A 61987-nucleotide genomic window follows, 5' to 3' on the forward strand; every position below is an offset into this window, starting at 1 on the left:
TATTCCACGGTTAGAATTTTAATTTGCTAGGGGATCTACCGTGTCTCAAACAGAAGCACACTTAAAAATAATCATAAAAGTCAACAATATTAATTATAATACATAACAATTTATAATTAAATAAAAATGTAAAAAGAATGATAACATATCCATCTACTATAAAAATCTTTCCAATACGTTATTAAAAAATACATATTAAATAATTAAAAAAAAGTAAATATATTCAGTATCTTTGAAATATAAAATGTATTTAATATTTATCATACAAGACAATAAGTAAGAGAATTAGGAAGAAGATATTGAACAAAAATTTAAAATTATTCATCTAAAAAGATTTTATATTTCTGAAATTATTTGATGCATTGAATGAATTATTGTGGTGGAAATGGGTAGTAATGCATAAAATAATAAGAGAAAAATATATAATCGGCACAGTAACCTTGCATGCAAGCAATATGTAACTCAATGTTGGAAAGCCTTAACGACAAAGAGAGCCTCTAACTTCCACACGGTAAGTTCTAAAGTCAAGATAGCAATGAATACACTCACTCTCTCTCTCTCTCTCTCTCTCTCTCTCTCTCTCTCTCACCCCATTAATATTACCAATTGCATATCTCATTCTCACAGTTCAGTTTCGAAGCCCAGAAAACAGAACTTGCATCAATCAAAAGAAAATTCAATTCATATATACTAGCTATAACTTGCATATGATATGATATGATATTTACAAGGGTGGGAGAATAAGGGTGTGGGGAATGTCGCCTTGGCTCGAGAGATCTATATGATATGATGTGTCCATGCATTCACTAATCATCAGTTTGTGAGTGTTTTCTCGGACCAGGCTTCATTCCCCTCACTCCCTTCTCTCTCGCTAGATCGATCTTCTTTTAATTAATCTTTTGCTCATGCTGCATGCACATATTATATTGCACGTATAATGTATTCAATTCATGCACACTCTATCTCTTCTTAGCTATTTTCCAATCTCTTACATCTTAATTTCATACATAGGGGTAATAAACTACGTATACCAAGAACCAGTGATGTATACCAAATTTGGAGATGCTTGCTTGGTATGTACTTTTCATTATTTCTCATCTCATTATTATTGCTGAAAGGAATGCATATATGCATATATGTATAATAAATTTAGGCTGAAACTATTGCCTGTACTTTCTTTTTTTGGATGGGGGTATGGCATAAAATGATTTCCACAACTTCAGAAAAATCATTGCTTATTGAGGAATGGATATTAAAAATGAGTTGTATAGGAAACTAAATTGGGCTCTGGTAGACTGGGCCCATTAAACCAGAGCTAAGTCTATTGAGGGCTTCATTTAAGGGTTTGAATGAGTGCGGGTGAATTGGAGAGAAAGCTGTGTTATCTTCATATTTGCAAATTCTGATCGACTTGACATGTCTTAGGATATGATCCCTTAATAGAAGACTTGTATCATAAACTATTGTAATTTTATATGAATTTAATTAGGATACGTAGATAATGTAAGTTTTTTTACACTAGTTCAATCATAAATTGATTTTTTTTGTAATAATTACTTTAAATGTATCATATTTAAAGTAATTTTTAATTAGTTGAGAATATACATTTTTTTTACTTAATTTAACAGTATATCCAAATTAAATTCTTTTATATTGCCAAACGAAAAAGGGCATTGTAATTCTAGCATGCATAAACAAAAATTGGTACATGCTAAGTGCTGTTTGTTATCAAACTCCTTTCTTTATGCAGGTCAAGATATATATCATGGTTATTTTTTCATCAGTATTCTAATCCTTAAGGTTACTTCCTGACAAGTGCTTTTACAGCCTTTGTTTCGGAATTTCACAGAGTGAGCTAAAGTACGTTAACCAATAAAATGCTCATTATTCATATAGCTGATAAGAGGCTACTTTTTTCCTCTCGTTTTCTCGGTTTAAGTGTCACCAACTGCATGTACAAATAACACTGAATATGGTTGTAAAATGTTCAATCAAATGTTCACATAATAACAACAAAAAATGGTTGTGTTTATAGGTAATTTCGTAATCATTGATGCTTGTATGTGTGAATGCTGTACAAGTACTTCACTAATATAATGCATTCATTTTGTGAAGTCTGCTGGCAATTTGACTTTGCTAACCTTTTCAAAGAAAGATCGGCTTACACTTACAAATTAAGAAGATGAACTGGGTTGCCTTCTAGCTTGAGGTGGATTCAATTGATGGTGTTATCTTCTTATCAAGGTTTTAGAAAATAGTCCACAGTTTCAGCCATGTTATATATCTTCGCAATTTTATTGCAATCACAATTAAAGCCACATCAATTCATTTCTCCGTAATTTCTCACAATGTCAACAATCGAGACAAAACTACAACCGTAGTTTAAAATAGATTTCACCCCTCGCTTGCATGTACACTTTGGCACTTGAGTAAGAAAATATAAAAGGGGAGTGAATGAGAGTTCAAATGACAAAGTATAGTGCCCTATATATTGTGGAATGCAAGGAAAATTCAAGGGGATGACTATTGTGAGAAATACATTCTTATATGAGAATGAGAATAAATATCTTAACCGTTAGATTAGCGTAAATGACAGATTAAAAAAAAGAAATTGAGATTAAGAAACCTAAATTAAGCACTCACGAAACCTCCTTTCTTTGCCCTACCTCTGAAATTCTCCAAACTTTTGTTGCACTGGACGACGTGCCTATGAGTGAGGGGATTATGGCCACATTGCTACATGACGTGTGCCTTCACATCTTTTGGAGAGGCATTGTTGCCATTGTTATTGTTATCTTGGGGTAGTGAACAGGAGTTGAGTTTATATATGATGGAGGGTGCAGTGCAGGCAAAGATTAATCTTGCATTAGAGCACATTCACATATATAAGCAGACACATTTGACTACACTCTTTCAAATCTCTAGAATCTACCACTCTTTCAAAACTCTCTGTTGAGGACTAGACATCAAAATTAGATGGTGCTCTAACATTTAATCTGAAGCAAGAACATAAACATAAATTATTAAGAGCAACCTTGAAGCCAAGAGAGTAAAATTTGAGTAGGAACTCCTTAGATTTGCTGTCAATGTTCTTGTAAGAGCGCTCTAACATGATAATCAATTTAAGTGAAGAAAAAGAACATGTTGAGGTTGAAATTGAGCTTCTTAAGGGCAACATTGAATCGTGGGAAAGAAATCAATTCACTCAAATATGAGCTTCTAGTTATTGCGGCGCATAAAAACCACATATATGGAAGTTGCATTGCTTGTGTTGCTCTCTTCTATCCATTCATGCAACAATGTGTTTGTTTTTACTGTTTCACCTGTAGCTTTATATTTATTGGTAATTGTTCTTTACCCAAAGTGTGGTGCTTCCAGTTTTCCAATTTAATATCAACTGTGTCATATGACTTGTTATGAAATAGATGTCTATTTTTGGACTCGATCTATGAGTTTTGTATAAATTTTTCATTTGGTACTTGCAAAATATAAACTGTTTTAGTTGGTGCAGAGTGCTTTTTTGTTATGAAATTCTAGTTCCTTTATACCACTTGATTTTTGGCAGTGAACTTATGCTACTTTGATACGTGACGTGGATTGTATGCAAATTAATATGGATACGTGAAAGAATAAGTTGGAAAGTTGGGTTTGGAGATTCTTTGACGGGGGTTATAGTTTATTTGTTTCTTCTTGATAAATAGATTGTAGCCTTTTGTCTTGATTCACTATTGTAAATAAACAAAACAAAATGAATTAATTTTATAAAAGTTGTTCAATAAACAATATGATCAACAATGAATCAAAAATTAAGAAATATAGGAAACAAAATAAACAAAATTGCATTGATGCTAGAACAAAATATGAATTGAAAATCCAAATATTACTACTCTATTAAAAAAAAAGTTTCCCTTTTCAATAAAACCTGCAAAGTAAATTAACCAAATTATATTTAAGGTTTACAATTAACCAAAATCCATTGAAATCTTTGTGATTCTATCTGTAAGTAGTTCTGTGTGCCTTTGTGATTCTATTGCAGAATTGAATCTCATCCAGAATTCTACCAAACTAAGGTTCTTATTCAAGTAATTACCTAATAATGAATTTTCACTCAGCCAAAAATTTATTTTTGAAATAAGCAGGTATCCACATACTTCGCATATCATATATTTGTGAAAGCCAACCATTTTCTTCTAACTTAAAATCACAAATAATAGTTTTCCATGTTAGTTCAAATTCTTTTGAAGACTCAGAATTCCAAATATAAGACTTAAAAGGACTATGAAAATCAATATTGGCATTCAAGGAAGCACCTACCTTCTGAGTTTTTTAAGAATGTGCCACATACAAAATTTGTTAGAAATACCGGTGAAAACCTTTTTCCATTGCAATCTTCATAGTTGGGTCCTAATTTGTTATGATCACAATAGGTTTATGACCACCCATGGATTTCAAAAATGTTTCAAATAACCACTCAAATGATTCAGCTTTTTCATTTGCTAACAAGGCAACTCCAAAAGTTATACTATGTTGATAACGGTTTATGCCGTTGAATGGTGCAAAAACCATACAATACTTATTTGTATCGTATGTGGTATCAAATGAAACCACGCCTCCGAACAAAGAGTAATTTTTTCGACAAAGACCGTCTGCCCAAAACACATATTTTAGCCTCCCTTCATCATCAACCTGAAGATCATAGTAAAATGAATTGTTTATCTCATGTTTCCTCCTGAAATTCTCAACAAACATATGGTCATCAGTGTCTTTAATCAGGCCTTTCAAGCCCGTAGAATAATTCTGGAGATCCTTTTTTGTCCATCCTATATTGTCATAATTCCTAATCTACTCTTTCATTATCTGATAAGCTTTTGAAGGCCCTACATTAGCTTTATCAAAGCAAAGCAATAAATTCTTATGAACATTCTTTACATTTCTTGCAGACTTAAGAAATTGCTTCTTTGTAGGTGTGGCTAATGCATGTTTGTGGCCTTCATAAAATTGAAAAACTTTATATTTTCCATCTGTTGTCCTCTTGAAAACAATCTTTGCATTACACCCTTCCCTTGTTTGTTTTCTCCATCTGATTTTTGGCATTCTTTTTTCATCAACAAGAAATGCACTTATAGTCCTATTTTCTGCTTTGAAGCCTTGTCTTGAGCAGAGATAATATTTAAACTTTATTTCCCCATCTTTATATTTCACTTCAGTTGATCTGCATACATTGAAACCAACTTCAACTGCGTACGTTGTATAAAAGTTGTTGCCCTCTTCTAAAGTATCAAACATGTTGCCAACTATAGGCTTGAGTTGTTTATCACACTTGGGAACCCATCCTTGTAATGTGTACACGTGATCATTTAAGCCTTTTGACGGAGTAGTTACATTAACATCATTATAACTAATCTACATAGAAATATTTCTAATAAATAAAAAACAAAAAAAGGCCAATATAAAAACTTAATATCAATATTGTAAACTATAAAAGTATAATTGAACAAGAAAAACAAAACTCCTCATGAAATATGTTTGACTATCTTATTATCAACAAAAAAGATAAGCAATTAATTATTTAAATTATTTTTTGGTGTGGACCTACACATTCATGAGATGCTTCCTCGTGAAATATGTTTGATTATCATTAAATTATCAAGTGGTGGGGTTATGTATGAGGCAATATCAATTGCTCAAAGCTAGGGTTATGTCTATAAAAAGAAATTATCATTTGATAACTGTGGTGGGATTATAACCGAGGTAATATGTGTAACATTCCATTTTTTTCATAAATAAATTTAAAAAGTTTTTTAGTAAAAATAATAAAAATAAATAAATAGAGTAAATAATAGGTCATAAATGTCCCTAGCTATAAGTAGCAACATGTTAGGTTTTTCAGACTAACTCCTCAGCCTTCTCTGTCTCTCATTTTCGTTTTTTCCCTTCTCCTCTCAAAACCCTTTCTTTTTCGCGCAGTTCACTAAACTTGTCTCAGAAAAATGACGATCTCGGACTCATTCACCGTTGGATCGTCGTGAAATTTAAACACCAGGTTCACAATCCAATTCCGAGCATTCTCAGTGCTGGGAATTTCAAAATCATGTATGAGCTTATAGGAAAACCCTTCGCATTGTAGCCTTTTAATTTCCCGTAGAAACCCAAAACTGTCTCGATAAAATTATGATCTCGGTTTCGTTAACCGTTGGATTTTCATGAAATTTGGATATGTTGTTCGAAATTCAATTTCGCACATTTCCACCGTTTGGATTTGCGAGATAATATTTGTGGAGGGAGAAAAAGTAATCGCATGAAGACAGTACAAGTGGAGGTTTCAATCTCTTCTCCGTCTCTCTGACGTTTGGAAATTCTATCGGAGCAGTCGGAGGAATAACTGAAGGAATCTCAGGGAACCGCTAGAGGTGCTGCTATCGCTGACTGAAGACACGTGAGTCCGCTCAGAGGTAAGGAATGAGTTATTCACAATTGAGAACTAGTGAGAACATGTGTAGGGATCTTTAGAGATATCAATTGGAATGAGTTTTTGGGTGTTTTTGCAATTTCATTTTATCGTTATAATTATTACAGTGAATTATATATGTTTGACAAACCAATTTTTGTGAAATTGATATGCTATTGTGTTGAGCGTGAACCCTATAAATTAATTACTTTTTCTAATTAATATGAATTGATGAAATAAAGTAATGAGAAATTTAGAGAGAGATATTGATTTTGTATTTTCTCTTTTTCTTGCTGTTTAGGTTTTTATATATAATTTAAAAAATTAATATCATAATTGAAACTGACCAAAGTGTTCATATAATTATTTAGAATCTGTGCATTGAAAGCTTACTTTGAAATTTGTGATTTAATATGATGTATGCTAGTTTATATATATAAAGGTAGTTATTTATATTAATAATTTATGTAAATAATATTGTAGAGTGTTATAGTATGATTCCAAAAATTATTAAGTGTTGGAGTTTGAGAATATTATGGTTAAATTTCATGAACATGTGTATGTTGTACTTTATGAATATCATTGGGAATGTTATGAGATGGTGGATGTGATGTTATGAGATGTTAAAGTGTGGACATGATATTCGATTGTGAATAAGTGGATGTGTTTAACACTTGATGTTACATTAATTATATCGTGAGCTATGAATTATACAATAACCCGACCAGTGTTTATGCGCAGTGTTAAAGAGAAAGTGTAGGTTCCTAGTTAGGAACCAGTGTTAAATTGTAGCGCAATTGTGTTAAACATGTTTGAAACATGAGTGTGAGGTCGTGGTATTGTATAATTCATGAGCAGTGCTTATAAATGAAATATGTGATGAATTGTGGAATAATATGTTGCCTTGAGATTATAATATTGTTATTGAGATTGAGTAAAAGTGTAAAGTAGAACAGGTGTTGAATTGTGAGATACGTGAAAACATGTGATGGTGGATTGTGACATTATGAGATGTGAAATTGTGAATGAGTTTTGGTTGTGAATAAGTGTGTGATTAACTCTTGATGTGACATTATTTGTGTTGTAAGCTGTGAATTGTACAATAACCCGACCAATGTTATCTTGAGAAAAGTGTAAATGCACAGTGTTAAATTGTAGTGCAATATGTTGTACGTGTTTAAGACACGAGTGTGAGGTTGTGGATATTGTATAATTCACTAGCAGTGTCTGTGTGCTAAAATGATTTTAGGGGTTGGACCTGAATCAGGAGGGAAAGGCCCTGATGGACTCTTCGGAGTGTAGGCCTTGGGGGTCACCGGGTTTGAGTGCTCCTTTAAGCCTATGTTGATCTCATATGGTTGGAGCATTCTCGCAAAACATCGTGACCCTGACTGGTCTCCCTATGATCTTACTTAGTGAGAGTGACCTGACAAACCCATTGTTTGGTGTGTCTTGTTATGCACTCCTAAGCGCCCCAGGGTGATTTTTCACTGACATGGTACCACATTGTATATAGGCTTGAGTCTTAGCATAACTGTCTCATGCGCTTGCTAATTGTTTATTATGAAATTGATGTGTTATTATGTCTTGATCAGAGCGTGTGATTCTTGTGTAATGTGATTGATGATTGAAAAGTGAACTTTGAATGACAAAGTGGTGGAATTACGTGAATTACGTGTAACTAAGTTTTATTTGGTTTATATGATATGTATATCTAGTTGTCTTGTTTCTCTATTAGTTAGGAATGTGATAACTCACTCCCCGTGTGTTGTTTGTGTTTGGATCCTGTGATGATCTTGAACTTTGTGTTCGGGGAAGCAGATGACTAGGTGAATTGCTTTAAGGAACTATGTGCTCAAGGACGTCGGGACACAACGCTCTTATAGAATGTGACATTGGGGTATAGGGTTTTATAGACGGCCTTGTTTGAGCCGAAGTGAATTTATTATTTATTTAGAAAAGTTTTATGATGATGTTAGAAAGTTAAATGTGAGCCTGCTACCCTCTTGAAAGACTTGTATTTAAATATGTTTTAAAAATTTGAATTAAGTTTAATTTTTTTTAATTATTTCTTTTATTATTAGTACATATATGTGTGGGGTAGAGGGTGTCACAATATCAGTCTAACCTTTTCAATATCAATTATCCCTTCACCGATGCAAGCAATAAACTCATATTATCATATATGTTATACAGTTGTTTACGATATCAATTGCAAAGGTAATACACTTTTTTTTTTTATGTCTAGCGACTATAAAAATACTAACATCCCAGCGGAGCAACGACTTTCAAGAAATCACGTCATCCAGTCTCGTTGAGGGTCAGTGGATGCAACAGGAAATTAGGGAATTTCAAAGGAAAAAGAAGTGACCGCACACATCAGGAAGCAATAAGGTTACAGTCCCCTACCAAATAATTCGCGCTCTCTTTTGTAGGCACGTAGTCCAGTGCAACAAAAATTTGGAGAATTTCAGCGATAGGGAGAAGAAAGGAGGTCATGTGAGTGTGTAATTTAGGTTTCTTAATCTCAATTTCTTTTTTTAATTTCAATCATTTATGCTAATCTAACGGTTAAGAATGTTTATTCTCATTCTAACATAAGGATGCATTTCTCACAATAGTCATTCACTTGTATTGTAATCACAGTTAAAGCCATATCAATTCATTTCTCTGTAATTTCTCACAATGTCAAGAATCAAGACAAAACTACAACCATAGTTTAAAATAGATTTCACCCCTCACTTGCATGTACACTTTGGCACTCAAGTAAGAAAATATAAAAGGGGACTGAATGAGAGTTCAAATGACAAAGTAGAAAGAATGCCCTATATATGGTGGAAACCAAGGAAAAATCAATTAGGCATTTGGTTGCGAGAATATGACAAGTTATATAGTAACCTTAGGTTGGGTGCACATTGACCTTACTTGTTGATCCATCCTCCAGGACAATGGCAGAGAAATTAATAATAATGTGAGTCCATGATGGGGGCAAATCCACCCTCCAATCAGCCTACAATATAGCGGAAGCCAATTGAGAATTTTTTTTCTTGGGAATCAAAGACAGATAGTGTTAGAGGATTTATAATAATCAAGTTACATTACTCAACCAACTGAATTAGATCCTTTGACAAAGTTGAATTTAATTTTTTATTTATTATCTTCTCTCCTAAATCCAACCTCAAAACCACTCAAACCTTTTAAAATAATAGAGAATCAAGCCCACCCTTGATTCATCCTTTTGCACCCATAGTAAAAACCACTTCAAAATACAATAAAGAGAACTAGTTAAATCAAGGGTTAACATATCTTAGGAGGAGTTTATTTCACAAAATATCTTATATTCTATTCACAAGGAATCATATTTTCAAAAATATTATAATAAGAAATATTATTTTAGTACATTGAAAAGTATGTTTGGCTAGATTTTAACATTCCTAGGAGGTTTTGAAAAAAAAAAACTAAAGTAAAACATAAGAGTTGGAATGCAAGTTATATAGTTTAGTTAGAAAATAACTTTTCACACCTTTATAAAAATATAACTTTTTCCATTCTTCATCTTGTAAGGGTGGAAAAACATATTAAAGCATCCCAACCTACCTACTTTGTCTTAAGCAAGGCAAGGTTGGTTAACCTGGTGGAGGAAGTGGATTGAGAAATATAATCCATCTCACTTAGGGAGGGGTTGATAGGTTGGCCTTTCAAAGGGTGAAATGGTAGGTTGAAGAGTTGGCTCACTATGGGTTGACTCATCAAAATTCATCCCAAAAATTATTTCATTACTTGTCAACTCTTATACTTTAATTTTTCAAGGAACTTTGTATGATTTACTAAGTACTTATATCTTTTTATTAAGAAAATTCCTTTTGTGATGAGGTTAGTCATTCAAAAATTTAAAATTTACAAAATCTAAAATGATGGGTTAGTGGGTTAACTCAACAAAAGTTAAAGGTGGGTTAGGGTGGGCTAAATCAGTTGGTCAACTTGACTTGAGTTGCATAACCTTGTCAATTATTTTTGGCCCGTTTAACAAGTTGCCAATACTTTCAACTCATTTTGTCACCTCTATCATCGTGGGAATAGAAATGACGTGTTTTGTTTCACATTTTTATTGCGATTTTTTACTTTTCATATGTGATTTTTAGAAGCTAATAATTATAGCTTCCACATCCCAAATGTGATTCCTCAGTCTTTAATCAGTTTTCAAACATCCTATCAAACACACTAACATGGAATACTCCCATAAACGAGTTTTCAATTTATGGAACAAACATCCTTTTACCCCTTGTTTGGTATGATGGATGAAAATAATTTTGAGTGTTTGGAGGAGGTGAAATAAGATGAAAATATTTTTAAAAATTGTGAGATCACTATATTATTTTTCACTTATTTTCATTCATCTTTTTATAGACCCATCTCTTCTCTCTATTCTCTTCAACCAAACCCTTTTAATTTTCACTTTATTTCTCACTTATTTTTACTTTTTGTTTTTATTTTTATTCATCATATTTCACTAATCTCTACCACATATTTTCAAAAATTTAAAAATTCCTTCTTAGTTTCTTCTTAATTTTCTGTATCTCTTTTCTTCTTTCTTCTTGATTCTCTTCAACCAAATACTTTTAATTTTTACTTTATTTCTTATTTATTTTCACTCGTCTTTTTATTTTCATTCATAATTTTTTTCTCTTATCTCTACCAAACATATCGAACTTCAAAATTTTAAAAATTTCTTTTCTCAATATCTCAAACTTAAAAAAATAACATTTATTTTAATCTTAGAAATGTAAATAAAATAAATTAGAATCTAATTTTTATTTTATTTTATTATAAAGAAATGCCTTTCAAAAATTCAAAATTATTGACTTTTTTAAAATATTAATGATTAAAATAATTAATAATTTTAATTGTATAAATGACCAATTTGGTCCTTGTACTTTACATTCACTCTTAATTTAGTTCCCGTACCATAGAAATACACAATTTAGTTTACAATTAAGCAAATGTATCAACAATTTAGTCATAACGTTAAGTATCATCAATTTCAGTTAACTTTTATGACGATATGACACGTTAAAGTAGGGGTGTTTGCAATTTGGTTTTTTTATCCAAAAGTCACCCAAATCAAACTTAAAAAACATATGTGGTTTGGTTTGATTCAATTTTCATTTAAAATAAAATTTGAACCAAACCAAGCTAATATTTTACAGTCTGGTTTAGTTCGGTTTTTGTGATTTTTACTAAAATATTATTTCATTAAAATTTATATACCTATTTCATATTTTAAATGAAATTACATTAAAAAAAATGTTGATAACAATCGACGAAACTTATTAATATGTTACACCTTCTACAATAAAATATACAAAATTTCATATATTTTAAACCACCAAACATATCTTAAAAAAGTCATTTGAAAAAGAAAGTAATATGTATTGTACAAGTTTTGTATACATAACACTACACAATATTATGAAATTCAAGTGGCACACACATAAAATGCATAATACTAAAGTAATATAAGTGTTAGTACAAGTGTTGTAGTTTGTTTGATTTGGATCAGTTTCAAAAATATAAATCGCAAATTGAACTGAACCAATCGGTTTGAGAAAAAAATCATCCAAAAAAATCCAAAAAGAATAGGTTTGGTTCGATTTTTTATTTTTATTTTGGATTGGTTTGGATTTAAACACCTTTGATTAAAAACGGCGTGGCAAATCCATGTGATTGAAGTGGAAGCCATGTGCTAGGTTAGACATGTAGGGTACGTTCCACGTCAACCAACAGTATTTTGGACTAAAATATCAGTGATTTTTTTAAAAAAAAAAATTGATTTTAAAATTTAGAAAAAAAGTAACAACTATGTTGAGAAGAATGTTTTTCTTCCTAATTTCGTGATAATACTTTCATCAACAGCGATAAATTGGTCCCCAACAAGTATAACTTCATCACAAAATCGTCCTCGACAATTATGTTTTTGGCTATCCTATATATTTCATTTAGAACATCATCTCCAATACAGCCATCTACACCTGCATCCTCACCATTAGCCACTTTTTTGTTTGTGCGGCCAACTACTGCCTCATCAACAACATTAGACACAACACACCACAAATGAGAATTTCCCGCATGACATCTATCACACGGTTAAAATATATGTGCACATCCTCATTTGGATCAACGAGAGATGTCTTACACATAGCTAACACATCTTCATCCTTATTAAAAAGAATTAAATCATCCTGATACCTTTTTTGATACCAAATAAAACATCTTTTGAAACTGACTATATCCACGTAAGCCTTACACAGGTTATGGACAGTCCACACCTTCGATAGGTTAGTCTCCAATGACTCTAGTAACATTGTTCACCATCCACGTACTCCAAAACCTTACCTTATGAAGTTTCCTTTTGTCGTCTTCAACGCACACAAAGAAATTAAAAGTAAACAACAATCACAAACCAAACACCATTGTCCACCGCCGCATTGTCATGACCACCGACTAAGCAAAGGCAGTCTCTCTCGTAAAAGAGAAAAAGGAACAGGAGTAGTAAAAGGTCAATTTATGATGACTTAATGAAAGATAAAAAAAAAAAAAATTAACATAATCCAACTAATAATTTAAGGCTTCCACTTTCACTGCATGGATTTGTTTGTGTCATGTCATCATAAATGTCAATTGAAAAGGAGAAAACTTAATAGTAAACTTAATTATTGATACATTTATATAATTGTAGACTAAGTTATGTATTTCCATAATACATGGATTAAATTGATAGCGAGTGAAAAATACACTGATGAAATTGGACATTTATCATTTTTATTTTTTAAAGAAACATCTTCTTACAACAATTAAAAATTATTTATTTACCTATATAGTGTTGAGAATTACACTTCAAAAAAATATCGTACAAATATAAGAGATTCCGCCACTCAATAGTAGCAAATAGCAATTAAGACATTCAGATCTTAACCCCTAAGAAAAGTATCGAAAAAAGACTCATAGTCCATCACCCAGCAAGAAAAAAGAAAATCGAAGAGGAAGAGCAAGGACACAACACAAAGAAGCAAAAGAAGACATGGCGTTGCAGTGGCTGATTCTCACTTACGTGGTCGCAGCTGAGGCTGCCGTGGCCATTCTGCTAACCCTTCCCACGCCCAAACTCCTAAGGGACCGTTTCGCCTCTCTCGTTTCCCTCATTCTTCAACCCGCGCTTTTCATTGTCCCCTTTGCGGGGTTCCAACTCCTTGGTGCGCTTCTCCTTTTCCTCAAACGGGTCTCTTTAATTTCGTCTTCCAACAACTGGGTTGGCCTCAAAATCATTTCTTTTATACTTTTGGATTGGTGGGTAGGTTGTTGTCAATTGTTGCAATTACTCTTTGTTTTGGGGTTTACGGATGATCACCCATATGGGTGTCTCTTGGTAGTGAAAATTTTGAATCTTTCTCACTTTCTCTTTGGCATGGATTGTGCTGATATTTAGATTGAGAGCTTGAAAAAGGCTTAGAAGAGGTTTTTTGGTTTTTTTTTAAATGTTGGTTGTGTCTTGTGTGCTATTAGTTCTGTTTGTGTGGAGATCGATTGAGTAATTGTGTGGAATCTACTCGTGCTTTTCCTTAATTTGGATCTATGGTTGTTTGTAGATATATACTGGAAAAATGAGCATCGGTTGATGTGTACCTCTGAAGTTTGTACTGCTGCGGAGAGAGATCGATATGAGAAATCTGTAAGTATTTTCTATGGATGTCAAGATGGCTTAATTGAGAGTTCATGTTTTGCATTGTAAATTGTGGTCACTGAGTGTGTTTATACTTAATATAACTTTTGATTGTTTGGGTTGATACTGAAAAGATCATTTCATTATTTGAGGAATATTAGTTTCAAATTTAGAAAATCTTGTGAACATAGGATGGAAATATAACTTTAAAAGCTATTGGTAATAGAGGTTTTTGCAGCATGATTTACATTGTTTGTAAGTATGGATTCTAGGGTTGGGGTCTTACTCATGGGTAGGTTCTTAAACCAGTTATCAATGTAAGCATATCATGATTGAAAACTTGAAACCAGTTTGTAGGTTTTCCCCAGATTTTCACACAATTTTTTCATAATTTGTGTTTAAGTATTCAACCATTTCACAATGATGGTGAACATAATTACTTATCATATGTTAAAACTTTGTTTACACTCATCAAGACAAAATGCCTACTTCATTAATACTTTTCTTCTTAAGATATTGTTGATTATTTTAGGGGTTTCTCCTTTACTCTTTAGAAGTATGTCCTTGATTGAATGAACCTTTTAGATCCTTTTTTTTAGATGAGAAAGTAGGAGGGAAAAATGAATGAAGGGGTTGAGAATATAAAATAGATTGTGGTCTGAGTTGAAAAAATATTAAAATTATTTTATTATTAAGCAAATGAAATATAAATGCTCATTTTTTTTAATGCAGAAATGATGATTCTAGGGGTTAGAAACTGAACATGCTGAGCTTTTTCCAGCATTTGGCTTGTATGATTTTTATTTCAGGCTGAGTTGGTTGTGTCTAGCCATGTTTATAAACAAGTATGAACATAAGAAGATATTGTAATAGCATGAACTTTTAAAATAAATAGGAACAATTGTGTCTAAATCAGCTTATTAAATTGAAAGGATTAGTAAATATATGTCAACATATTAAAACACACTCAATGACTCTTTGGTGCATTATTTATACAATGTTTAAGATAAAATTTTACTGTTTATGAAAGTAAAGTGACTTATTGCTTTTTATTCCAACCTTGTGATACAATCATCAATTGCAACAAACTGTCAATCATAATAGATTTTATTTTTTAAAAAAATCAAGGGATTAAAGTTTGCTAATCTTGAGTGGGACAACATTTTTATTAGAAAAAAGCTAATTGATAGGTTGTACTTTCTGAAATTATCAAATATGTGTGTTTTGAAAAACTCATGTTTTCTTTGAAGGGCATTTTAAGCAATGTGTTAAAAACTGCACCAAACCAGCTGATTGTAGTGGTCAGACTGTAAATTGGCTGTGTACTTTGTTTGAATATCAATCTTATCTTGTTTGACCAAAAAAATTAATGGAATCATGGCTTGAAGGTTTGGTTTGATTTTTAAAACATTAGTTTTAAGGATCCTGACCATAGTTATTAAACTCAGGCTGACTTGGTCAAAGCATTAGATCATTGGGTGATGACTCGTTGGTTTAAGTGATGACTAATGATTCGTTGGTCAATCCACGTACGTATAATAAAATGAAAATTGATTAGCAAAACCTGAAGATTGATTCCTCCTTATAATGACAAAATAAGGTTTAATTTATCAACCGAATTCAAGGCATCTGAGAAGTATATTAGTGGGAAATGCTAGTCTTTTACTGTACAAATATGACACCTTATTAACTGGAGAATAAGCAAAGAATAATGCCATGTAATTTTTTTGGTTTGGTGGTAGTGTGGTTCAAGAATGCAAAAGAGAAGATGAATATAGCAATGTATATACCATGATATTACCTTTTGTCCCCAGATGCTATTTGTTATTGAATTTAGTAGCACAATAGGAAATTCTACCGCTATACCATCTTAAGTTTCACAATGAGCACTCTTGCAAGGTTGTGAGATTGTGAACTGTGATGTGATGAAAACAGAAGTTTTGTTTGATACCCATGCGTGTTTTCGCTTTCAAGGGGGAAAAAACAGAATATTTTTCTTTATTGGGCCAAAGTATGTTTTCTATATTGTTTGAACTCCATTACTCTTGGATGAGATGTTTCTTCTCATGATTTCAAAGTCCCACATTTTGTAATGTGGTGTCATATAATAGAGTATTGAGTTAAACTGTGAGAGGAACCAAGTGTTTTGCTCAGAACTTTGACTCAACTGGTTCATCAACTCTAGTCCAACTCTAAATTAATCATTCGAGTTTAACAAATGCGTGCTAGTCTGTTTATATTTCTAGTCTATTAGAAGGTTTAAACTGGTTTACTGGCTGAGGTCTGTCTGAGCCATGTTTTATAAACCTACTGAGATGCTTTTCTCATCCAAAAATATTATCATCAATAGTTGTAACAAAAAAAAAAGGCAACCAGATTCCTAAATGAAATGTGGCATAAGAGTAGAGATATTGTTGGGTAAATGCTCTTTCTTTCACTCCTAATAGAAGCCATAGAGAGTGTGATTGCTTCTATTTCTATCTTCCCTATTATTAACTAAGTCCTAATAGAAGCAAATTTATCGACTACGTCACTGATGTTAGGCACATCAAATATAGCTAATGATGATTTGGAATATTTGGAAATGCTTTTTTTATTAAGCTTCCAGTCTTTTATTTCCCAAATGATTCTTGACCTTTGAAATTTATGTAGCATATTCTAGACTTTTGGTTTAAAATTTGAACTTTAAGGTAGGGGTTCTTTTGGTTAAGTTGGACTGCAATATCAGGCTACATGACTTTCCGTTAGGCTTACTTTATTTGAAAATATGAATTGCCGTTTCTCTCTCCTTGCTAAATAATATACTTCACATTGTTGACTACTTGACTTGACTCATTAACCATTTATTGGTGTTGCACAGATATACAAAGCTCAGAGGAATGTAATACTGTGTGTTACAGCATGTCTTCTCTACTGGTAAAGTAACAATTTGAGATTGGAATTTATTTGTCCTTTGGGAATGGAATGGACTTAGTTATTATCTGTCTTTGATCCTGTTTGGATAAAGTTCTCTATAATTACTTATAGGGAAAGAAAACAAGATAAAATAAATTAGGCTTCTTGCAAAGCTAAAATCAAATTATGGACTTCAATTTTTATTTATAAAAGTTCATATATCTAACTTTTCCAAAAGTTGAGGTGCATAAGTTGATTTTAACTTATGAAAGAAGTTTGATTCATTTTGTTCTTTTATTTTCTTCTATAAGTGCATATGGATGCCTTGCATTGGAACTTAACCTGAATGAACGTATATGGATGTGGTGACAGGTCTATCAGCCGCATTTGCAAGTATCAGAAGGAAATCCAGAGTCTGGAGGAAGGGGAGAAGAGAATCAAGTCCCACTAGATTCTTTTAGTCATGATTAGTGGAGGATATCCTTGAGGCTACTTTAGTTGAGTCTAGTATGGACATGCCAACATGATGTACCAAATTATACAGTGTGATATACTCATGTGATTCAGTTTTATATTTTCAAATTCCAATTTTTCTTTGTTATGCTGTTTGGACGTGCTCTTGACTTCTATCTTGTTTAATGGCTTTTAGCCTATATCAGTGAAATATTTTTTCTTTTAACTTCTAGAGTGTATTTGGTTTTATGGTGGAAATTATAAGAATTGATTTTGCCACTAGTCAAACTTTATTTTAGTAAAAAGATGTTTGGTTTTTGCTAGGTGAAATTGATTTTGCCTCCAAGTTTTGGTTAGACCGGAAGTGATAGAACTAACTTTGCGCTGGGTTAACAAATTTTACACTCATAGTTATCAAAATCTTGTGATTTGATACAACTTAGTTTAGTATAAGATCAATTTTAAGTGACTTAGTATCTAATGATACGTGAATGAATTTGTTTAATTTAATATTATTGATACAAATTATACAAATCAATAACAACTTTATCTGATTAGGTGAGGTTTAGGTGAGGTTGATTATATGATGTCATTATATTTTGTTAAATTCTTCAAATTCAGAAATATTATTTATTATGAAATTCATCTTAACCAAGTCCTCTATTCTTCTTGGCCTCTCCTTTATCATAGGTGTCTTCGTACATGTCCAAACTATTTTAATTTACTTCTCATCATCTTTTATCTTTTGGTGCTACACCATGATTCAACAATTCATTATTTTTTTTTTCTTCTTGTTTACTTTTCTTTTACCAATTCTCGCAAAATAAAATAAAAATTAAAAAGTCATATAAGCTTAAATTCTTAAATCAAAAGGAAATAAAGGAACACTTTAAAAATTATCCTAATTGATTGTTACTCACTTATTCAATTCATGTATTCTGTATAGCTATTTAATTGTTTCATTTCAATTTTTCTAAAATAAAGGGCTCGCAAACTCAACTAATAATTGTTTTATAATACTTGTAGTTAAGTTATTTTTATCTAATTCTAGTTTTTAAAAAATACATTGAACATTATATACCATCTATATAATATATTTGAAGTAATTTTTTATGGTCTTAATATGAATTATGATTCATAATTCAAAAATTAGCTCGTTAATTCACTATTCATATATCAATTTGATAACCTTGTTTACACAATGTTTGTTTTCAACGTAAAAACATTCAAATATAAATAACTTTACTTTGAAAATCAATTATATCTAAAATCAATTTTACAAAATTATATTCTTTCAAAATCGACTTTGTACTCACTCAAACACACACTTGTTTATTTGGTATACAAATAAAAAGATAAAATAACTGGAAAAGGCAACCATGGTTTGTAGAGGGTATATTTAGGAGTCTCCACCTCTTCCTCTTTTTTGATTTTTCTCTGTTTGTCACTTGAATCCTATTTTTAACAAAAATTATGTGGCTTTTAATTTGACTTAATAGAGATTATTTTTCAAGGTGACAACAAAAGTTGTAGGTAGAATTGCGTTAAAGAGTATCATAGCCAATGTATTTCTAATTTAAAACAATTAAGAGTGATTGAATGACAACATTTCACAGTTGCTACTATTTAGACATGATTAACTGATTTTTTGCACAATTTTTTTTTTAAATTATAAATATGCTAACCAGAATGCTTCAAATTCTTGTGCTCACAGCTCACTATTGTAGTCCTAGAAAATACTGTATAAGTAGCAGTCAATAACTCTTCAAATCCAAGCTGGCACTCGTGGTTCAAAGTTCAGACTAGAAAGTCTGGTAAATGAAGTTCTAGACTTAGATTTGAATGAAGTTCCACGGATTTTTTTAAATTATATATATATATATATATATATATATATATATATATATATATATATATATATATATATCATTATTTATTTATTTATTTATATAAATAAAAAATTAATTTATAAATATTTAGTATTATGTTAAACACAATTATATTATTAATAAGAAAGTTGATTAATTATATTTTTAATTGAGTTAATTTTATCTTACAAATTAATTATATTAAAATTTATTATAATTTTTTGTTCATTCAAGTAATAATGTTGATGTAATATCTTTTGAAAAATAAATGTATGTCATTTCAAAAAAAATTAGTAGTATCAAAATATACAAATATTAAAATTAAAAAATAATATTAAATATTATATTTTTAATGAATATATGTACTCTTTAAACTCATTAAGTCGGTTTAATTTAACTATATTTTATTTTTTTTCTCTAAGTAATAATATTAATGGAATACTAATATGTAACATAAAAGTTAAAGAGTAATAATATATATATATATATATATATAATGTATAATCTTTATTTAAATTTGAGTGTATATTTATAATAAAAATTTAAATATTTTTAAAATTTGTTAAAATAGTATGAATTCTATTAAATAGATACGGTCATTAATTATTTTTAAAATTATAACTTTACTTATTTTGAATATATTAATTTTGTGTAATATTTTTAAAGTTTTCAAGTTTGAATTAATTAACCTAGCTATGATGTAATATAAATTGAATAATCTTGATTTAATAATAATTATAATAATAATAGTTATTATTATTGTTATTATTATTATTATTATTATTTTCCCTTAGTTTTAGTTTTACTTTCATTGCTTGCTAATTTTCAAAAGTTATTTATAAAAATAATTATATGTTTAAAACTTTAAATATTATTGTTTATATATTTATTAACTTCTTAAAGATGTTACCAATTATTTGTATTTATTATTAATCTTATCATTGATTTGAGTAGGAAAAATAAAAATTTGTAATAGAATTATTCAAAATATGATTGATATAAAAAATAAAATTTGTCACAATTATAGAACCTCTTCATATCTTGTTGAACAAATATAATGTAAAAGTAAGATTTTCAATACAATAGTTATAGAAGAAAAAACATGAAATATATATAAAATATCTAAGCAATAACAATAATTAAAACTTATAATAACATAATACTAAAATGAAGAAAAAAATAGAAGGGATTCTTGCAAAGAAAAAAGAAAAAATAATGAAAGATAAAGAGAAAGATATTCATGTAAGAACTCTCTAATAAAATCATGATATTAATTCAAATGTTTATTCAATTTCACAAACTTATTTAAAGAAACAATTAGACCTAAAATTAAAATATAAATATAAAAACACAAATAAAAATTTAAGAAAATTTATTTTTTATCAATGATGAATATAAATTCACATTATATCTTACTAATCTAAAAGAGTTAAATTTTGATTATTGACGATGATGGATAACATACTCAAAATATTTTTTCATACATAAAAATAAAAAATAAAAAAATTGATATCATATCAAAATATATAATAACATAACAATAAAATGAAGAAAAGAAAAATAACGGGAGTGATACTTGTAAAGAAAAAATAATAATAAAAGATAAATAGTAAGATGATATACCTAATCAAATATGGTATTCAATTCACTACTAAAAAATAGCGCTTTAGTGACTGACACATCCCGTCACTAAACCATTAAATTCGGTCGCTATTAGTATTAGTAATCGAAATAGCGACTGAAGCCATTACATTGCAAAAACCCAAGTCGCTAAGTCCGTTGTAACCAGATTTATTTTCAGCTGCTATTTAGCAACCGAACTAGCGACGCACTAAAATAATAATTTCGGTCACCGTGTAGTTATATTTTAAATTTAAAATAAAATCGAAAAATATTCGGTCACTATTTCAGTCACTATCATATAATTAAACTTAAATATAAACTAAATTCAAAAGGAATTTGGTCGCTACTGAATAATCAATTTTAATATATAATTTAAAAAAAAAGTCATTCGGTCGCGAATTCGGTGGCTGAATTTGCAATAAAATATATTTCGGTCTCTAATGAGGTCGCTAGTATATAATTTATTTCAGAATTTAATGGATATCGGTTGTTAATTCGGTCGCTATTTAATATTAATATTTTTAATGCAAAACTATGTTGTATGTTTTGTTTTTTCAATTACGTTTTGACCTGCTTAATAATTATCAACTATAAACATAAATTTTAATTAAATTGTATAATCAAAATTATAAATAAAATTAGACATTTATAATGAGTAAATATATATCTTATAACAAAGTTCTATTTTAAAGATTCATAAAATGCAAATTCAAAGTTTTCAAAGTTTAATCAAATACAACGTAAAAGTTAATAAAGTTCAAATTCATAACTAACGTGGCCTAATCAAAGTAAAGTAAACAATAACTAGAGTCAATGATCATTTTCCATGTCATGAGGACAATCAACCTGAGCATCATTAACATGGTGGTTTGTTCCATCTGCTATGGTAGGTGATAGACTAGGAGCTAGTATGATAGACTGAATATGCAAGTGTTGTAGTATACGTGAAATTAATGAATTATAGTAGTATTATACTAGTGGAGAAAAGTAAAACTATTGTTCAGAGCTTAGTTCAAATAAAGTAATTATAAATTTGCTTACATTTAATTGTGAGCATAAAAAAATATAAAATAGAAAAGAATGATTAATTTTAAATTATCTATTGAATTATCTTTAACTTAAATTTAAATATAAATAAATTAAGTAATTTATTGTATCAATATTATAACATACACTGCAACAATTTAAACATGAACAAAAAAGATAAACCAAGAGAGGGGTCCAATGAGATGTATCGACCACTGTAGCTAGTTCCTCTGCTGTGCTATTTCCTCAGTTGTTTGCAATCCCATGTACACATCAAACCATCCTGCACTAAAATTGTTCAAAGTTCAAAAACACAATACTTAATTAATTAGCATTACTGTGTAAGAACCCTAAATATATACTGAGAAATCCTACGTCTCATATATGATTATTAATTATTCTACTTATTTCAATTTTCCCACTGTAATAAATAAAAGTAAAAGTAGATTCTCTAATAAATAAAGGCCCATTTTGGTGTAATCAATTTGAACATGACCCAAACTCAATTAACTTTCTAAAAAATTAACTATAAAATTTAAATTAAGTATGTAACATGTCAAATAGATTATTAAACAAATGTTAATATTATCATTTAAGTTATATGATTTTTTTATTTGGACTAAAAAGTAAGCAGAAGGGATCAAGTTATTTTAAGAAAAATTTTAAAAGATTTATTCTTCATCTTAATCATTATTTTTTTAAATCTAGTAATTAAGATTGATTATTCATTACAATTATTATATTTTAAGAAAATAAATAAATGATTTTTTTTAGAGTTATACTATTTTGATCTCTCCTCAAAAGTAATTAATAGTTATACTTTGAGAGATTTTTTTATATAAATTTTCTTATTTTGAAAGATTAATGTGATAATATATATATATATATATATATATATATATATATATATATATATATATTTCTAAGGACTAAAATGGTGTTTTCCCTTCCATTTTCCATAGTATTTCAAATTGACATCATTTAGTTCCCAATGTGACGTGAGTTTTATAGATGGTGGCTACCAGATGGCTACAATAGAAATGCCATTTGTCTCACATGACCGAAGTAGACAATTTTTTTTTGGTCGGTGAAAAAGAGAATATATTAATTAGCCAATGAGGATGAGAAATACCCAGAAAAAATAATACAAGTTCATGGAAAAATAAATAAATGTATATTTGAGGAGTTCTTTACCTTGAAAGGAATGGTGAAATGAAAATAAAAAAAAAAGCGTCCGGTAAGACAAAATTACAAAAATATAGAAAACTGTACTTTTTAGCATTATATATATATATATATATATATATATATATATATATATATATATATTACTTTTTAAAAAAATATATATTACATATATATTATAAAATGTTTCCATAAAAAATATTATAAAATATTATTTTAATTCGTAAAAGGTTAAATTATATTTTAATCCTTTCTTTTCAATTAGAATCAGTTTGATTGATTGTAGAATGAAAAAGATTCAGTTTAATTTCTTATACTTTAAAAAATTTAATTTCATTCTTTATGTTTTTAATCCGTCCGTTTAGAATTAACGTCCTTATTTCAACCAAAAAAAATTAACACCCTTAATATTTTTAATATATTAGTAGTTAAAAATTCACTCGAAACATTCTTTTAATTATAAGGTAAATAAATAAAGAACTTAAATTTTACTGTTTGAGAATCTTTTTTTTATCACAAGAATAGAAGACAAATAGAAAAAATTTACAACAATTCAGGTGTTACTCAACTAATGGAGCTAGAGTGCTATACTTCCTTTTTCTTTTTACTAGGAGACTCTATTTAACTTAGACAATGATTAACTTGGATACTCATTAAATTTTGATAATCTTTTATTAATTATCGCACTCAAATTTATCAGCAATAATTTGTCTAAAACTTTTGCATTTATTTTGTATGAAAAATTGTATTTGGACAGATCAACCCACAAATTATAATCAATAATTATTTAAAAGAATTATTTTCAAGGTATTTTCTCTAACAATTAGGAACATTGTGAATTGATATCATTTCACAACCAAACATATACTCCGTGCCAGTTTAATATATAAGGAATGCCAGGATATTATTTATGAACATTAAGGAAATGTTAGTATTTTTAGTCTTTTCCCCGCTCTAGACATTGATTTATGCACACTTATGTCAGGATATTATTTCTGATCATCAAGTAATTTTGTTAATTATATTACCCATTTACCCTTAAGACCATTGCCAATAAAACTTTCATTGAAAATCATAATACTTGATGTTATCTATTGATAAACCTTTCTATTTATTTTTTTTGTTAGCCAATTATCCTAATTTTTTCTAACATGTATTTATATTTATATAATCCTAATTTTATTTGTAGTCCTGCATTGGTCTAGTGTTCAAACAACTTGAACTGGGGTTCATGAATGAATTTTTTTCTTAGAGAAAACCACATCATACTATTCTAAAACACGGGAAGTGTTAATCCTACAATACCACTAATTCTACCTTTCATTTTTTTTATTCCTTCTTTGTGCTTCTAGCATGCCAAACTAGCACACTGCATAGTCAAACACAGAACTAGACATGTTCTAACACATGTGAAGTGTTTTAAGTGCCCGAAATGTGTCAATCATCACGGACAAGACTGTTCTTAACACTTCATCTACCACAAACATGAGTTTGTCTAAGATAAGAAGGACTAATTCTAAAAGATGGTTTCATAGAGGCAATTTGAGGGGTTATTCATCACTTATCCCTACTACAAAGCACTCAAAACACACAACTAGCAAAAAAAATTTGAAATTCCACAAACCTAGGTTGGCAACGCAAAACTCAGAGCAAAGAAATTCCATAAAATATATATATATATATATATATATATATATATATATATATATATATATTCAACATACAACAGCAATATTTCAGTTAGCAGAAATTGTTCTAATTATATCCAAACTGGATCAAAAGTGTTGGAAAAAACAGGGAACTCAAAACCCAAAACAGAATAAGCAAAAAAAAGATGAAATAACTTACTATGTAAGAGCTCCAAACCAGAAGAGAGGGAGGTATAGCATGCACTGCAATGTAGATGAAATTTAAAAGATGAAACCCTAAGAACAGCAAGAACTAATATCCTTTACTCTCATTCTTTTCTTTCTTTCTAGAAGCACCACCATAACCTTTACTCTTTCTTGTTTTTCTTTCAAAAAGCACTATACATTTACTCTCTTTCTTTCAAAAAAGGCACTGCATGTTACTTTTCACGTTTTTTGCGTATTTCTTTATTTTGTTTTTTCTTTTTCTTTTTCACCTTTTCTTTCCTTTTTTTTCTTTTCATCATTTTTGACGTCCTTTTCTTTTTCTTTTCTTTTATTTTCTCTGTTTTTTTTCTTTTCTCTTTATTATTATTATTATTATTATTATTATTATATTTAAACTTTCTTTTTTTCACGTTTATTTTTTTTAGTTCTTTTTCTTCTACTGTTCTTTCTTCTTTCCTTTTTCTTCTCATCATTTTTTATGTTATTTTTTTTCTTCTTTTTTTCTCTTTTCTTTTTTATTTCTTTTTTTTTCTTCTCTCTTTATTTTTATTATTATTATATTTAAAATTTCTTTTTTTTTCAGGTTTAGTTTTTTTAGTTCTTTTTCTTCTACTGTTTTTTCTTCTTTCCTTTTTCTTCTTTTCTTTTTTATCTCTTTTTTTTCTTCTCTCTTTATTATTATTATTATTATATTTAAATTTTTTTTTCATGTTTAGTTTTTTTTAGTTCTTTTTCTTATACTGTTCTTTCTTCTTTTCTTTTTTTTTCTTTTCATCATTTTTTATGTTCTTTTTTTTCTTCTTTTCTCTTTTCTCTGTTTTTTTCTCTTTTCTTTTTTATTTCTTTTTTTTCTTCTCTCTTTATTTTTATTATTATTATATTTAAAATTTCTTTTTTTTTTCAGGTTTAATTTTTTTTGTTCTTTTTCTTCTACTGTTCTTTCTTCTTTCCTTTTTCTTCTTTTCTTTTTTATCTCTTTTTTTTCTTCTCTCTTTATTATTATTATTATTATATTTAAACTTTTTTTTCATGTTTAGTTTTTTTTAGTTCTTTTTCTTATACTGTTCTTTCTTCTTTTCTTTTTTTTTCTTTTCATCATTTTTTATGTTCTTTTTTTTCTTCTTTTCTCTTTTCTCTGTTTTTTTCTCTTTTCTTTTTTATCTCTTTTTTTTCTTCTCTCTTTATTTATTTATTATTATAATTATTATATTTAAACTTTCTTTTTTTCACGTTTAGTTTTTTTAGTTTTTTTTCTTCTACTGTTCTTTTTTCTTTCCTTTTTCTTCTTTTCTTTTCATCATTTTTTATGTTCTTTTTTTTCTTCTTTTTTTCTCTTTTCTTTTCTCTGTTTTTTTTCTTTCTTTTATTTTTTATCTCTTTTTTTTTCTTCTCTCTTTATTTTTATTATTATTATTATTATTATTATATTTAAATTCTTTTTTTTCACGTTTAGCTTATTTTTTATTTCTTTTTCTTCTAGTGTTCTTTCTTCCTTCCTTTTTCTTTTTTTCTTTCTTTTATTTTTTTCATTTCATCATTTTTATGTCCTTTTTCTTTCAAAGGTTCGAATTGAAATAAAAAATTGAACAGTGATGGTGAAGTGTTAATTAAACTAACCAAGTTACACTTGTCTTCGAAGTACTCATGTTTAGATTGAGGCTTGGAGGTCTTGGCTCGTTTAGCTCAAGGCTGAGCTTTGGGCTTGTTATTTTCGAGTGCGTCATGTTTGGCTTCTTGACCCTGGTTCATCTTTTTCTTAGCTCCTCTCCTCATTGTGCTCGCTAGGACCAAACAGGGAAGAAAGAGAAATAGGGTTTGGCTTTGGGGGATGAACGCAGAATAGAAGGCGTTGGATCTGATTCATGGTTGCCAAATATTTCTCTTTCATTGGCGATTTATTTTCCCTTTCTTCATCAAATATTTTCTATTTTAAAATATTTATTTATGTAATTTGTTGACAGTATTTTCATCTATATTACAATAAAAAACATAAATTTCTTAATATAAATAAAAAATATTGTCACTAAATCAAAAAATTTATTTTAAAAGATAAATATAATATATAAAATAAAAAAACTTATATAAATATACCTATTCTAATTTATGTGAATAGTACTTTTTACATATATTAAGATTAAGTTATTTTTATTATTTATTAGAATAGTATTTTCTATTCATATTTAACTTTATGTAACCAAGTGGTTATTTTTTAAAATAATTAAATTATATAAAAAATAAATGTACTCAAATAAAATGAAAAGATTTTCTATTTTTAAAATATTTATTTATGTAATTTATTGACAGTATTTTTATCTATAATAATACAATAAATAACATGAATTTCTTAATATAGATAAAAAAATATTGTCACAAAATTAAAAACATTATTTAAAAAAATAAATATAATATATAAAATAAAAAACTTATATAAATATACCTATTCTAATTTATGTGAATAGTACTTTTTACATATATTAAGATTAATTTATTTTTATTATTTATCAGAATAGTATTTTTTATTTATATTTAACTTTATGTAACCAAGTGGTTATTTTTTAAAAGAATTAAATTATTTAATAAATAAATATACTCAAATAAAATGAATATATTTTCTATTTTTAAAATATTTATTTATGTAATTTATTGACAATATTTTTTTATCTATAATACAATAAAAAACATGAATTTCTTAATATAGATAAAAAAATATTGTCACTAAATCAGAAACATTATTTTAAAAGATAAATATAATATATAAAATAAAAAACTTATATAAATATACATATTCTAATTTATGTGAATAGTATTTTTTATATATATTAAGATTAAGTTATTTTTATTATTTATTAGAATAGTATTTTTTATTTATATTTAACTTTTTGTAATCAAGTGGTTATTTTTTAAAAGAATTAAATTGTATAAAAAACAAATGTACTCAAATAAAATGAAAAGATTTACTATTTTTAAAATATTTATTTATGTAATTTATTGACAGTATTTTTATCTATAATACAATAAATAACATGAATTTCTTAATATAGATAAAAAAAATATTGTCACTAAATTAGAAATATTATTTTAAAAGATAAATATAATATATAAAATAAAAAACTTATATAAATATACATATTCTAATTTATGTGAATAGTATTTTTTACATATATTAAGATTAAATTATTTTTATTATTTATTAGAACAGTATTTTTTATTTATATTTAACTTTGTGTAATCAAGTGGTTATTTTTTAAAATAATTAAATTATATAGTAAATAAATGTACTTAAATAAAATGAGAATATTTTCTATTTTAAAATATTTATTTATATAATTTATTGACATTATTTTTATTTATATTACAATAAATAACATGAATTTTTTAATATAGATAAAAAAAATATTGTCACTAAATTAAAAATATTATTTTAAAAGATAAATATAATATATAAAAAAAACTTATATAAATATACATATTCTAATTTATGTGAAAATAGAATTTAATCTTATATGTTATATTTTAAAAGATAATATATAAGATTATAAAAATATAATTAATACAAAAATTGAATTTGAACTATTTTTGCATAAAATTTATATTAATATTATATTTTGTGTCAAATATTCAAATGAGTACTTAGATGTCGTGATAAAAAAATGTGTTTCTCATTCTAAACACCATGGTTCTTGTCCTTCCTCAAGCATTTTTAAAGTTTTTATTTTTTTAAAGAAAATGTTAATCAACATTTTATTATAATCAATGTTTGAAATTTAACCATCAACGATTAAAATTAGGTGGGGGTAAGCAGGCCATCTTACCCGGCATAAGCCCACAATGGCAGCAGACGTACCACTCTGTCCCACACTCTTACACGAACTTAATACATTAGTCCGCACCCGCCTCACAGGCCTAGTTTTTAAAGAAACACTTAAATTTGAAAATAAATATAGTTTTTCTCTTAAAAAAAGTCAATTACACTCAATTATATATATTTTTTAAAAAAAATCTTAATAAATCTCTAACAAATACTCAATTACAAAAATTTCAACACAACCAAATCAATTTTCAACATAAATCAAAAGAAATTTTGGATTAGGCTTTTAGAATTAATTTGGTTTGAGTTGGCCTTGGTTAGTAGTTGTGGGTTTGCGGTTGCGGATTATGTTGGACGGATCCAAAATCTTGCATAGCCATGGATTTTATAAAAAAAAATGGTTTATGACTTGCGCGAACCACAGGCCCTGCTATATGATTCATGAACCCGAGCTTATTTATTCACCCCTAGTTAAAATCAGTGACTCAAAAGGGAATTAAAAAATAGGAGGACTAATTTGGTGAAATTATAGGTAAAATAGGGGAACATATTTTGCAATTAAGCCTTAAATCAAAGTAAATTTGAGATTTTAGTGAATGCATATGTTACGCATTGCATCTTATTGGGCCTTGCTCAATGTACATGTTGTACTAAAGTCAAATTGGGTCTTCATCAATGCATAAATTTTACTTATGTCATATTTAAACTTATTGAATAATTCTCGTGTTACACTTATATCTTATATTTTGAATTACCTAATTTTATAAATTTTCATTATCATATATTTTCAGAATATAAAGGGTATTTATTATCATTTTTAAATATTTATTTTGTAAAAAACTCAAATTAAAAGACTAATGATAAGCATGCCTTATTTATCTTAATCAAATAATGTAAATATTATTTTCTTAATTCAAAAATATTACTAATATACTAATTTCAATATTTTTCTAGTATAAAATATATTTAAGTCTATTATATATTTATTACAATTTATAATAAATACAATATTTTTTTACTTCAGTTATATAGAATAAAGAAATTTCAGTCGCTAATTCGGTCGTTAATCTCAAAACAGAAATACGCATAGCGACCGAATTCATTTCGGTCACTATAATCTTTATATAACGACCGAAACATCTCCGGTTGCTATTTTCAACTACATATCGGTCGCTACTTTGGTGGCTAAAGTAATTTTGTTTTTTTTAACATATTCAGCAATCGAAATAGCCACCGAAGTTTTCAGTGACCTTTTATTTCGGTCGCTAATTCAGTCGCTGACCCAAGTTAAACATCATGACCAATTTTGATGGCAAATTCAGTCGTGAATTGCAATATTAACTGTGTAGTCGCTAATTTCGGTTGTTAAATTGCATTTTTCTAGTAGTGATTTCCAATTTTCATTCCTCACAAAATGTATTGGATAAATGATTCATATAAGATCTTTATAATAAAAAGATGATAATGATTCAAATGCTTATTTAATCTCACAAAAATCATTCAAAGAAACAGTTATATCTAAAATCAAAATATAAATATAAATAACATTGGAAAAAATTTAAACAGATGAATTTTTATCAATTATGGATATAGGTCCACATTATACCTTGTCGATCTAAAATAGCTAAATTTTCAATTTTGACTATGATCAATAACATATTCAAGAATCATTTTTCATACATAAAAATAAAAATAAAGCATAAAAGAAATGATATTATAATAGCGAAAACAAGAAGAAGAAGATAGAAAGCACACCCGAAAGAAATGGGGTGGATATTTACAATTTTAAATATAATCAATAACTATAAATATTATTAATTTTAAAAATAATTTCATTATTAAAAGCTTTAAATAATAATAAATTTTTATAAAGAACCAAGTGAAAAAAAAAATATATTATACTATTTTACTATATAGTAATAATAATAATAATATATACAATTTTATTATATATAATAATAATAATGTTATAGGCAATTTTAATATATATTAGTTTACAGTATATAATATTATAAGGTTAAATTACTCATTTGGTCTTTATAGTTTCATAATTCTTATCTTTTTAGTCTCTATAGTTTGAAAGTGATTTTTTTAGTCCCTATTGTTTATATTTTAATTCTCGTTTAGTCTATGTAATTTAAAAATATTCTTTTTAGTCTTTATAGTTTATATTTTAATTCTCTTTTAGTTCCTATAGTTTTAAAGTGATATTTTTAGTCCCTATAATTTGTATTCTAATTATCTTTTATTCCTTACTACAAAAATATATAAAAATAATTGTAATTATAAATTATCAATTATTTTTTTACTACAAATTATCTTACGATAAATTAGTTACGAATTACTTGTTAATATTTTTGTAGTTAATTGTAATTAATAATACGACTCATATTTTAATGGTAAGGACTAAAATTGAATTAAAATATAAAGTATAGGAACTAAAAAGACCACTTTCAAATTATAGGGACTAAAAGAAAATTAAAATATAAATTATAAGGACTAAAAAAACCACTTTCAAAATTATAGGGACTAAAAGAGAATTAAAATGTAAACTATAGAAACTAAAAAAATCACTTTTAAACTATAGGGACCAAAAAGGTAAAAATCGTGAAATTATAGGGACTAAATAAGTAATTTAACCATATTATAAACATTTTTAGTTATTTTGTGAAATATATACTTTAATGTACCTTATTTTTTTAAAAATAAAATTAAGCATAGTCAAATATTATTTAATTTACTATTAATTTGAAAATTATTGTTTAAAATAGTATCAAAATTATATAATTAGGGTTAATACTTTTAAATGACTATGGATGAACTTAATTGAAAATTATATTTCACAAATAAGTTAACTTAGAGTTCAAATTTATTTATTTTACATAAAATTCAATCTCGAAACTCATTCATGTATATATAACAATTTTCTATTAATCTTATTTAATATGATTCAATAGTATTTTAATACATGACCGTTAAATCTTATTGATATTCATTGTGTAACTTCAATGAGGTATTAAAATAATCTAAAATATAATTAATTTATTTATTATTGAACAAAAAATTATTTTAGAAAACATAATTTAAAATTAAAAAATATTGTTAACTTTATCATTCGATAAATTTTGTAACATATATTTTTATATAAAAGTGAAGTCAATAATATTTATTATTTAATTATTACATTTATAATTTTTAAAAAAATTAGTTTATAAAATAAAATTTACAATAAAATAATGTAAAAAATTATTATTTTATATTAACTATTAGTCATCTATCATTAATTTAATTTATCTAATTAGTTCTAATTTAAATAATTAACATTAAATATAATTATTAATAATTTTATTTTTAAATTTATATATATATATATATATATATTTAAGTTTTATATTTTTTTATTTTCATATTATATTATATTATTTTATAACTTTAAAGTCATGAATTTAATTTATTATTTTTTCTGAAATATATGTTAAAGTAACTAATTATAAAAATAAATAAAGTTGTGCATAAATAATAATATTAAATTAGTGTAAACCTTTACATTTATTTTATTTAATATTTTTTTCATATTAATTTAATATGTAAAATTAAATATTACAAATAATTTTAATTATTACTAATGTAAGAAATTATTAAATTTATTAAAATATATGAATGACTGTTAGTTAGTGTTACTTTGAATTAAATAGATGTGGTTATAAATAGATGAGTGATAGAACAAACTAAATGGCCAATTGATCCACTAAATTTAATCTTGTAAAAGTCAAACGTGTCGGTTAATTATTTTCTAAGCCATATACGCGCGTTCTGTAATAAAGATACAATTTTCATGAATATGAATATATTTAATGTAATATGCTCAATTTCTAAGTTAATCTGATGATTCAAATTCAAATTTCGTGTTACGTTTAAGAATTTCTACTTGGTTGATGTAATTTTGTGCTCAGGGTTTCTTGAGTATCTCTTTGATTGGGATTTCACTGGCTATTCTACAGTGTGAAAACAAATATATGTTCCCATTAGCACATTGTTTTGTTTCTGTTTCTCCACTAAAACTTGCGTAAACCCCTTGGTGTAACCTTCTGCCCCTCGTTTGTTGCATCACATCCACATGGTTCACATTCTCAATATTCCTCCAAAGTCGTTTTGTATAAAAAAAAACGGCGTGAAAATGGTATAAATGATTTCAAATTAAGTAGTAGTACTATTCACACTATTCTTGGACTTACAACTGAGCCAACTTCTGCATTCTTGCATTTTATGTAATTATTTTAAGGTAAATTATCACTAAATTCTATTTTAATTTTTCAAAACATTACTTTTTGGTTCTAATTCTTGTAAATTTTAATTTTTTTACATCAAATATAAATTAAATTCTTTCTATAAATGACATAACATGTATATAAATATATCACGTCACATATAATTTCGAAATTGTCACTGATATTACATAATGGCATTTTAAACACGTATCATATTACCACAAAAATTTATGAGTGGCGATACACCAAAAAAAATTATGCGTGGTAACATAACATATCTATATACACGGTGACAGACTCAGAAATTTTTTTCAGTGAAAGCAAAAAATAATCTAATATTTTCTTAAACCAAAAATTATATAAGCTTTATTTAAAATGGTAATAAAAAATTAAAAACAGTAAAATTTAAAAAGATAAAATGAGTAAAATTAGTATCAATTTATTATCTCTTTTATCTTTTATAACTATTCGCATTTATCTTATTTAAAAAAATTATTTTGTGGGAGTAACTTCCATTTTTTTATAGAAACAAAAAAAAATATTTATTCAATATATTCAAATAAAAAAATTTACTTTATGGTACAATTACCCACCATGTAGATGTGCTACTAATGTATATATACATATATCAAACCTGTTGCTAATATAACATTTAAATATATGTCGATGAAAATTATTTATAAAAAATCATGATGAACAAAATCATCAAAAATAACATAAATTAAATTAAAAAATATTTAAGTCTTACATTTTAATTGCTATGTTACTTATTTAGTGTACTTGATCTAGGTATAATGCATTTAAGATATTTATTTGTTAATAAACTTAGTTGCAATTCAATAAGTATTTTTTTAGTGTTATTCTCAAGTTAGAATTAAAATTTCACTTTAATAATTTATGTAACAAAAGTTTATATTAAAATTAACATAAGTTATCGAAATGAAATTCTAGTTGTGATTAAAGCACTTAAGCAGTGAGAGATTTAGATAATATGCACGGTTAATTTCAATTGTTCTTAAAACACCTAAAATAGTTAAAGGTTTAGATAGTATATATGAAGTTATAGGTTCTAACTCACCACAACCATTATAAAAAAATAGTTAAAATAGTATACATGTAATAAGTTTTATTTATTTATTTTTTATGTGATGCACATATGCTAGTTTGATCAGAGTGATTTGAAAGAGGGGATATAAATGTTTAGTAGGAAAGGATTAATGAAATCGTTAATGAATACGACATGGGGAGTTTGAAACTCAAATAGGAAAATCTAATTCTTAAAACTGGATGGCAAGTAAATATGAATTTGTGGGTATTCATCTGACCCTAATTTGATTTTGAAGGAAAAAAAGTTGTTTGAATTGGGATCCAGTTTTCTTCGACCTATAATTTATTTTAAAAATATAAGTAAATTTTTTTAGCCATATGCTATGAAAATGACCTCCTATTGGTTTCAAGTCTTACACTCCTGTCAATGTTAGCTGTAAACATCAATAATTACTTGTTCATTTTAAGATATACATGAGAATTTCATGACGGAAAATCATTCTCCACAATTTTCTTTTTCTTCTTCTCTTGAAATATAAAGTTTCCTACATTACCTAATTTCTTTCTTTCAAACTAAACTCAGGCAAAGTCATCATAGTTGTGCAGCGTAGTAAGAAAAATGCCACACAAGAAGAATAGTTTAGCATGAATTGTTTAAACAATGAGTTTACACGCTTTTTGGCTCGTTGATCAATGAAAAAAATGCTTGTCACTTTATTACGTTTAATGTTTATACTTGAATCTAGTTGAATTTCGGAAAAATTCTGAATGATTTTTTCAACTTACATAGCATTTATTTAAAAGAAGTATATGTATAATAATTTAATTTACTTAACAATAATGAAAGATTTATATCTTCAATAAAATCACGTTTGAGAAGATACAAGATCAATTATGATACTTCCTAATGCCAAACCACACACACTATGAATAGTTAATGGAAGAAATGTGGTACAAAAGGTTGAATGGGGCCAAAATGTAGAAGCTAGCTTTTGGATCATATAGGATCCGTTTATTTGTGGGGCTTTTTTATGAAAAAAAAGCATATTTAATTTAAAGATATTTAAAAATTATGATAACTAGATGAACTTAAAAAAATTAAACTAGATATAAAAGCTTCTTGTGCGTTTCTCTCAAGTTCAAAAGAGTAACTAAAAAATCTATATTATAGCAACTCTTTTTCCCAAAGATCATCCAATTATATACATAATTCCCATTCACGTGTCAAAAGCTTTCATGCCAAACATACTCAAATGATTCCACACTTCAACCATGTCTTTCTCTTAAGTTGGAGAGTCTTAGCTTAGAATAACACCGTGTTTGCCAACCAAAGTTTTGAAGTAACACATAAAGGTGTTGCAATATAGCATTATGGCATATAAAAGAAAATTTGTGGTACATGAAGCTTCATCTAGTTTCAATTCAAATCATAAAAGATTTCATACCACACATGCTCAAATGATTCCAAACTCCATTAATGTTTTTCTTTTAATTTGGAGTGCCTAAATATTCCCACACTTCAACCATGGCCTTCTAATTTGGAGTATGTGTAATGATGAAGTGGATGAAGTCCTACATCCAATAAGATTAACGAGATTCTTTTAGTACATGATAAATTGAAGTCTCACACTGAATGATTATGATTAAGGAAAACCTTTTAAGAAGAAGAAAGAAAGAAAGAAATCGGAAATTAAGAAGTGGGAATAAAATGTGAAAGAGATAAAAATTACCAATTGGTATAACTCAGAAAGAACACAAGTACAATGACAGTCAGTGTTGGATGAATCCAATGAACTTATTAAAGATTTCAAACTTAGATCGGAATCATGACCTAAAAAATTACCTATAGTTTTGGATTGTTCAAGCCTTCTTTACCACAGTTTACTCTAATTAATTTCTTCATTCTGGTATTCTAGCTTCCTTATCATCATCATCTATTCACATGTTATTTGAAAAGAAAGTGGCAAATCATTTTCTTTTGGAAGGCACTTTTCAAGCTCAACTCAAGTTAATTAAAAAAAAAAGTCTTTTATCAAATTGTTGGGATAAAATATTTGAGATATTATATTTGTACAACTAGGCTGTGCAATTATTTTACAACAATGAGGTAAGAGAAGAAAAAGAAGAGAAATATAAGAAGGATAACGTGGCAAACAAAGATATCAATATGTCATTCTTACTCTTATTGCGATATACAAAAAGAATACAATCGTATATGTTCCCTATCTATTTGTGGATTCTTTGAATCCCATGACAAAGATTGCAGAGGTTCATACGTTGGGCCAAAAATTTTACAGCACAAAATTACTTCTAATAGAAAATTAATAATTAAGCAGTCTAAAGTTAAAATGATCTCTTAACATTCTTGTAATCTGAGTCTATGCATTCCAATTCAGCCCTGTAAGGATTGAGGAATTTGAGAAGTTCAGTTGCTTTCTCCTTAGTCTCATCACCACATCCAACTTGCAACACCAACAAGAGCTTCTGAAAGGCACCAACTTGAAGGGCCTCAACAAGGGTTCTCCCTTCATCTTTTTCTCCAAACTTGCACAGTTTCCAAATGGCAGAAACAGAATAGTCTGTGGTCAGTGGTGAAACTCTGAGAATTTTCTTCACCAAAAGAGGAATTGTTAGATCATTCCCGCAGGCTTTGTTCCTTCCTTCTTCAGAGCTGCATAGAGAGTCCAAAATGGCCGCAGCCTTCTCACACAGGCTCTTGTCTGAGTCAATGAGAATGTCAAGCAAAGAAGAAACCAAACCCAATTCAACAAATGCCAACCTCATCTTCTCACTTGATTTGGAAGAGGATGAGACCAAGTACCAAACCACCCTCAATGAGGCCTTTGTGATGGTTGGACTAATCCTCTTGTTGATGAACTCCAAGAGCACATTGACCCCTTCAATTTGTGACAAGGCCTCCACATGCTGCACATCACCAAAGGAAAGAAGCTCTTTCAATGCCACAATGGACTTCTCTTTCCCTGAGAGATCTTGGTGCTTCAAGAACCAAACCATGCATCTTAGAGAAGCCAAAGACCCCAAAGACTTGTGTGCCTCCAATTGAAGTGGAAACATCCAATTGAGTGCTGACAAAATCTCCTCAAGAACCACCACATTTCTCTCAACAGAATCATTGGCAAATGCATCAAATGATGAAGCCAATGCCACAGGTGCTCCATTGTCCACTATGCACCTCTTGTTCCTCTCACTCTCACCACCCCACCTCTTCAATTTCTGCACCAATTTAAGGCAACCATATTGGTCCAAACCCCTTGCTGAGGCCTTCACTTGCATCAGAAGCTCAGCAACCTCATTTGGGCTAATTGGTATCCTTGGTGTTGGAATCCTCTCCACCCCATGTTGCCTATTCTCCACACACCAATCTTGAATCATTATCCTGAGGGAATGGTTTGGAATCATGTCAAAGTTTCTCACAACCTGGTTTGTAACAGGACATGTGATGTTCCCTTCATCAAACCACCTCTCCACACTCTCCCTATCATAGGTTATCCCTGTTGACAATGTCACAGGATCCTTCATCAAGTCAAGGGAAATTGGACACCTGAAGTGGTTGGGAATCACCAACTCCGTGATGGATTTGCCACCTTTTCGGCGGTTATTGTTGCAGCCCTTCCTTCTCCTCCACCCCAACACCATCTCTAGCAATTAACCTGCTCAAAGAAACTAACCAAAGTTGTTTTTGTAAGGTGAACTGTACTTTTTGGTGATCAAGTTTGAAACAATTTGATGAGAAATATTTTGAAGGGTCTTAAATTCAATTGAGTTTGTTCATGTATGTACAAGCTAAATATAAAATATTTATAGAGAATCAGACACGCATAGATATGTCATGTCTCATGTGTGTATTGTGTTATATAAGTACAGGGTCAGGGGTCCTTGCTGTCATACATATGAATGAGTGTGTTCAAAGTTAGACCACCCCCAAAGAAAATACCATTATTCTAAGAGAGAAGCATTCAAATTTGAAGAGAGAGAGAGAGAGAGAGTTGTTGCATAATAGGAGTGAGGAGGATTTGAATATTGACCATTGAAGAGTTGAAGAAATATTGTGAATACATGGTATAACCGTCAAAAGGGAAGAACGGGTAAAAGAAAAACAAAAGGCCTAAGCGATATTGTTGTTTTGTTATGGCTTCGGCGTTGGGGTGTAGACTCGGTGACACACGCTTTCTACTAAGGAATAAGACCAACACAACACGTACAATATTATGCTACACGTTAATATTCATTTTTTCTTCTTCTCAATTTTATTCTTTTTGTTAACTGCTACGTATGTGGTGCTGTTTACTTTGTGATAAAGTTTTAAAATTAAAGTTCAATTAGGCTTCATTAAATTTACTATATATAGTTTTAAATTTTGGTTTATTTAAAAATATATTTTTTTAATTTGATATCGTCTATTAGTATTAAAATGCGAATCGATTCAAATTGAAATTAAATTTAAGTATTAGGTGTTCGAAAGGAATAAAAATAATAATTATAGATACAAAATAAAATTAAATATTTAATAGTATAGTGAAAGTCAAATGACTTAATTAATAATATTGTTTGAGTGAGGACTTGGATTTCAATATAGAGGTGATATATAAGTTCATTTAATTAACTTTGAATTTACTTAAAATGCAATAACAATGTAATTTTTTCCTTTATTATTTAATAATAGTTTTTTATTTATGATAAGATTGTTCATTTTAAAAGTTGTATATACATATGATGATTTTTAATTGATTAACTCTGATAATCTATCAAAATTAATCTTATCTCTTCATTATATAATTAGGGTTCAATTTCTAAGTTCAAGCATATTGGAAACGATTAGCTTTACAACCGTCAAAGTTGAACTAACCAAATGGGCTAGTCTAGTGGCCCAACAAGCTAGGTCGAGTCTCCCTCTTAAAATTATGGGGATTTTCTTGTTACATGGGAAGAAAATTTTCTACATCTAACACTTTTTTAAATATTTTAAAATTAACCCCGTTAACTTCTTCTTTCTTTGTTCTTTCATTATTTTTTTCATACATGATTCATTTTCGTTTCCTTTTGGTCGAGGTCCTCCTTCTTTCTTATGGCTAATTTGGTCGAGGTCCTCCTTCTTTCCTGTGGCTAGTTTGGTTGAGGTATATTGTTGCGGTAGTGCGTTGACAATTCATGATTATCGTCATGGTTGATGTTACAGTATAGTGGCAGAGGTATATTTTTTTATGCAACTTTTGTACTAATAAACATACAAATTTTTAATCCGTGAGAATTATACGGATTTGACAATCTGTATAACCTAATTTTTTTTGAAAAATTAAAAAATTTTATTTTAATGTTATTTTTAATAAATTTAGTTATATTTTTTTATAATATTTGTGTAAATATTATAACATTTACTAGATTTCTGATTTTGGCCTTATTTGATCCATCCTATCACAATTGTTTTTTTTCATGGTGTTGCAACATGAAATATAAGGTGAACTAGGATTTGGGTGTTATGGAAAGTTATTTAGATGTTACATTTATATTTATATGTTTGTATATAGACAAATGGATCCGGGAAAATATTAAAGGGGAGTTGATTTTTTTATACACAATTATGTAATAAATTGTGAATTTCACACAAATATTTATTATTATTTTTATGTGTAAAACTAGAGATCAATTATGTAAACACTAACTTAATTAACACTATTTTGATATATCGACATACTTCGTTAGGGGTCGTTAGTTTGTCATTGAATTTTTTTAATGTTTTGTAAAGATGGATGAATATCAATGGATATATACAAAAACATAATGTCTGAAGAAATTAATATGTATGAAGACAATGGAGAGGAACTTGGTGTGTTTGAAAATATTGATTGTTCTTATGCCTTCAATATTTTTTAAGTATTGATATGATTTTGTATTTTGTTAAAATAAATGAACGTTCCTTGAAGTCTAAGTAAGTATTATCTCTTTTGTAGGTGCTTGTTATTCGTGATGACATTTTGCATTAGGAGCGCTGTGTTGCGCGTATGATATTGGTTTTGTGAGTGTGATAATGTGGTTTTGTGAGTGTGATAATGAGGTCAGACATAGATACAGGAAAGAGAGGAAGGAGCTCATATGTTTTAATTGGTTGTAACAGGACCATACAAGAAATATTTAGTACGAACAGTTGCTGACAATAAAAAATGTGAGTGTCTCTTTAAGTTGCGACACTAAGAGACTTCTTTCGCATCACCAATAACCTGTCTACCTAAGGCTCTCCCTAAAATTTTGCCTAAAGCCAGACGCAATCTTCTAATTCTAATCATAGTCTACAAATTTAAACACTAATAACAATTAATGTTATCATTCAAATAATAGTTGAATTTCATTTTTCATAAAAAAAAATCATTCTATTAATAAAAAAAATTAAATTAACATTAAATGATTAATCTAGCAAACTAAAATATATCGTCAAAATCAAACTACAATTTAATTTAAAATATTTTATAAATTACTATTTAATAATTCATAAATAAATATTTAATTATTTTATAAATAACTATTTTAATACTTTTATATATTCATAAATCAATGTAAAAATTCATTTTTTTATTTTTCATACTTCCAAACACTATTTATATAAATATTTAATATTATTAATGTAATAATATCTATACAAGTATATTAATAAAAACATTCGTCATATACAATATTACCTTTTTCTTTTGCTTAACTAAATTCTAAAATATATACATTATAAAAATTGGAATTTTTGTTATTTAAAATTTTTATAAATAACTATTTTAAATATAAAAAATAATTAAAATATTTATTTTAAAAATAATTAAATAACCAAAAAAATTATACATTCATTTTTAAATAAACAAAATTCATAAATAAATTATTCATTAAATAAAAAATTATTAAAAATCAACTTAAATAAAAAAATATAGTTAATTAAATAAATAAATATTTAAAATAAACAACAATAATTATTTCTAAAATAATTAAATAACAACAAAAATTAAAAATTAATTTTTAAATAAAGAAATTAATTAAATTAATAATTTATTAAATAATAAAAGAAATAAAAATAAACAAAAATATGGATTGAGAATTCGTATAATCTATATGAATTCTCAATTTGTATTAATGCAATCAAAATTAAACTGAGATACAGATACTTATGGCGACGAAAACGACGACAGCACCAACAAATTAGTAAAGATAAAAGGAGGAATGAATGGAGGGGACTCGCAGCGGCGCAAGAGGGAGAACGAAAAATGAAACACGAGCCAGGAGATGAATGTAGGGAGGAGAGTTGTATTTCAATTTTAATTATTGGGTGCATAAAAAGTTATTCCGGTGCAGTAAGAATAAGCCAAAATTATGGTATAAAAAAGAACCTAGCAAATTTATCCATTTGAACTAAAAACATATTGGTAAAAACAACATTATTTAAACTTTCAAGCTTTAGTTTATTAATTGCTTTTTCACACTATTTTTAAATAAAAGTGAAATCATTAAGCAAGATTTATTTTATGCATATCTGAATTTTGTATACAAGAAAATAGATCAATTCTCATAAGATTATCGCAATAAGATTTTAATGTATTATTTTTTAAAATGGATTTTAATATATTAGTAATCCTACGTAATTATTATTATTATTATATTATTGTTATTATTATTACTTTGTAATAAGAGAGGAAGAAGATTCCATAAGAAATTGATTGCTTAATAAAATTGTTTAAATGATATTCAAGATCTCTCGTTGAAGGTGGAGGGAGAAGTTGATCGACACCTTCAATGATAGGTTTTCATAATCTAATATTTATTTAAGGATATGGTGTTTACTTTATTAATTTGTTTTACTTGAATACAAGATCTTAATAAACCATGTCATATACCATGTGAAGATAATTTTGTTATTCTTTGCATGATGTGATACTTCGTAAATATATAATTTATAACTTCTGCATGTTCAATGGAGGATTGAAATCGGTGGTACGCGGTGATGTATCTATCATTGAATTTACATATAGAAATTTTGGGTTTTCGCGTATTAGGGTAAAAGATTTATAAGCTTCATTTGATGGGCTCATAAGAATTTTATGTAAGTATATAAATCGAAATAAAAAAATAAAAGCAATTAAAAACTTGGTTGTTTTGAAATTTTCAGGATCAACGTTAAACTTCTACATATTTGTTTAATGCTTAAAATAATTAGCTTAAGTTTAAAAAACAAGTAAAGACGTTCTACATACTAATACGTAAAGTTGACTCTTGAAACTACAGACATATTACCACCACCTTCTTTTAAATTGCTTTGAATTCAAATAACTTCGTTTGACGCTAGCATGCATTTACTATTAGATGTTGCACCCTAAAAGTAATTGATTTTTGTAGTCTATATTATATATATTCCATATTAAAGAAGGTAAAACAAAAACACAATTATTGGTTTTTTTTATTAATTATTAACAAAAGAATTCAACTATAAGATTAGACATAAACATTAGACCTTTTAGTTTAATTTATTATAAAAAATTATCTAATATAAAAGCTAACCACTTAAAATTATTTCAACTCAAAATCAATTTTAAATCTAAAATAAATTTCTCAACATATGACTAAATATGTAAACATTTAACCAAATTATGTTACTTTTACATGATTTTGAATTAATCAACATGAATCCAAATACAAGTTGCAACACTACAAAAATTACGGAATTACTAAATTTTGAATATTTTAATGTTGTTTGAATAAATTATGAATATTTTTATTTTAAGCAACAGATAAAAAAATACAATATATTGGTGAAAGTCCAATACATACATAATGTATCCTTCCAAGTACTAGGTAGCAGAGATCTGGCAATAGGACTTAGGAGTCAAATTGTGATAAATAAAAAATACATACAATATAGAAATGAAGTTAAATAATGTAAACGGTGATCTTGGAGCATCACATCTACTTTTATAACTTAAAATTTAGTAGGATGATTCAATTGATCATGATAGACTGGTTTATAATACAGAAAATTATCCTGAATAATATTGAATTCACAAACTAGTCTTTTATTTTATTTATGTTAGATTAGCTAAAGTAAAACTGGATTTAGATGATTTAAGATTTTAAATTTGAATATTATGGATATAAAAAAAAATACAACTGACAAAGAAGACTTTATTAAAAGTGATTATTGTCAAGATTTTTTTAACAAAAGATAATCATAGATAAAATTAATAGACATTTAAAAAAGAAGTAGAAACTAACCTTTTATTCAGTCTTGAGCAAGGTGTAGTGTGGTTTTAGTTTGACCTTTTCGTTATATTTAATTTTGGTGGCTTATTGAATAGCAAGATGATGACGCAACCCACCACAGGTGAGAGAGTTAGTCTCTGTTTTACCAAACCAAACTCCATTCTTGACACCTTCAAACCCAGCAATTGCATTGCAAAGGAAACCATAGCCTCAATTTTTCATTCATATTAATTAAGCCACCCATTTAATTATTATTTTTTCTTTTGTTTTTGGAGACTAAAGGCTATTGACCTCCTTGCGTGTGTGGCGAGACCATGATGCAATAATCACCATTCTATTCTCATCTTTGAAGAAAATTTATCATCGAGAATTTCAATCCTTTGCATAACGAATGAAGGCTTTTGATGGGGTACGGTGTTAGTTTATTTTTGGACTAATTCTCTTGCTTAGATTTGTATTTTTCTTTTCCTTACACTCATAATTTTTTTTTTGGTCTTAATGCTCTAACTCATAAGAAAAGTTTAACTTTGACTAATTTGAAATTAGAGATAAATAAGATCTAATTACGATACTATATTAAACAAAAAATAGTGTGCGTCAGATAAAATAATCACTCATTAATTAAGTAGATATACTTGTTTTTTTTTATTTTATAAACCAAATACAAGTATTAACCAATTTATAGCAACTCATATGCCCTCAATAACCAACTTGATCAATTGAATTAAACTTGTTGCTATATTTGGTTTAATATTTGCCATAACCAAACTCACATTTTAATTGTAGGTAAGCTATTCTTGTATATTTATGAATATAACAACGCTATTTTTAGGGGCAGTAAATTAAAAATATACATGTATAAAATAAAATAAAATAAAAAAGAAGAAAGAATTAAAGCAATTGTAGTAGAAAAACAAAATACATGATTCACAATTATTGTAGGCAAAATCTTCTCTCACTGTTCTAGTCAATGCTTTATGATTCCTCTTCGTTTTTCCGACCCTAAACTTAGGCACGCCTCCTAACTAACAGATTTATATTATACTGCTTCTTAATTAAACTATGAAATTTTTCTCTCTCTTATAACAACAAGTCAACAACAATCAACTTTAATTTGTAGGAATTTCTTAGTTTCATTAAATCCGAGATATATATTGGCTGGAGCAGCCAAAACTGCTTGATATAGTGGGACAAGATTTTTATATATGCATTTTATTAGTGCTAATTCATACTAGAACATGCATCTAAAATCTGATTATAACATAAACAACTAATGTTATTTTTGCATTGTGATGAGAATTTTATCCTGTAAACTTATTTTTTTATAGAAAATATTCAAAATGCATATTCATTTTATTTCAAACTCAATCTTAATCAAGTAAATTAATTTCATAAAACTAAGATATAATCTAATTAAAACAAGTTTGTAAATAGTTATTCAAACACACACTTTTAAAAATTTGACTGTCACATGGTGGTGTAAGTAGTTGAGGAGACATGATACATAGCCAATTATTTCCCAAGTTTGTGTAAGTAACATGCTGCAGCCAATTGAGGCAATTAATTGTGTTATTGTGAATTACTCCATTCCATTTTAATTATAAAACTTTTTTAATTAATTTATCTTCTTTAAGAAAAATATTTAAATTAATTAATTACATTAAATTTGTCAATTATTTATATTATAATTTCAAAACAGGTCTTGCTAACCAATATACTTCCGACATTGGTTAAGAAACTAAAAGGAAAAATGATTTATTATGTAAATCATAGGAGAATGTAAAAAAGATTCCAGTGTAATTTTTTGTCTTCCAATAAAAATATTTATATTTTAAATTTCTTAATCAATGTTCTTAGGATACTTGTTAGCATTTGTCTTCCAAATATTAATTTTTTATTATCTTTCTATTTACTTAATTGTTTCTCACTAATCACTAATATTTAGAGAGAGAATAATTAAGTAAGGGTATATGTGGAAAAAAAATAATTAATACATCTAGAAATTAAAAATGACATTATAAAAAGGGATAAATAATTTTTAAAAATATTCTTATAATTAAGGAAAGAGAGAGTATGTAGTACTCCTTTTTTTCCAATTATAATTATTTTCATCTGATATTTTAAACAAATTATAAAAATCAATAAATATATGAAAAAAAAATTTACAAAATTAACCTAATCATTATTAATTCATTTTTTGTTTTTTAGGTCATACATTAATATTATAATGGATATAAGTAAAAAAATAATTAATGTTACATTATTGAAAAACTAAAATAATAATTATTTTAAAATAAATTTTTTATTCTTTTGGACGTCAAGAAAAATGTAGGGTACGAGTTTAAATTTGAAAATCGAACAAACATAAGCCCCACATTATACCTAACACGCAAAACAGTTTAAATTATTGGAACATTTACACAGAACACCTATACAGGGAGAACATATTATATGTAAGGATCTACTATAAATCAAGTTTAATTATTGTGTTGAAGATCAGTAGCCAAATTAAAACTTAAAGTAAGTTGCTTGATCACTAGGATACAAAATTGAATTCTCTGGTCTTTATTATTGTATATATATCAGTAAAGTAAGCACGGGCCGCCCTAGTTAGGTATGAATATGAAGTCAGAAAAATCAAATAACAGCTCCTGCCGGCGATCATGGAACCATTTCCTTTCTGTAAATAGATCATTAACCACCTTGATGAATGACACTCAGATTGTATATATACTGGAAAAAATTAGGTATCCCAAAGGAACAGGCTCCTTAATTGTTCATTTTTTTATATAGATAACCACTCATTTTTATGCCCTAAATTTGAGATCTTATTTATGAAATATGATAATTTTGTATGTATCATGTTTTCCTTCTCTTGCACTTTTTTTCATGAAACTATGCATTTTCTTTATATATATATAATATTGAATTATTATATTTTTAATTAATTATTCAAAGAAGGGTTTTAGTTCTCTTAATTTCTTTAATCAATATTCAATTTTCTCCTATCAATAATAATAAAGTGAAATGGGTCAAGTTGGGTGTTTGGATGCTACAAGTTTTTAGCCTATTTTGCAAAAGTTAAAATATGCACTTGGCCTTTAGTATATTTAAAAACGTATTTTATTATAAAATCTTTTTAGATAGGTCGGTAAACATATTTTTGAATAGTCAAAAAAATTATATTTTTTTTGGTTTTTCACATGTATTTTCTTTTAAAGATAATTTTAATCAAAACACAATCATGTAAACACATCTCTCTTTCGATAGAAACTTAAATCTTGATTCATCTTATTAAGAGAGATATAGCTCCTTTTGTTAGTAATCTACATCTTTAACTTAAATAGGAAAATGAGTATAAATTTTAAAATATGCAATAATCATAAGATTGTATTATTTATATTTACTTAAATAAACTAGTTTGTTATGCCTAAAAAGACTTTTTTGACCTTACTTTTTTAAACTCTTTAAAATAAAAGCCAAACATATTTTCAAACAAACTCTATTATTAAAAGCAGCATTTTGTTTAGCATCAACCTTAAAACAAGAATATTTGAGGCAAATTTTAGAATTTAAGGTGATTCTCTCAGAGATTATATCTAGTAGGGTACTTTTAAGATTCTGATATTCAAGCCAATGTTATAAGAGAAGATGAAGTGTGTAAAATTAGAGAGCTATTTAAGCTTACTTATAGGACTCATATTAAGTCAGGGTAGTGTTTATTTTTTGATAATGCATGGGGTGCCTTAATTAATAATGTTCACGATCCCATGCATGTCTTAGTGAATAGTAGCAATGTTCTCGAGTCTTGAAGAGCGTTGGACTATATGATTTGTTGATTGAACTTAGTAGTAGCATTTGGCCACTGTGTTTATTTATTTACTTTAGAACTCTTTTTAAAAAAAAACGAGTATAACAAAAATGAGATTTTTAATAAGTGAATCTTAGCAGCTTCTCTTTCTTTACTCCAAATAGCAAATAGACAATGGCTTCTCACTTATGTATTGCTAAATATTTTTAGGGTTTTTTTTTGGTTGCTAAAATAGCTAAGGCTACACTTGTGCCACACTTGTGGATGTTTAAACTTTTATGTTTCGCCTATAGTATGGACATGGAGATAAATGGCTTAATAATGGTGTGTCAACAAAATAAAGTAAAATAAAAATACCTCTTTATTTTATATTTTCAAATTAAGCTGAACAATATTGTCAATATAAGCTGTACAGAGAACAAAATAACCTCTGAATTTACAACCTCTCAATCAAATTAGCTTATTTATGAAAGGGCAAAAATCATTCTGAATCTGTTTCAGGAAGATCCTAAAAGAACAAAGTAAAACAACATACTCCACCACACAGCTCAGCCAACTGACCTCCCTGTCCTTCAACAAATGCAATGCTCCTACAAATTTTTTGGAGCTGCGACACTCTATCCACATATAAAAGACTATTTAGTCTCAAAGATGGGTTATCAAAGGTTGGGAATTCATTCTTGCCTGATGAATGGAGAAGAACTCATTTCTGTACTGTAAAATGACTCTTCTGGGTTGATTTCATATACATCATCATCCTTCTCATCGTCCCATTTGATGATCTCCCTTATGTATTTGAATGCCTCATCCACTGACGAGCGATCCCAGCCTCGAGTTTGCCCCACAAACAACTTCTGGTTGGTTAGGGAATAATAAAGCTCCTTGAACCTCATAGCCACATAGTAATATGCTTGGTGTGCTAGGGCATGATTGTTGTGATGGGGTCTCACGGGACAAAAGTCTCCAAACCACTCACAAGTTGACAAAGGAACTTTATTTATCTTGTCTTCAAAGACATCATATTTATTTAGGAGAAGCACAAATGGGGTATCTTTGAAACAAGGATGCTTCACCAGACTCTCGAAAAGATCTTTGCTTGCCAGGAGTTTGTTACGAAGCTGACAGGTACTAGTAGGCCACATCTGGTCATAGTCACTCAGGGAAACACAAAATATGATTGCCCTCACATCTTCAAACATTTCCAACCACTTGCAACCGTCATGTAATCCCTTTGAATTTACGCGAATCAGTTGATATCTGAGTGAATGACAATGTCAAGGAGTGAAGAACAAGTTCAGAAGCTTCTGTAAAATAAGAGAAAAGGCGATGGAAGAGAATGATTTACTTGGTTAAGGGAGGAGGGTAATTGCTGTTTTCACTGTATATCTCAGACATGGGACTCCTATCATCAAATGAGAATTCCATGAAGGCAAGACCATTGCTCTGAGTGACTCCTTCAGCATATAATATATCCTTATCAGAAGGTTCATACTCATTGCTTGATATTTCTATTGCCTGTGCAGGATCAAATATCATTAGACACCTTGATAGCAGAAACACATAATGGAAGTCTATATTTAAACTTGTTTTTACAATATCAGCCAGAGAAATATGACAAATCAAAAGTACAAAAGCTAGAGAAATAAAATTATTAGTTAAAATATGATTATACGTATCATAATGTATTATTGCCTGTGCAAGATCACACATAATGGAAGTCCATATATCTTTAGGTTATTATTTAAATTATTAATCAGAGACAAATGACAAATCAAAAAGTACAAAAGCAAGAAAAATCAAATTAGAAGTTAGTAAAATCTGATTCTACTCCACCTAGGTACATATTATATTAGAAAAAAGTGAAAGACTAACATATATTTTATGAGCCAAATTTAGATAGACTACAAGACAGGAAGGAGTTATACAACATAAGATTGTGATCAAGTGCTAGGAAATATACAAGACAACACCACACAGAAATATACGAGACAATACCACTATATACTTATCAAGAAGACAAAATAGTAAATATGAAATAGTAGAGTTATACCCGATCCAAGAAATATTTAGCAACATCGGGAAGATTATGTAATTCCTTTCTTCTCTTGTATGTTTCCTGAACAGCAGGATCTCTCCAGATTTCATCTACCATAGGAGCATACTCACGTGTTGCAGCAGGGAAGAAGGCCTCCAAATCTCCCGTGGCCATAATATCCAGTAACCAGTCAGAAAAATGCTTGAATCTTTGATTGATAGAGTAAATGCTTGGCTTCTTTTCATCAGCTGCTGTTTCTGCTAAATTTATTTTACAATTAGATTCACTCACAGAACTCCATCCTTTCCAAAGACATTACAAAAATACTATTATCAAATTGTACCAGGTGAAAAAAATGATGTGGTATCGAGAATTGCTATTGCTAACTTGAAAATTGTTCCTTAAAAGGACAAATGATCAAATATATCAATTAAAACATAGTTGTATTGCCTTGTAGTAGTAGCAAATAATGGGCAAGGAAAAAGAACGCTTAACAAGATGTTAGGCAACCTGTTAAGCAGGTGTATGAAGGGAGGACCCATAGCAAGTATAAGCAGAAGCCAGAGCAACAACCAGAGCAGCCAGAACCAGGGTTAGGTAGCTGATTAAGATCAGTTACAGTTAATAGTTAGCATTGTAACTGTTTAGGACAGTTGAAGGTAGTTAGTTAGCTAGTCTTTAGCTATAAATAGAGACTAACTGCCTGGAATTACTCATTCTTGGGTAATCACGATGGTTGGTTAGGGAGGCTAGGCTCTGATCCCTAGTTGTACGTTTGTGCCACAAGATTAATAAAACAAGAGTTTTGGCTAGTTCTATCACTGCTATCAAAGCAAAATTTCGATCCAGAAACGTGAAGCTATTGATGGTTTCAACATGAGGAAGCATGGATGCACGTGTGGAATTTCTGGAACGGGGCTATGAAGGCATGATCAACACGCGTGAGGACGTCACGAGTCTGAAGCGATTCTTTGAAGATGAACGGATCAAGCAAGCAGAGCTGAAGGAACAATTAGCAGAGCTAATGGTGACGGTGTGGAACTCATTGAGCACCAATCATGGAAGCGGAAATCGCGACCATGCAGAACACCAGAATCACGATTATCGCGATCGCGATCAAGAGGTAAAGTGGCGCAAACTCGAGATTCCAATTTTTGACGGAGAAGATGCGTTTGGCTGGACAAATAAGGTGGAATGCTATTTCAAGATTAAAGGCATGGAGGAAGAAGATCGAATCCAGGCAGCCATGGTCGCAATGGAAGGGAAGGCATTAACCTGGTACCAGTGGTAGGAATTTTGCGCAAAAAACCCTAATTGGACCGATTTCAAACAAGTTGTGATTCAGCAATTTCAGCCTTCGATGAACCAAAGCCCCTATGAGCTACTACTCAGTCTGAAACACGAAGGAACAGTAGAAGAATATCGTGAAATGTTAGAATTATATGGAGGTCCGCTGAGAGGAACAAAACCTGAGTATTTGAAAGGGATATTTTTGAATGAGCTGAAAGAGGTGGTGAGGGCAGAGCTGAAGTTGCATCCAGTAAACTCTCTCCCTGAACTAATGGACTATGCACAACGGATAGATGAGAAAAATTCACTAATGGAAAAAGGTAATGCTGGAGGAAACAGAGGAGGTTTAACTAGAAGTTACAGTTCCTCAAGAATTGTAACATGGGATCCAGGAAACAAAGTCACCATGGCAAAAACAAGAGAGACGAGCTCGAGCTCAAAATCAAATAGTGTGAAGTCCATTGGAGCATACAGAGGTAGGCCTTTTAGGAGGCTTTCAAATGCTGAGTTCCAAGAGAGGACAGGAAAAGGACTTTGTTACCGTTGTGATGGAAAATTTAGCCTGGTCATACATGCCCCAATAAATAATTCCAAGTCCTTATTTTGGGAGAAGGACAAGATGAAGAAGACAAAAAAGAAGAGGAGGCAAGACATGAGAAACAGCTGCAGAGTATTCAGCTGTCCCTGTACAGCATGCCAGGATTGACTTCAAAACAATCCATCAGACTTTGGGGCAAAATTGATGAAAACAGAGTCATTGTATTGGTGGATTGTGGTGCCTCTCATAATTTCATTTCTGCTGTAGCAGTGAAACAACAGCAAATTCCAGTCACACCTACTAAACCATATACTGTGGAAGTAGGGGATGGACAAAAAATCAGGTGTGAAGGAGTTTGGAATAATGTAAAATTGCAGATCCAAGGAATGAAAATCCAGCAAGACTTATTTGTCTTTGAAATGATGGGAGTGGATGTGGTATTAGGGATGGAATGGTTGGCATCTCTAGGTGAGATAAGGGCTAATTTCAGAGAGTTAACTCTGAAGATAACTGCAACTGAAGGATCATTCACATTAAAGGGAGAGCCTGCAAGGGCTAGATCTGCTGCTTCGCTGAGATCCATTGTCAAGATCCTGCGAAATGAAGGAGAGGGATTCCTATTGTATTTTCAAGATATACAAGATGTAAAGGAAGCAAACTTGATGCCGACATGGATGGAAGGTATTCTTGAGGAATATAATGAGGTATTTCAGAACCCTGGTGGTCTTCCTCCTTCAAGGAGACAAGACCATAGGCATTGAATTAAAAAATGGAGCTGAAATCCCCAACATAAGGCCCTATAGGTACCCTCATTACCAGAAAAATGAAATTGAGAAGCTAGTTGATGGCATGCTGAATTCAGGGATTATTAGGCCCCGTATCAGCCCTTATGCAAGCCCTATTATACCAGTGAAAAAGAAAGATGGAGGATGGAGATTTTGTGTGGATTATAGGGATCTCAATAAAATAATTGTCCCCAATAAATTTCCTATACCTATTATCGATGAACAACTTGATGAATTAGCAGGTGCAGTAATCTTTACTAAACTGAATCTTAAATCCGGTTATCATCAAATAAGAATGAAGGAAGAAGATATCCCAAAATCTGGATTGAGAACCCATGAGGGTCATTATGAGTTTGTAGTAATGCCTTTTGGTCTCACGAAAGCCCCTTCCACGTTCCAAGCCTTAATGAATGAGGTATGTGGCCATACCTAAGGAAGTTTGCCCTGGTATTTTTTTATGATATCCTCATCTATAGCAGAAGAGGATCATAGAACTCATGTGAGAGCTGTCCTATCCCTATTGGCTGAGAAAAAATTGCTGGTCAACAAGAAAAAGTGCAGTTTCAGGCAGAGTCAATTAGAGTATTTGGGGCTCATAATTTCGGAGGAAGGTGTAGCTGCAGACCCCCAAAAACTAGAGGTCATGAGAAGCTGGCCTACTCCTAGCGATGTGAAATCCTTAAGGGGATTTCTGGGTCTCACAGGATATTACAGACGTTTCATTCAGAACTATGGTAGGATTGCAAGGCCTTTGTATAACTTGCTAAAGAAAGATGGTTTTAAATGGAATGAGGAGGCTAAGGAAGCTATCAGAAAATTGAAGATTGCAATGGCAGAAATTCCTGTTCTCGCTGTACCTGATTTTACTCGACCCTTCGTTGTGGAGACTGACGCGTCTTATAAGGGATTAGGGGCAATGCTGATGCAGCAGGGGAGACCATTGGCTTTTCTAAGTCAAACTCTCTCCGATAGGGCTCAGAAAAAAGTCAGTTTATGAGAGAGAACTCATGGCTATTGTGTTGGCAGTACAGAAATGAAGACACTACTTAATAGGCTACAAATTCACTATATTGACAGATCAGAAAATTCTGAAGTTTTTAACTGATCAGAGATTACTTGGAGAGGATCAGTTTAAATGGACTTCAACGCTAATGGGGTTTGATTTTGATATAGTGTATAAGCCAGGATGTGAGAATAGGACAGTGGATGCATTGTCTAGAAGAATGACATATTCGGCCATTTCAATGATCAGATTTTCTGATAAGGAACAGTGGGAGTCTGAAGTTTTGGCTGACCCGAAACTGAAGAAAATTATGCAGGATTTACTGGTAAATGGATCTGCACATTCAGGATATTCCTTACAAGATAAGAAATTATGGTACAAAGGCAAGTTAGTAATTTCTAAAACATCTCACAAGGTACAAACACTTATGACAGAGTGTCACAGCTCTGTTGTAGGGGTCATTCAGGGTTTTTCAGAACATTTAAAAGGATAACAGCCTCAGTTTATTGGGAGGGTATGAGGCAAGACATATTACGGTTTGTGGCTGCATGTGAAACATGCCAACAGAATAAATATCAGGCCCTATCCCTGGCTGGTTTGTTGCAACCTCTTCCTAACCCTACACAGGTTTGGTCTGATATATCTATGGATTTCATAGAAGGACTACCGAGAGCACAAGGGAAAAACGCAATTCTGGTTGTGGTAGACAGATTGACCAAGTATGCTCATTTTATCCCCATTAGTCACCCCTTCACTGCAAAGGACATAGCTGATCTATTTGTCCAAGAGGTTGTGAAATTGCAAGGGTTTCCAAACACCATCATTTTTGGCCGGGATAAAATATTTCTGAGTCAATTTTGGAGGGAATTATTCAAATCTGCTGGAAATTAATTGAAATTTAGTTCAGCATATCACCCTCAAATGGATGGCCAGATTGAGGTGGTCAATAGAGGAGTAGAAACATACTTAAGGTGTGTTACAGGGGAAAAACCAAAGCACTGGCCTTCCTGCTTAAGTTGGGCAGAATTTTGGTTTAATTCTAACTATAATTGTTCATCTAAGCTCACTCATAGAATGGCAGAGGCAAATAGAGCTTTTGCACATTTTCGTTAATCCATGAACAGGATCATTTCAGGGCTCTCTATGGGCAAGACCCACCTCAATTGCGTAAAGGCACCACTGTTTCATCAGCAGTAGAGGAGGTCAACAGACTGACCCAAGATAGGGACTCTTTGTTGGACCAACTCCAAACTAATTTGCTTAAGGCTCAGGACCAGATGCAAGCCTATGCCAATAAGCACCATAGTGAAGTTAACTTGGTTGTGGATGATTGGGTTTACCTGAAATTACAGCCATATCGGTTGACATCTTTGGCTAAAAAGTTGAATAAGAAATTAAGCCCTAGATTTTATGGACCATATCAGATTTCTAAGGTCATTGGTAAAGTGGCCTATCAGCTCAACCAACCACCTGAGAGTAAAGTACATCCAGTCTTTCATGTGTCTCTATTAAAGAAAGCCATTGCTCCTGCGGTGAAACCCCAACCCTTGCCTCCTCTGCTGACTGATGAGCTGGAACTAAGGGTAGAGCCTCTAGCTGTAAAGGCTGTCAGAAACCTGTTAGGTTACCGATTACGCAAGTGTATGAAGGAAGGACAAATGACAAGTATAAGAGGAAGTCAGAGCAGCAGCCAGAACCTGGATTAGGTATCTGACTAAGATCAGTTACAGTTAGTAGTTAGCTTTGTAACTGTTAGTAGTTAGCCTTGTAACTGTTCAAGTTAGTTAAAGGCAGTTAGTTAGTTAGCCTTGTAACCATTCAAGTCAGTTAAAGGCAGTTAGTTAGTTAGCAGTCAGCTATAAATAGAGTTGGACTGCCTAGAATTAGGGGGAGGAATAATCACGGTGATTGGTTAGGGAGGCTAGGCTCCAATCCATAATGGTGCATTTGTACTGCAAGAGTAATAAAACAAGATATTGGCCTGGTACCATCAAAACCATCCTGCAGGCACAGCTGAAGTGCTCATCCAATGGAAAGATTTACCTGACTTTGAAGCCACATGGGAATCGGTTGTTGTTATGAAGCAACAATTTCTTGCATATCACCTTAAGGACAAGGTTGCTCTATTGGCGGGGAGTATTGTTAAGCTACCTGTTAAGCAAGTGTATGAAGGGAGGACCCATGGCAAGTATAAGCAGAAGCCAGAGCAGCTGCCAGAACCAGGGTTAGGTAGCTGATTAAGATCAGTTACAGTTAGTAGTTAGCCTTGTAACTGTTTAGGACAGTTAAAGGTAGTTAGTTAGCTAGTCTTTAGCTATAAATAGAGACTAATTGCCTGGAATTACTCATTCTTGGGTAATCACGGTGGTTGGTTAGGGAGGCTAGGCTCTGATCCCTAGTCATACGTTTGTCCCACAAGATTAATAAAATGAGAGTTTTGGCTAGTTCTATCACAAGACAACAAGTAACCATTGAAAATGACCTTATTTAAATGGTTTAATTGAAAATTCGGTTTTTGATAGATACCCCAATGGTGTCAATTGATCCATGTTATTGACCCTTGGAGTGAGATGAGCCTTGGTGGTAGTTGTTATTATTAGTTTAGATTATTTTTATTATAAAAATGTTTAATATTGTCAGACAAAATATCAAACGAAGTTAAATTTGAAGAAGCTTAACATCTTAATAACAAATAATGAGTTTGTTACATATTGGAACAAAATTGCAGACAGCATTTGGTATATCTCTACAAAATCAAAGAAATTGTTATCCAAAAATTACCTTTATGGGTTGGCAAATAAGGGCAACATAAAGCAATTATTTTGTTCCCTACTCCCCAAAAAGGACTACAAGTTCTTCATTAAATGTTCCAATTGGACAACAATTTGAGACAAACCATGAAGAAAGAATGACAAATAAATTGATATAGTGAGCGTATATACAACAAAAACCCACTAGGTGAGTGAGAGTAAGAAATACACTGAGCAAATGCATAAGCTACAAGCATTATTGAATTATAAAGCATTAAGCATCACTTTGTATGTATTTAATAGAACAAAAGAAATATAAGTAAAGAAAATATATAGAACAAATGTGATAAGCTTCAGAATTTTTTTATTTGTTTCATGAGCCCTTACAGAAAAATCAATATTTAGTTTCTTGATAATAATAACAAATGCCACGAAATAGTAGAAAGCCAGTGGCACTTCAACTTAAAGAGAAACGTTCCCATCAGACTGTCAAAGAGGAAGAAAGGGAAGGAAAGTAAAATTATACCTTGTCCAGATCCTTCACCTTCTAATGAAGTAGATTCTCTCTCTGCCAGAGCTTCCTCTTCAAACTGCTCTCGTCCTTCAAGCAGAATGCTGAGATACTTGTACATATTGCTTTGAATCATAAGCTTGATGTTTTGTGATTCTTCTGCAGAAAACTTGTTTCCATATAAAAACTTGGCCTGTTCCACAGATAGAGAAAATGAAAGCATTAAAAATTAGAAATGATAAAATACAAAAAAAAAAATAATAATAATCAGTACCACACCATTAACAGTTTAACACCAGGTAAATAGATAAATAACCATTGCAAGATGTCAAAATGAAGATGTGCCATAACTACAATAAAGCCTGTTCCCACTAAAAATATGTCATAACCATGTAAACTAAAATAACACAGTTTTCAAAAAATATCTTCTGCCATATGTACACTGAAAAAGCCATCCATAATGAGCATATGAGAAAACACTAGACTAAAAACAAAGGTACAGATGGGTTTCCATTATCCATCAGTCTAAGACATACACATTTGAATGCGTCTAACTTCTCGTTTAAATATACATCTAACTTCTAAGTATGTATGTATTGTGCAAACATACATAAATGGTATGCATTAGCACATTTTATGAATGTGACAAGCACATGGAACATTCATACACAGAACTATTGGTATATGCATGCATGCACGTATCATCCATAAAACAAATATCTATACAACATATATTTGTGATAGTGTGGATGAGCACATGTATATATCTAAAATCCTAAGAAAATAATCTACTGTATAATTATATAATATAACTAGCAGCCCACCAGCATCCATTGCATTACGAACCAAGCACATAAACTGTGACTCTACACTAAAGTCCTTTGTCAGGCAAAGAGGGAAAGCCAAAGATATTGATCACAAACCGCCAGACTAAAGTTAATAAGAACAGAAAGGTATGAATATGTGCAGCTATGAGACAGAGGATGAGAAAGATGGAAGAAGTGAAAGAGAAAGGAAAAAAAAAAAACATACCTGTTTGAATAGAGTAGCTGTTCCAGATCCTTCCATACCAAACAACAAAAGTTTCTGAACTCTACCATGCTCCAAATATTCAGGCACAGATCTTGTTGAATAGTTAGTAGAATTATCTTTGACCCCAGGAGGATTAGTAGGAGGTACAGGCAATGACAATAATGAACAAATGAAACGAGTGGATGCCTGCCTACCATAAACCAAACTAATATTGTATAAAAAACCAAATCAAGACATACACTTTTAAGCTCAAATAGAACAAAAGATATATGTTATTATCAGATAAGAGAGAACCTTTCCCCATATGTTTCCCTTAATATTATTTTGCCCTTCTTCCTCATAAGATCCATCTTCATAAACCCAGAAATGGGTATCTCGTGGACATTGAACATTTGCTAGCTGAAATGATATCCACCAAGTCACAAATAAATCATTGATGAGATGATAAAGGCAACAAATTACAAATAGATAAACAAAACATAATTTGCAGCCTTCCAATGCAGTTAGACATAGAGACCAAAAGTGAAACATGAGAGCTTAATGGTATATGATTGCAGCAAATATCATATCTACAGGAACGAGAAAGACAAGATTCAAGATTTCATTCACTTGAGATGGTCTAAAAGCATTAAAAAGAGGAAGCTGTCTACTGAAAAGTCCTTGCAGTCCTCCTTTCAAGACAAGCTTCATAAGATCTTAAGTTACTTTGGCAAGCATTGTTCTTTAAAAGTTACAAAGATGTGCAGAATAAGAAACAAACATCAAAGAAATGATAAGTGAGCACGAAAAGAAAGAACTTAAGTGAAAACAGACATTTTAAATACAAATTATAGGTATACCATAACAAAAAAAATAAAAATAAAAATTGAAGGACCATCATAAAAACCATGAATGAATTCTTTATGCATCGAATCTAAGGGACTCATAAACCATGTTAAACTTGATTGTTGATTGTGAACAAGTAGAAATTATGGTTGTGTTAAAAATTTTAGAGCAAATTACAGCAACACCCCCTGAGCTTTTATCAAATTACACATAACCCCACCCTTTTTGATTTTCCTATAATAACAGCCCGTTAAGTTTGAAAACACCACATTAGCATCCCTTTATATGTTTGAAAACATTACAGTGACCCTCCCTCAACACCCCCTCAAATCTTACACTAACATCCCCTACAAGGGAGGTGAATGTAATGGTTAAAAATGCAGGGGATGCTTGTGTAATTACACAAAACCCAAAGGGTGTTGCTGTAATTTGCTTAAAATTTTAAGAATTTAACCGAATGCATGTGATGCTAGACTTATAGTACCATTTTAGTAATCAGGTAGCTTAAATGTTTGAAATATTGCCTCTTAATTTAATGGGGAACTGCTTAGAAAAAAAATTAATGTGCGTCCAGGGTTAATATACATGATCTTTTTCGTTGATAAAACTTTACCCTGCACAGGTAGTAGTTTATGTAATGCTTTTTTCTTAATATTGATAGTATTTGGTAAGAATTTGATAATAACAAGCAAAATCCAAACACTTAAATGCTTATAAACAGAAATGGCCACAAGTTGACTGATAATAATTAATAACATGGGTCTGTATTCATTTGTGTTTTTCCCTTATAAAACCAATTGTCTATAAACTCGTGAAACACTCTACAACAATCAATATTCAGTCAGTAGGGTTCCCACATGGTAATTCACACACAACCTTAGTTGAAGCCCAAACATAGAAAACCTTGACGCTCAGCTAAGGAATTTGGTATCTAATCTTCCAAACATAGAAAACCTTGACGCATTCTAGCCTTCTAGTACATTCACTGACTTCCATGTTTTACTATTTCATTCAGAATCTAATCTTCCAAACACAGATGAAAGTAGAAGCATGATTATTTATTTGATTACCTTTAACATTCTAAGCTCAATCTTTGTTATTTCACGGCCATTCATGTAGACTCTAGTATTCCCATTGCTCGCGTCCGTCTGAAGCTTGCCTCCAATATTTAGCTTCGAACTTATTATTTTATCGGGCTTTTCTCCCTCCTGAAATCAATCCATCACATCCAAATTCAGCAAAACAATAATAAAGCAAAATCCAAAAACAGTAGTTCCTATATTTTCCAAAGACTGACAAACACAAATACACACAAAATACTACATATTGAAACATTCAACTTGATATATTTTTTCCATTTTCACCTTGCCCCAAAGTCCAGAGTCCTTATCATACCAATACCTCCCAGGCTTCAACTTCTGAGGAGGGATAGGGCAGCCCAGAATCTCAGCCAACTCCTCTTGTCTTAACTGCCTGCCATTCACAACAAGCTGCTCCGGCCGAAGCTGATTCGCAGGACACTCCTTTTCAGCCCTCATTATCTGATTAATCTCCAAAGAACTACACACTTTCGACAACATTCTGGAACACTTCCCCAAAGTCGACCTCTTCGACTCATCAATTGGCTTCCCAATGCAACTCACGCATTTCCTTCCCTCAGGCATAGACCCCATCGCTTTCAGCACACAGTTACTGCAATACCTTGAATCACACACCAAACACGCTTCCTTCTCCTTCAACCTGTTGCCATTCCCGCATCTGCTACAAATCCACCGCTTCTTATTCCGTGACGGTGACGCGGTCACCGGCGATCCCACCGGCTCCGTCGCCACAGACCGCGGCGACGGATAATCGTCGCCGTCGTCGTCCTCCGAGTCCCTCGGAGTGTGAAACGTCACCGTTATCGGCCGTTTGCCAGCTCCGGTTCCGCTCCGCGGCACTGGAGCCGAATTCGGAGGCGTCTGCGGCGCAGACGCCTCCGAAGCGGAACTCGCGCCGTCGTCGGCGTCGTTGTTCACCTCTCCAGAGAAATCAGAGCGGTAAGCCACCTCGCCGCTGCGGGAATCGAACTGCGACTGCGTCCTGGAAACAGACGACGACCTCCGGCTCTCGGCCGGACTCCTCGGCGGCGGCGCGCTGTCGAAGCCGCCGTTGCGGACGCGGCTGAACCGCGGATGCATCGGCATGGCGACCGGAATCGAGGTCGCCGCGTTGTGATCGGAGACGATCGAAGCCGTACGAATGGGAACGGCGGCGCCACCGGCTGCGGCGGTGGCGGCTCCAATTTCGAGCGGATCAACCTTGGGAACGTCGTAGGGAACCGGAGGACCTTCGTACTCGATGGCGATGGAGTAATCGAGGTGTTCCTCGTCGGGAAGCGGGGCGCCAGCGGGGAGCATGCGGCGGAGGACGTGCTCCCATGATTTGTAGTCTTCGGACGCCATTTTAGGGTTTTGATGGCGAGAAAAGTGGGTAAGAGTTCGAAGGAATCAACGAAAAGGTTTCATAGTCTTTTGGTTTGGATCAGAGAGAGAGAAAGGTGTAAGAGTGTCTCCTCTCAGTGTTGAGTTGTCAGCTGCAGCAGTTGGCAGATAGAAAGTAAACGGAGCCATTTAACGGCAGACTCTGTCTCTCTTCGATAACGGTTCCCGATTCCGTTATGTTTGACGTCATCGTGATTTCATATATGCATTTTTAATACTTATTTATGGCATAGGCATTGCCTTAGTCGCACACTTGATTCTATTCATCAAAACAAAAATTCTTTAATTCTTTATTGTTCCTTTCAATAAAAAAATTATAAAAGAGATTAAAAATTAATAATCATAATTAATATATATATTGAATTTTTTCTACAGAAATATAAGTGTATTGGACATGATATATATATATTGAAAGGTTAATTGTAAACATATCATCTAAATATTATTTCTTTTAGTAAAATATAAAAAAAAAGTTATCATATTGATGATAATATCTTAATCCATTCATTAAAATATGCAAATAAAAAATAAAAAATTATAGCAATGAAATTTTATAAAAGAAAAAAATTATGTATAGCAAAGTGATTATTTATAATTAATATATATAGTATTTATTTTAGGAAAAGATACATAGTATTATAATTAAAAAAATTTATAATATTATATATTTATTAATTTTTTTTAGTATTTAATTAATATTACAAGTATATATGAATAAGTTAATGTTAATAAATAAGTAATATTAGTATAAATAATATATTTAGTAGAAATAAATATATGTGCAAAGGCAAGGTTTTGACAACATTATAGTCATTAATAAAATTGATTTTATAAAATAATTTTAAAAACTAAAACTAAAATAAAAACACGTCTTGAACCTGCTTTTTGTTGTTTTAAACCATTTTGAAAGTGAAGAAAAATTAATTTAATTCAATTTTAGTCAAATATGCATTTAAATTCAAATCTAAATTTACTTCAATTGAAAATTAGAATCTATAATTCTAGATAGAAAAACACCCCAAAACTAAATTTACTTCATTTTATAAATAGGTCAACTAAACTAGTTAAAGAGTTTTGAAAAAAAAAGTAAAATGACACGCAATTCAAATTAGGGGAATGAAAATTATAATTAAAAGAATAATGCAATAATATAATACCAAGAGGTTGTACTTTTCCTTTAAAAAAAACACAAGAGGTTATACTCTTATATGCTGCACTATGTACAAGGAACGTTCTTTTGTAAATTTGGCGCAGTCTTGCGTTCAATGTAGGCGTTTGAAACAGCCTTGGTCAATTCCTAAAAATATAAAAAGTTATTAATTGTAAACCATTTGAACGTTATTTGTTCTAGACCCAAAAAAAAAAAAAAGAATGTTATTAACTGATCAAATGCAAATGATTGAATTGGTGATGAGTTATAAACATATGACTCGGTCTCATCACTCATGTTGCGTGTCAAATTACTTTTACCATGTTGATTTATA

At 29.9% G+C, this 61987-nt stretch overlaps 3 protein-coding genes across 4 annotated transcripts; 1 reads left to right on the forward strand and 2 right to left on the reverse strand.

Moving 5' to 3' along the window:
- Window positions 1–13371: 13371 nt before the first annotated feature.
- On the forward strand, window positions 13372–17739 carry LOC114418706. The gene is made up of 4 exons (XM_028384174.1): window positions 13372–13698; window positions 14092–14174; window positions 17026–17081; window positions 17433–17739. The coding sequence occupies exons 1-4, from the start codon at window positions 13527–13529 to the stop codon at window positions 17509–17511; spliced, it is 390 nt and encodes a 129-aa protein (XP_028239975.1). The 5' UTR covers window positions 13372–13526; the 3' UTR covers window positions 17512–17739.
- Window positions 17740–36341: 18602 nt separating this feature from the next.
- LOC114418707 (U-box domain-containing protein 21-like) lies at window positions 36342–38051 on the reverse strand. Its single transcript, XM_028384175.1, has one exon. The coding sequence runs from the start codon at window positions 37849–37851 to the stop codon at window positions 36538–36540; it is 1314 nt and encodes a 437-aa protein (XP_028239976.1). The 5' UTR covers window positions 37852–38051; the 3' UTR covers window positions 36342–36537.
- A 9538-nt stretch (window positions 38052–47589) lies between these two features.
- LOC114418708 (extra-large guanine nucleotide-binding protein 3-like) lies at window positions 47590–60628 on the reverse strand. 2 transcript variants are annotated; one of them, XM_028384176.1, is made up of 8 exons: window positions 59385–60628; window positions 59091–59228; window positions 57490–57594; window positions 57196–57381; window positions 56179–56356; window positions 49302–49546; window positions 48597–48766; window positions 47590–48508 (listed from the first exon to the last, which is right to left on the reverse strand). In XM_028384176.1, exons 1-8 carry the CDS (start codon window positions 60462–60464, stop codon window positions 47926–47928), a joined length of 2685 nt encoding a protein of 894 aa, XP_028239977.1. In that variant the 5' UTR covers window positions 60465–60628; the 3' UTR covers window positions 47590–47925. The 2 variants fall into 2 exon arrangements, with proteins under 2 accessions (XP_028239977.1, XP_028239978.1); XM_028384177.1 differs by having other exon boundaries at window positions 49302–49543; window positions 59385–60627.
- Window positions 60629–61987: the final 1359 nt, after the last annotated feature.

Source organism: Glycine soja, chromosome 7 (assembly GCF_004193775.1).
Source record: "Glycine soja cultivar W05 chromosome 7, ASM419377v2, whole genome shotgun sequence".
Taxonomy (NCBI): domain Eukaryota; kingdom Viridiplantae; phylum Streptophyta; class Magnoliopsida; order Fabales; family Fabaceae; genus Glycine; species Glycine soja.

Excerpts from the sequence above, each read along its gene's own strand:
- LOC114418706 (XM_028384174.1), top strand. The coding sequence starts at position 13,527 with ATGGCGTTGCAGTGGCTGATTCTCACTTACGTGGTCGCAGCTGAGGCT. Across the intron at positions 13,699-14,091 it reads TGCGGGGTTCCAACTCCTTG|ATATATACTGGAAAAATGAG; the intron begins GTGCGCTTCTCC and ends GGTTGTTTGTAG. Across the intron at positions 17,082-17,432 it reads ACAGCATGTCTTCTCTACTG|GTCTATCAGCCGCATTTGCA; the intron begins GTAAAGTAACAA and ends ATGTGGTGACAG.
- LOC114418707 (XM_028384175.1), bottom strand. The coding sequence starts at position 37,851 with ATGGTGTTGGGGTGGAGGAGAAGGAAGGGCTGCAACAATAACCGCCGA.
- LOC114418708 (XM_028384176.1), bottom strand. The coding sequence starts at position 60,464 with ATGGCGTCCGAAGACTACAAATCATGGGAGCACGTCCTCCGCCGCATG. Across the intron at positions 57,382-57,489 it reads AGGGAAACATATGGGGAAAG|GCATCCACTCGTTTCATTTG; the intron begins GTTCTCTCTTAT and ends TATGGTAGGCAG. Across the intron at positions 49,547-56,178 it reads AGGTGAAGGATCTGGACAAG|CAGAAACAGCAGCTGATGAA; the intron begins GTATAATTTTAC and ends AAATAAATTTAG.